Source organism: Aulonocara stuartgranti, assembly GCF_965226115.1.
Source record: "Aulonocara stuartgranti genome assembly, chromosome: 5".
NCBI lineage: Eukaryota > Metazoa > Chordata > Actinopteri > Cichliformes > Cichlidae > Aulonocara > Aulonocara stuartgranti.
Window position 1 is genome coordinate 909,427 of NC_138943.1, and position 72,089 is coordinate 981,515.

The following is a 72,089-nucleotide window of genomic DNA, read 5'->3' on the forward strand; positions in this document are numbered from 1 at the left end:
GGATCTCCGACCACGCCACAGTCATGTTGACTTAGATAATACTGCACCCTGAGTTCCTGCTTTACGTGTAGTTGATGCTGAAACTGTGGCAAATTTCTCTGCATCCACTACTTTTGATTGTTCTGCCTCTCATATGGTTGAAGACTTTGCAAACAGCTTGTTATCCATATGCTCCTCTATCCTTGACACTGTTGCACCCGTTAAAATGAAGCGCCCTACAGCCTTTTCCCAACGCTGGTTAAACGCCTCCACGCGCGCCTTACGACGTGTCTGTCGCCGTGATGAGAGGAGGTGGAGAAAAGATAAACTCCAGGTATCCTGTGAAATCCTACGTGCCAGCCGCTCGAAATTTCAAACTGCTGCTAAAATGGCGAAAGCGGCTTTCTTATCAAAAATGATCCTGGCTCATGGTCACAACCCCTGAACGCTATTTAAAATTTTTAATTCGGTGGTCAATCCCCGTCCTGATATGCCGCTGCCGTGCTCTCCAGCTCTTTGTGAACAACTTTTAAATCACTTCTTAGATAAAGTTTCTTCTCTTCCTCGCTTCCTGTTTCTGCTCCTGGTTGTTCATTAACCCTCCATCAGTTTGAGCCCGTGTCACTCCTTACTCTGAAGCGATTAGCTGAACAACTGAATAACACTACTCCTCGTCTCCCGTCTCGCATAGTCAAGGACTGCTTCGACGTAACTGGACCCAGTATGTTATGTTTCATGAATCCTTCTTCAGTCTCTGGCTGCGTCCCGTCAGCTTTGAAACATGCCGTAGTCCAGCTTGTTCTTAAAAACAGAAACTTTGATTATAATGATTATGTGACTCACAGGCCGATCTCTAAGCTCCCGTTCCTGTCTGAAATTCTCGAGAGGATAGTTCTTTCACAACTCCAGGCGTATTTGGATGGATAAATTCCCGTCTGCTCTTCTTCATAGACTGCAAACTGTTCAAAAAGCGGCGGCACGCCTTCCGACTGGAACTGGGAGGTATACCTCTATTACAGCTGTTCTAGCTCACCTGCACTGGCTACCCATTAAATACCGCATCCAATTTAAACTACGGCTGCTTACTTTTAAAACTGTCAACAAAGCAGCCCCGAGCTAGCTTATCGAGCTCCTTAGTTCGTACATTCCCGCTCAAGCACTGAGATCGTCTACTCAGTTACTCCTGGTGCAGCCAAGATCTCGGCTGAAGTCTTGAGGTGACCGTGCGTTTGCCTTGGCTGCACCAGATTTATGGAATAACCTTCTTATTGCTATCCGCGCATCTGATTCTATCCAATCATTTAAATCACGGGTAAAAACCCATTTATTTACCCTCACCTTTAGTTAATGCCTGTATCTGATCCCTGGACTCTATTTTACCTTTTATGCATATTTTTAATGGCTTTGTGCTTTTAACATGTTTCAGTTGGTATGCATTTTATGCTATTCCTGTGTATTAGTGACACTGACCTGTTAGCATACTTGGTACTTTGTTATGGTCCTGTAATATTTAATAATATTTAATCTTTATAATATTTTTGTCTTATTTTCTGTCTTTTATGTGAAGCACTTTGGCATACCGTTGGTTTTTAAATGTGCTCTATAAGTGAATAAAGTTGTGTTGTATTGTATTCACAGCCTGCAGCACATTAGAGACAGGCACGTTTACATCCAGCTCTCCAAAATAAAAGTTTAAAGGTGTGTTTTATTGTGGAAAGTAAAAATCCCAGCGAATAAATGGTCAGTAAAATGTGTTCAAAAGTTGCAGACAGATGATGGTTCATGTGATCAGGACACACTGGCCTCCCCCATGTCAGCTGCTGGTATTGATACTGACCTTTTCTTTACTTTTTGGATCGATACCAACATTTGCAACTGCACAGTTTTCCATATAAAGCTCTCTTTAAGTATCTTAAAAGCATCATCTCCTGCAGCGTTTGTCGCTATATTTAGCCAGTTTTCAGACCCCCTTAGCGACTTTTTTTCTAAAAAGCGACTAGCGACAAATCTGGCAACTTTTTCTGGTGTTATTGGAGACTTATTTATGACGACTTTTTGACGTGAAAACGCGGATCGCTCTTACGCTCTACAAGCAGCAGTGCTGCCGTGGGCACCTCGCCCATGCCAAAGCGCTCACAGGCGGAGGACAGTGCTCCCCAGCTGCTATCAGGGCAGGAGACGTTCACACCTATGCGTCCAAACTGCAAATGAATCGCCGCTGTAAAGCAGTCAGTTCTTCTTTTACTGTTATGTTGTTTTTTGGATCACAAGGTTTAAAACTACTCATAAACACACACACACACAAAGTAACTTCACCAGAGTGCCTATTTCAGGTCACTTTTGCCGGTCCAAGCCCGGGTAAAGGAGCAGGGTTGGAATTGTGACCTTAAAAAAACATTAATTGTTTAAAGGAATTTAAATCGTAGTTATGTCTCTTCCATAATGTTATTTCTCTCTCCAACAACGTAGGTTACAAATACATTAGCATGACCAATTATGCAAATTAGGCGATGACATCATTTAGTGACTTCTAGCCACTTTTAGGACAGCCAATAGCGATTTTCCTTACTGAGGAGTTGGCGACACTGCTGTATAGTTTTCATATTTTTAACCATATGTATAACCTGTTCATAGCTTGTACACTCACTACAGCTACAGCCTGTGCATACTTATAGTACCGTGTACGTTGTAACATACCTATAATAGATCCATATTCTGTAATATATCTGTATTATTGCTAAAGCATTTTCTGGATGGATGCAAGCTGCATTTCGTTGCCTTGTCCTTGTGACATGTGCAACGACAATAAAGTTGAATTCTATGCTAACTGTAGTACAGCTATGCTGCCACTGCCATTAGTGAGTGAAAATATTAATAATTGCTGGTGACGTCTAGCAAACATGACCCATGTCAGTAATTTGATATTGAACAGCTGTTGATTTTAGTTGCGGCAGAATCATTGAATAGCACAAAGCAAAGATCTCTGACCAACATGTACCAACATGTTCACAGGAACAATAAAAACAGAATATCTTTGTTATTGTGGTGAAAGTCAAATTAAAAAATAATGTTTATAAAGTTATATACAAAACTATTCTCTATGTAAGAAAAAAGCAGGTTCAGAGCAGCGTGCTCGCACAGCTCTGGGGAAAATGTGTTTGAATTAACGCTCCGTCCAGCAGAGGAAGAAGCTGCAGACAAATCGTGATGAAGCAGGATAAGGAGTCAGCTCATGCAGCAAACACTCAATTAACAGCACAAAGGACAGCAGGGCCATGGTGTACAGTAGAAACACACACTGACTCAGCCGTCACTCCCACCCCACACATTTCAGGCACTATATTTAACACACACAGACCTGCTCACACTGACTCATCCTGTCCCTGTCCCTCACAGTCCTCCTCAAGTATGAGTAGTCTATCAAATTAAGTAATCTACGTGTATTTGTTGATGAGTGCCTACCTTTTATGAAACCAGTTTGGTCAGGATGAATTAAGAGGGGGGTTATTTTCTCCAGTGCAGAAATAAAAAATTCAATTAAAATGCCAGGAGTGTCGAGTGCCGAGGAATCACACACAGTCATTACTGCAGCAAGCTGTCAGGCAAGGACACAGCGGGGGTGGGGGGGCTCCTTCCCTCACCTCCCTCTCAGGCTTTCACCACCAGCCTGATAAAAGCTGAGAGCGAGGGGGAGAAAGAGAGGGGGAGAAAGAGGAGGCCAAAGTCACAACAGGGATAATGGAGCCTTTGATTGTGATGATAATTCAGTTATAATTATAGGGCACACTGTGTGTGTGTGTGTGTGTCTGTGTGAATATAAAGGAATGAAAAATTAAAGCTGGTGACTGAGAAAGAGCCAAACAGAGATTTAGTGGCGATAAAGAAAAAGCAACAAGTGCTCTTTGTTAGAGGGAACCTGGAGCTCTGATTGGTCGTAGCGACACAAACATGACGAGCCACAAACAGCGAAGAAGAGCTTGTCCTCTAACAGCACATGTAGATGAGACCTTTTCAGGTGATTGTCCTGCAGTGTCTCGCTGCAGGCTTGTCGTTGATTTCTTCCAGTGCTGGAACGTTTGATCCCAGAACTCTGAGGTTCATCTGGTGGCTTCATTAGAAGCGAGCGAGTGTGCAGACAAACCAGCTGGTTTCTTTATGGTGTCATGTGACTCTGTTGTAGGCTGTCCAGCTCACATTACGAGGCGATGTTGTTGTGAGCTTTATGAATGAAAGCCCTGCACGTTCAGTTCCACCTGTTCACAGCCGGTCACAGTAACACGTGAGCACTGGTCACACAGTTAGCCCAGTAACAGCTGCACTGGTCACAAAGCAAAGCCTGCTTTTATCCTCCGTCTGAACAACTCACCTGCATCCTGTGTCATATGTGGCGCCATGAACATGTCAGACTGCCAATCACGGCCTCTCTGCCTGTGATGTCATAACCCCGCAGAGGCGTGTGAGTCGCTCCATCGTCCGTTTTCTTGAAAATGCTTGAAAACTTTCTTCTGCTGGAAAGTCAAACGTGGCTGAGATTACCTGACCTGCTTTGCTAAAGTGGCCATGCAGTAAGTGCAGAACATGAAGCTGGAGAAGCCGCCTGTGGAAGTGTCAGGAGTGTGCAGAGCGTGGGTCTGATCACGTCATTGGGTCACATTTCAGTTCAGCTGGAGCAAAAACGTCGAGTTTGTCCTCTGCAGCAGAGACTGATGAAAGTTTGGCTGTTGCTCTCTGACACCAGGTCGCGTTATCATGGACACACGTGGGCTCCTCCAACGTGAAGTCCGCTCCGCTGGCCCTCCCGCCGCCCCGACGTCGTGACTTGGTGACATTTTCTCCGTTCAGATGTTTGTGCTGAGTCACAGCGCTGCTGATGCTCCGACCCCATGGGACTCACAAAAACGTGGACGCGCTCGGACTCACTTCATAAATGACTAATGATATGCGCGGTTACGGAGCGCTTCCTAGCACCATGGCAACCCTGCCCGAGTACGGCACTGTGAGCACATATTAAAGGCTGCTTCAGCTCGCTCACCCTGACAAACACCTGCATTTCTGCTGGATGTGTGAAATCTGGTGCTTCTTCGGTTGAATCGCGATGTGTGTTAAGTTGGGTCACTCTGTCATTTCTCTACCACCTGTAATTACTTTAATAACTACAGAGAAACAGGAAGTGGGAACAGTGAGGCAGAGAGCGGCTGTGCTGTTGGAAGCTGCCCTAATTCTTTTTTTTTTTGGCCTGTCCCGTTTGGCTCTTTTGCATCAGAATTGTTGTCTAAAGGCAAAGAAAGATGCCCAACGGATTTACTTTACCAAACTGACCATCCCAGCCTTGCCGTAATGGTCCATTTGATTCACCTTTTATTGTTTATTTTATTTTCACTTACTGAATACGGGACAGACTTGACTGGGGGAAAGAAGGGGAGAAAGAAAGAGGGAAAGAGAAACAGCTGAGAAGAGGGACGGGGGAGAAGGGCAAAAGACAAAAACCAACAGAACGGGCAGAGAAAAAAAATGCATATATCGATCACCTGGATCACCTGCTGAGAAAGAAAAAAGAAAGCAAGCAGAAGAGAACAAGAGTAATAGAATAAACAACATCACAATGATATATGGGAATATGACAGTAAATACTAAATATTAAACATTATTGTGCAGCACATAAGATCAACAGAACACAGTGTGCTTTGAGGTAGGAGCCAAAAAGGGTGTAGTTTGTGTGTGTGATCACCCGTGTGTACACCTGTGAGCATGGACGCGCTTGTTTTTTGTTTTTTAAAAGGTTCCTTCATGTAATAATCTGCTAGAGGGTGTGGGGGGGCCACAGCCCCGTCCTCCAGGGCATGAAGCAGGTATGGAGGAGATCAAAACTCCAGACATCCAGAGGCCCCCAGAACACAAGAGACCAAGGAAGACCAGCAGAGGGGCAGCCGCGCCACTGTCCCAGAAAGAGCTGAGGAGAGTCCCAGATGAGGGCTCACTCAGCAGCCGCGGAGCAGAAGCCAGGAGGGGTTGCAATGACGCGCCCGTGAGCTCCGCCGGCAGCCAGCCGTGCCTGAGTGACCGAGCCCCAGGCCGAGAGGCCGGGGGCACCCCGCCTCCGAAGTGGCCCGAGCGAGCCCCAGGCTCCAGGCCCCGATAAGCGGCCAAGGAGTGAGCCGGTGTGTACCTGGACGCCCATCCCCAGACACAAAGAACCACCAACGCACCGATGTCTGAGGGCGTCCGCCACTGGCAGGGGAAGTGGTGGTAGGGGGAGAAAGGCCTCCAAACCTTGGAGGGCCTGAGATGTCCCCAGAGAGGTGGCGTCTGACACCCAACCTGACATATAGACACAGACATACAGGCACACACAGACACAAACATCCATTCCCACCCTCATGCTCTCATATGCACTTACTCCACACTCAATCAACGTGGAGACAGACATAAAGAGACGCTGTACACACGATCACACTCCCCAAGCGTACTCTACAAACCGGGTCTAGGTACCCCCGCCCCTGGAGGGGGGAACTGCACCCAGACCCAGGTGGTGTTACCCTTTTCCCTGCGGTGGGGGGAGGCAGACCGCCCCGACTCCGCAGCAGCAGGAAGGCTCCACACTCCAGACCGCAGTCGGACGGCCAACTCCTCCTCCTAGTCCTAGCCCCCCCGCTCCAGCAGGTCGCAGAGAACGGGGGTGAGATAAGACTCCAAACCTCCCTCCACCCGCTCATTGTAGTGTTGATGCATGTGTGTTCTAAGGTGCATTTAAAACCCAGGAGGGCATGGAGCTACCTGCCAGAGAGCAGCAGGTAAGCGCATGGTCCCTCCTGCTAGCCCTCAATGTCTACGTGTATTTAAAATTGAGAGGTGGGCAACGATGCCAGGGGTGGGGTGCACACCCTGATGGTACTTTGGACTCCGTGTATCGTGCCCACCCCCAAGATCCTATATGTATGTGTAATGAGAGTGTGAGTAATGTGAATGTCTAAGTTGTGGGATAAAATTGAGGCAGAGGCAGCCAGAAGGGGACAGAGGGGGGGGGGGGGGGGGGGGGGTAGCCTCCTCTGCACCCTGGTGACATACCCCTACTCCAAGGCCCTGCATGTGTGGGTGGTTGTGGTGGAGCGGGAAGAGGGAGGCAGCTGGAGATGGGGAGGGAAGGAAGGGAGGGGCAAGTGACCCCTCCCTGGGGCCAGCTCCCCCGCTGACCCCAGTAGGCACCCCCTCCGCGACCCGCCAGGGAAAGGGGGCCCAGGCCCATCCAGACCGGGCCCAGTGCAGCAGCGCCGCCCGGCCCCACAGAGCCCGGGACAGTCCACCCAACCCCACCACAGAGAAAACTGCACCCACCCCACCATCCACTCATCTTCCAGACTACATAAGACAATAAACACCCAGGCTGAGATCTTCCTCCACCTCTCCTGTATCTCCCCCTCCTGCAGAGGCAGCTCCTGAGGAGAGGAAAGCTCCTGCAAGATGTGACAATCTCCCCCACCAGTTGAAGAGCCCCCCAGGTGGCTCGACGCACCGGCGGCACCCTGCTCCAGGGCTGGGCCCCCATGCACCCACCCGCCCACAACCCCGGCAACACACCAACCAGGACCCAAGCCCCCGAGGCCCGGTCCGGGTCCCAGCCCAGAGACGGAGCGCCCCCAGAACCTCACGCCATCCCGGACCCACCCAGGGGCAGCCAGGCTACCAGGTCAGTAACCCACGTCCGTCAGCACAGACCCTCCCCTAGCCCCGCTGCACGCAGCCGCGAGGAAACAGTCACCTGAGAGCCAACAGAGCCCCTAACCGGACATGACCGCTACCCCGGGTTGAGCCCCCCAAGGAAGATGCCTCCGGGGAACCCCCCGACGCCCTAAGCCTGTCCCTACCCCCACACCAATCACAACAGTGAAGGCGGGACCAAACTATGACCCCCCACCCCCACTAGGTGATGGAGCTGATCAAAGGAGTCCAGAGCAATTGATCTGATGTGGTGGCAGAGGCTGTATCAAGACTAATGTAATCTAATAGATAATTTCTATATTGGTTAGAATTAAGATTATTTTTATTTTTCCAGTTCATGAGGACTGTTTTCTTGGCTATGCATAGGGCAGTGAAAACCATATGGGCGATATTCTTTTCTGAAGTGACATTATCTAAGCTGCCCAACAAACACACTAAGGGGGAAGTTGGAATGTTACATTTCAGACACTTCGATAAGTCTTCACATATCTCGCGCCAAAACTTCTGAACTGGTGGACAGAACCAAAGAGCGTGAATGTAATTGTCCGGTGAATTGGTTTGGCAGTGTGAGCAGTTGTTGGTAGACGTAAAGCCCATCTTGAACATCCGATGACCTGTATAGTGCACTCTATGTAATATTTTGTATTGAATTAATTGAAGACTGGGATTTCTAATTAGATGAAAGGTTTTTAAGCAAATCTGAGACCAGAAGTTTAGGTCTAAGTTAACTGATAAATCCGCTTCCCATTTTGCAATAGGAAGTGATATTGATTCATCTGTTTTAGAAAGCATTCTGTATATTTTGGATAGTAATTTGGGGGGTTTAAGAGTAAGAAATTGAACCACACTTGGTGGTGTTTGTAGTTCAACTTGACCCGGTTTAAATTTCTTTTTTACTATGGATTTAATTTGTTGATATTCTAAAAATCTTTTCTTGTTGATCCCATATTGTGTAACTAGTCCGTCAAATGAAATAAATTCTGTTCCTTCTAGTATATGTTCTAAATATTTGATTCCTTTACCACTCCAATCTGAAAAGTTTATCATATTATTGTTTTGTAATATGTCAGGGTTGTTCCAGATAGGTGTACGTTTGCATGGGATTAATGAAGACGCCGTCAATTTTAGAAACTCCCACCATGCTGTCAGAGAAGAGCTGATGTTGATGCTTTTAAAGCATTCATGTCGTTGGATGTTTGAGCTGATAAATGGTAGGTCTGAGATCTCTAGATTATTGCAGAGTGCTTGTTCTACATCTAGCCAAGGTTCATCTAAGAGGGTGTGTTTTAGCCATCCTGAGATAAACTGAAGCCTGTTGGCTAAGAAGTAGTGCTGAAAGTTAGGCAGTTCTAGTCCTCCTTTATCCTTGGTCTTTTGTAGTGTTTTTAAGCTTATACGTGGGGGTTTCTTTTTCCAAAGGAATTTGGACATACATGAATCTAGAGATCTGAACCAATCTTGTGGCGGTTTAGTTGGGATCATTGAGAATAAATAATTTATTTTTGGTAAGACCATCATTTTTATAGCGGCAACCCTTCCCATGAGTGATATGGGTAGACATTTCCACCTAGCCAGATCATCTTCTACCTTCTTTAAAAGTGGGATATGGTTTAATTTAGTTAGATATGCAAGCTTGGGAGAAACATTAATACCTAAATATTTTATATTTCCCGATTGCAGTGGTGTAGAAGAGGAATTATGGAGGGAGCAATTAATCGGTAGAACTGTAGATTTTGGCCAGTTAATTGAGTAATCTGATATTCTTGCAAAAGAGTTTATCAATTCAATCACCCCAGAGATATTGGTTTGTGAATTTTGGAGAAAGAGTAACACATCATCCACATAAAGGCTGATTTTATGTTCCACGTTCTTGCATTTTATGCCCTTAATTACTGAATTCTGTCTAATTGCTGCTGCTAGTGGTTCAATAAAAATTGCAAATAGTGAAGGGGAGAGTGGGCATCCCTGCCTGGTGCCCCTCAAGAGACAGAAGCTGGAGGATGTCTGGTCATTTGTTCTAACACAAGCTGTTGGGGAATTATATAATATTTTTAACCAGTTTATGAAAGAAGATCCAAAACCAAATTTGTGTAAAGTTGCAAATAGAAATTTCCAGTTAACTCTGTCAAATGCTTTTTCTGCGTCTAAAGAGAATATTGTAGTTTCTAGGTTTTTACTGTATGAGTAGTCTATCAAATTAAGTAATCTACGTGTATTTGTTGATGAGTGCCTACCTTTTATGAAACCAGTTTGGTCAGGATGAATTAAGAGGGGGGTTATTTTCTCCAGTGCAGAAATAAAAAATTCAATTAAAATGCCAGGAGTGTCGAGTGCCGAGGAATCACACACAGTCATTACTGCAGCAAGCTGTCAGGCAAGGACACAGCGGGGGTGGGGGGGCTCCTTCCCTCACCTCCCTCTCAGGCTTTCACCACCAGCCTGATAAAAGCTGAGAGCGAGGGGGAGAAAGAGAGGGGGAGAAAGAGGAGGCCAAAGTCACAACAGGGATAATGGAGCCTTTGATTGTGATGATAATTCAGTTATAATTATAGGGCACACTGTGTGTGTGTGTGTGTGTCTGTGTGAATATAAAGGAATGAAAAATTAAAGCTGGTGACTGAGAAAGAGCCAAACAGAGATTTAGTGGCGATAAAGAAAAAGCAACAAGTGCTCTTTGTTAGAGGGAACCTGGAGCTCTGATTGGTCGTAGCGACACAAACATGACGAGCCACAAACAGCGAAGAAGAGCTTGTCCTCTAACAGCACATGTAGATGAGACCTTTTCAGGTGATTGTCCTGCAGTGTCTCGCTGCAGGCTTGTCGTTGATTTCTTCCAGTGCTGGAACGTTTGATCCCAGAACTCTGAGGTTCATCTGGTGGCTTCATTAGAAGCGAGCGAGTGTGCAGACAAACCAGCTGGTTTCTTTATGGTGTCATGTGACTCTGTTGTAGGCTGTCCAGCTCACATTACGAGGCGATGTTGTTGTGAGCTTTATGAATGAAAGCCCTGCACGTTCAGTTCCACCTGTTCACAGCCGGTCACAGTAACACGTGAGCACTGGTCACACAGTTAGCCCAGTAACAGCTGCACTGGTCACAAAGCAAAGCCTGCTTTTATCCTCCGTCTGAACAACTCACCTGCATCCTGTGTCATATGTGGCGCCATGAACATGTCAGACTGCCAATCACGGCCTCTCTGCCTGTGATGTCATAACCCCGCAGAGGCGTGTGAGTCGCTCCATCGTCCGTTTTCTTGAAAATGCTTGAAAACTTTCTTCTGCTGGAAAGTCAAACGTGGCTGAGATTACCTGACCTGCTTTGCTAAAGTGGCCATGCAGTAAGTGCAGAACATGAAGCTGGAGAAGCCGCCTGTGGAAGTGTCAGGAGTGTGCAGAGCGTGGGTCTGATCACGTCATTGGGTCACATTTCAGTTCAGCTGGAGCAAAAACGTCGAGTTTGTCCTCTGCAGCAGAGACTGATGAAAGTTTGGCTGTTGCTCTCTGACACCAGGTCGCGTTATCATGGACACACGTGGGCTCCTCCAACGTGAAGTCCGCTCCGCTGGCCCTCCCGCCGCCCCGACGTCGTGACTTGGTGACATTTTCTCCGTTCAGATGTTTGTGCTGAGTCACAGCGCTGCTGATGCTCCGACCCCATGGGACTCACAAAAACGTGGACGCGCTCGGACTCACTTCATAAATGACTAATGATATGCGCGGTTACGGAGCGCTTCCTAGCACCATGGCAACCCTGCCCGAGTACGGCACTGTGAGCACATATTAAAGGCTGCTTCAGCTCGCTCACCCTGACAAACACCTGCATTTCTGCTGGATGTGTGAAATCTGGTGCTTCTTCGGTTGAATCGCGATGTGTGTTAAGTTGGGTCACTCTGTCATTTCTCTACCACCTGTAATTACTTTAATAACTACAGAGAAACAGGAAGTGGGAACAGTGAGGCAGAGAGCGGCTGTGCTGTTGGAAGCTGCCCTAATTCTGCCCCGATGCTAAAGATCGCAGAGCTGCTCTGTTGCCGTCTCTTCAGGAAAGTGGATGACATGTTTGCTGAGTTTTCATTCGCCTACCTCCTACAGGACTGAAATATTTCCCTTCAGGTTGAATGTCATTCAGAATGATTTATCGCGCTTCTCCCTGGCATTTAAGAGTAATAAATCGCTGCTAAACGCAGCCCAGATCAGAGGAAACTGCTCTGGCTGCTTTCATGAACTTCCTCGTGCACTCGAGTGGAGCTGACGACATTTCCAGCTGCCAGAAGTTCACTTCATTAATTTGTCAGGGAGAAAAAGGAGGAAGATTAAAAGGCTCGCGAGGAAGCAGGCATCTGGACTCAGATGCAGAGCTGTCGCCTGACTCGTTTCCTGTCTTGATTAGCAGATCTTAGGTGATCATAATCAAACATTTGCACCTGTGCTTCAACGGCATGCACAGCTTTAGTCCATATTATTTTAAAAACATCAGTTTTTGAATTTTCTGATGACTGTAAAAAAGTTTTTTTTCCATGCTCGAGATCGCTTATCGATTCTTGGCTCCACCCCCTCACAGCAGCGTATCAAAGATACGGCTTTAGTCACATGCTGTGGGTCACATGCATGCTGGTGTTTCCTCTCTTTGTTGGGTCATTACTCAAAGTAATCATTGCACATATTTCACAGAACACTTTTTTAAACATAATGCAGTGCGTCACTTAATTACACCCAGAATAAAGACATTTGTTTTGCTGCTCGTTATGTTACTGTCATGTAAAATGACCTGAAAAACGCTCTGCATGAACCTGAGGCGACAGCACACCAACACAAATCCCTGTCCTAATGAGGACACACTTAGTCTGGGTGTTTATGTATGAACACAAAGCCTGTTGCAGTTCAGCAGCAGCTCACTGTATCACAGGGCTGGTCTGGGGTCAGCATTCACTCAGCTCTAACATCACTCTGGGGTCTTAGCTAGCTTAGCATTAGCATGCTGTGCTTGGAGTTGAAGAGTCGTGTTAACAGGAAGAAACCTCAAGCAGAACCAGGCCTCAACTGGTTGGAGGTGAGGGAGAACTGGACTTCCTCCTGCGAGCAGGCTGTGGGTCTCGCTGCAGTAAGAGGAGGAGAGTTTCAGATCGCTGTGTTATCTCCTCTTTTCTTTGAACACAAACCTTTTCAGGGACGGCAGATGAAAGTTGGCCTTGTGGCTAAATATTTAGTATTTATTTATTTATTGTCATTGTCAAGAACAATGAAATTGCGTTTGGGGCTTCCATACAACCCAAAAAAAAGAAGAAAATAATAAATAAATACCCCTTAAAACCCAAGTGTACATATTTAACCCAGTGTGACTCCAATGCAATAAGACAATCCGTAAATTATGTAAATCTGACACATTTACATAACGTCTGTGTTAATTAATGTTTGTTTCCCCTCATAAATAATCATCAGAGTAAACAGGAAATGTTTGATTTCGTTCGATTGATCAGGCTTGCATAGCACTCCAGAGGAGCAGGGTCTCTCCCCGACGTTAACTTGTTTTCACTCGTCACTGTCAGTCCTGTCGCCGGATCTCCTCGTCTTTGATTCCCTCCCTCCCTCTCTCCTCCTCCTCCTCTGTTTCAGTGTCTGCATGGTTTGTATCCGCCCGCCTGAGTGCGTGTTTACACTGCGAGTCTGACGCAGGTATGCATCATCGCTGCCGCCTGTCACTTCACCGTGTGTCTGCACGGCGCCTCTTTGCATCACACTTGTCACCAATCAATGGTCCAATTATAGCCGTCTGTCGTGAGTGACTGAGCACCGGGAGGAGAAAGGAAAATAAAGGGGTGTGATACGACTCGTGTTCGGCTCTCATCCCACTGTGACAAGGTCACCCAGAAATACCAAGAAATTCTTCCACGTGCAGCATCGCACATCACAACACGTTTATCCAGAACACACAAACACAGAGAAGCATGTTGCAGTTTACAAACATGAAGGAAGCGCTCTTATTCTGAAAAGTATCACTGTCCACAGCTCGACCTGAACTCACGACAAACAAACGTTTCAGACAGGAAGTTCTCCACAGCAACGATGAGCTGCTTCCTTTTTACCTCGTATCCAGACACAGTGGAGGGTCCACTCGATTCTGCCCAACGCTGACGCTGTGTCACAGCTCGACTCTCAGACTCTTTTACTTTTTTTTCTTTTACTCGATCTTTTCAAACTAAAAGTGACATCTTTGGTCAACCTGCTGGAGGCGTGCGCTAATGCTAGCTAACGTGGTTATCAAGCTGCATCCACCGACTGTAATGGAGCCTCACGCCTACACCTGCCAATCAGCGACATCCAAATAAAATCCCATAATGTCACCTAAACCTGGAGCTCAGATCACCTGTGAAAGAGGCCACACCCCTAATTATGCAAACTTTGAGCCTTCTTATCATTGTTATGAAGTTAAAGTATCATCATGAGAACTTCCAGTGTCCAGCACAGTAACCCCATCACACACCATCTTCATCAGTGTGATGAAGCACACAGCAGCGGTTCATCCCCTGCTGCGTGCGGGGGATTTCCCCTCCACTCGTTATGTCTTTGTGCGAGAAAACTGTTTTTGCGGCCGAAGCTCACAGAGTCCGAGTTCAGAACATCAATAAAACAGCAGAGCGATCAGATGGAAGAAGCTAAAAACAGAGACGCTGCCACAGGAAACATCAGAGCGAAGTCAGAGCAGAGCTGACAGGAGCTCACAGGAGAGCATGAAACAAAACACCGCAAATATTATTTATTCAAATTTCTAAATCTGTGCAGTAACTGAAGCTGTCAGTGTGGCAGAGAGTGTAACATGCCCAGCATGAAAAGTACAGGTTTGTGCTGCCTGTCAACCCACTCTGCTCTCTGCCAGCTTGGTGTTTGTATTTGGGGACAGCAGAGTAGCTTTGCATGATTCACAGTTCAGAGTCGAGTCCCGTTTCTACTTAATCGTGTTTCAGTTCAGCCTCAGTTTGAAACACGATTCATTAGATCCTGTCTTTTTAAAACCAAGCAGAAATCTTTAACACACGGACAGGGCTCTCGGCCCTGATCTTCCTGTTGTAAGACAAATGTTAAAAACCTCAGTGCACCTCGGTGGTTCCTTCAAACTGTGTTGGCCAATCCAGCTCTCTCCATCTGAGGCAGCGAGCCGAGGTGTTATTCATGTGTTCATTACCTGCAGACTGGACTACTGCAGTTCTCGGTACTTTGGTCTGGACCTCGCCTCTCTTTATCATCTCCAGTTGGTCTAAATGCAGCTGCTCGTCTGCTGGCTTTGTGCAGCGTGGACTGTTGGTACTGTGCTATAAAAATAAACTTGACCTTCATGCTTGACCTTTCTTCTCAGTGATAATCTTCCAGAAGTGTTTGTGACAAAATTGGTCTTTAAAACTTCATTAGTTGATGTGACTTTCAGGATCTGGAGGATCGTCTATGAATCCTCTTCTCTGTCCTTCCCACACCTGAGTCGACACAACACAGGCAAAGCTCTCAGGCTTTCATAATCCTGGTCCTGCAGTCAGCACGTCGGTCGAGGACGGTTCCAGCTTCAGCAGCTCTTCTTCTGCGTCCATAAAGAGCACGCTCTGTCACCATCACAGTCCTCTTCCCCAGTGTTTGTGTTGTGTTTTTCTGAACTATCCTCAGTTTGCTTCTTACAGTGATACAAGCGTGAGAAATCTAAACCGCACACAAACTCGGTTTGTTTTCTGCTGTTTGTATATTCAGGGTTTGATGTTCTAGCTTTTGTTCTCAGTCCTGGTTCTGTCACTTGCACTGATAGTTAATTCCCTCTGTTTGGTTATCCTGCCTCCACTCTGTCTCCAGGTTTGATGTTAGTGACTTCCTGCTAATCTCGTGTGCTTTGTATTTAGCTTTACCCTCGTTCGTCCTCCTGTCTGTCAGAGCTTCTGTTAGTTCTCATGTTTTCCAGTGTTCATGTTTGGACTTCTGCTTTGCGTTCTATCAAAGTTCACTTCTTTAACCACTTACGTGCACATTCCTCCACATCATCATCATCGCTCGGGTCGATACACAAAGATCAGCAGACCAACATCCCATCAGTCTGCTAGCCAAACGTTCTGCTTTAGTCAAGAGCTCCTGCTTCTTGACGACTCATTCAGAAGAGACTTCCCGGGAACATCGGTTCACCTCACGATGTTGCTCCCACACTCTGGTTTCCTCGCGTTCACCTAAAGTCAGAAAATCTTCAAACTGATTGTAATTAATCTACAGAGATGACGTGCAGAGTGTGACATGAGCCGTCACTGCTCAGACAGAACGGCTAACTCCTTTGATGAGCTTCGCTCTTTCAGAATTCACAAGGTGAAACCAGGAAAACGAGGCTAACAACGCTGCATCGCCACTATCCGAGCGGCCGGTCAATCCAGCAAGGCCCAACTGGTTTAGCGAGCAGCAAAGAGCTTCCACCTTCCAGAAGTCCAGCTGGCTCTTGTGTTGGCAGCAACCGTCTTGTCCACACTTACTCAGCTTTCCACAGTTATATTAGCAACAGCAGCTACTCCAGATTCTGGCAGCAGGATGCCAGTTTCATTTTCTCCACCCTGCTTTTAAACATCCTTCAGTTCCCATCAAGCAGCAGGAAGCACTCACTCCATCTGACTTGTTATATCTGCCTGCTCCTCCTCCTGGCATACGGTTGGCAAATCTTTCTCCTCCTCCACAGTTCAGCGTTGAACTGGATTGTTTAGCCCTGATACAACACACCAAACACATGTTCTCATATACATGCAAACGTTGCTGCAGATGGGCTGATGGCCAAGCCACGCGTGACGGTTGCTCCTCGTTCAGTGTGGAAGCTGGAGCAAACGATGCACCAGGACGTCAGCTGTTCTTTTCATGTTTGTTTATCGAAGCCAAGGCGCCATCATAACATATACGCTGTAATCTCAATACAGCATTTGCAGCTCTCCACACACACGGTTACATGCAACAGTGATCAGATGTCTTGATCAATACTGCTGACTACAAATGAACATTAGGTGTTGCTCCTTTCCTCAGATGGTTCAGCAGGTTATTTAAGGCCAAACTTCTGATGCTTCTCAAACACATTAATCAGCGTTTTAAGGAGTTTTGCCATCGGAGCTGGAAGCTGGTGCGCTCTGAGACCACTCCCATCGTGCCCACCGCCTACTCTCCTTCTCTAGTTTAATAGACATGTCTGTGTGGAATAATTAAGGCTGGTTTAATCAGCAGTGTTTTTTCTTGTTGTTAATAACAGAAGACTTTAACCTGGCATCAAAAAACAAAACACCAAACAGGTTTTATGAGGGTCGACACTCATTTACAGTTTGTCCATCTGGACACATCATTTTGTATTAATTCCATTTATTCAGCTCTTTTTTTCTGAGGGCACATTTTGTGGAGCAGGTTCAAACAGGGAGGACGTGCACGACACGACATTTCAAGCCTGCAGCAAACGCCCTCTGTCTGCGTGCCAGCAAGTTCAGACGAGCGCTGAAAGTAATACGAGTGAGCACACTTCTGCAGTGTTTGCATGGAGCAGTTGTGTGTCGCTGTGCCAGACTGACAACCACTCAACCAAGGTGGACCCCCCCAGGCACAGGAGGGTGGACGCTGCTGCTGTGATCAGTTTCAAATGGCTCCTGAATGCACACAAACACCTCGTGTGCTCGATTGTGCTCAGTGTGTTCTTACTTTCAGATGTTTAGTTTCATTAAACTTCAGATCAATTAGACGTCTGCAGTATTTTCCACCGTCGAACTCGGTGTAGATGTTTGAGTAATTTAGTCTTTTACATGATGTGCTAATTAAAACGATCATGTAATTCTTTAGGCGCAGTCACAGCATCATCAGCAACAGCTACAGCTGATCCTGGATCTGCTGCTCTCATTGTTACTCCTGATGACAGCGTTCGTTGTTTGTTGCCCCAAAACAAAGATGGCCACGTTGTCTTCTTCTTCACATTTAATGAACATTTAAACATTTTTCTGCACGACGCATAATACAAGCCAACGAGCTGTACTGTGTTATGCAGTCAAGCATTCAAAGTCTTTTACAGCAGACAGATTAGTTTTTACCTTCACATCTGTTAAAAAGGTCTCAAACACCTTCTGGGTTTTTTGGGGCTTTTTGCAGAGACTGACGGCTATTTATCTTTTTAGCAAAGAGGGAGCTTTTCTGTGTGACTGGAATATAAAGCTGGGGAGGAAACTCTGATATATGAAACAGCTTCTCTGTAAAGAGGAGACGGTGCAGAGACTGAGCTGGAGAAATAAGCAGACTAAACAAGAGCATCTCATCAAGAAACAACAACAAAAAGCTTTTACTGGAACAGTATGAAGAGATGACACAAGTTTGAACAGCTCTGCCCTCTGTGGTCAAAGTCCCGTCTATTCAGAGAAACACAAACGTGTGAGGTGGGGAGAAACGGGCGAGGGAAAGCAAACTGTTGCAGGTTTTAACCACGCATGGCAGACTGTGACAAAATAGGTCCAAAAGGTTTATTCAGACTCAGAATGTGGACAAAGCACCTCGTAAATCACATAACTGCAGCTCGGTCCGTCCTGTGGTTTCCTACATGTTAGGAACACTTGGGTCAAATATGGATGCTTCAGAAGTAAAGACAGAGTGAACTGTTGTTATATGATCTCGAAGTTCAGCCCATTTATCAAAGGTTTGAGCGGTTTGTGGGCGTGGACAGGTGTGAGCTTCTGCAGATGATACAGTCAAAGAAAGGAGAGCGTCAGAGGACGAGCCCAGACGTTCAGGGTAAAATTGTCACGGTTCTGGGTCCGTTGGACGCAGTATTTTGAGTTTATTGTGTTTTGATTTAAGTTTGCATCAGGGATTGTGTTCTTGTTCTCTTGTCGTGTTATGGTAATGTTTATGTCTATTATTAGAGTTCCATGTTTCTGTTTATCTGGGTTTAAGATGTGGGTTTAGTTTCATATGTCATTTCAAGTCTGTCTCTGTCTAGTCTGTGTCTTAGTAAAGTGTGTTTTGTTTCCTGTTTTATTGTGAAGGTCTGCGTCTCACGTGAGTGTGTTCAGTTTTACCTTTGTCTCGTCTTGTTGATTATTCCCACCTGTGTGTAATTCCCCTGTGGTTCTCTGTGTATTTAAGTCATGTCTTCCGTCATTGTTGTTGCTGGTCCGTCTGTGTTTCCACTCTGCCTCATCTGTGTGTTTCCCTGCAGTCAACCATCATCTGTTTCCGCCCGCTCTCATTCAGGTTTGTGCTTTGTAGTTTTAGTTGTTTCCCAGTATAGTTTAGTTCTCCGTGTTGCCGTTTGGCTCTCCTTTTGTGTTCAATAAATCACCTTTTACACCTTCACGACTGCCTGCGTGTGGATCCTCCTTTTCCTCGTCCGCACGGCTCCTCTCACTCGCCGTGACAAAAATAAGTTTCAGTGTAATTTTCATTTAAAAAAAATAAAGCCACACACTAAAACGCTCTCTTGACTATGACAACAGTCAGGAATGAAATCTAAGGACTCTCTTGCTACTTTGATGGACACTGTGGATGTGATGATCCACATCTAAAAGTGGGTGTTATGTTTCAAAAGCCTCAAACGTGGGCTCTTTCCTGGGTGCACGTGGGTGCACGTATGCAGGTCGTGCTGAACAATCCCTCGTCTGAAGCAGCGGCTGCAACATCGTGTCTGAGGACGCTTTAATTACTGCCAGCTTTGCTTGGCTCCATCTCTCCTATCCCAGCATCCTCCTCACTGTGCAGAAGTTCACACAGATTATTATGATTAACACAAACTTGTTAGTGTTGATTAGTCTTGATCGAGTCCTCCGGGAAACAGAGACACTGCTCCTGTTACATCTGGACAACGCCGTCCTTGCTCAAAGACTCAGGTACACTTGAGAAACTTTGAATTGTACCTGAATTATTTATTTGGCCGTCGCTGATTTTCCCCCAGCTGTGTCAGGAAAACTCAGAACCTCAAAGCGATGAAAGATGGCCAAATGGAGATCTCTGGAGACTGAAGCACCTTGAATGGGTTCATCATCACCAGGTGATCACTGGAGCCCCAGAGGGGACTTGAACATCAGAAGATCTAAAGAGCTGCAGCTGAGACTGCACATCTAAATATGTGATGATGATGTAGCTTCTTCACTGGACAACCTGAGTGTGTGACACCAACCCTGTCTGTGTCCCCGTCTACACGCTGACTGTGCAGAAGTGGTTCCACAGTGAGTACGTTTCCCTTCACAGATGGTTTCACTGCACAGACGCTGCGATAATACAGCAAAAATGTCCAGCAAGTGAAGCTCAAATAGCAATCACAATGAAATACAGCGAAATATTGTCAAGGTTATTCTGTGAGCAAATTGGCACAGGAAAGAAAACATGTGCATATGGAGTCGGATTCTTCTGGGTCCGAAAACAAATAAATAAATAAAATACCAAAATAACACCTGTGGCACACTGTTGAACCCACAGGGGGCGCTATGAAATAGATTCTCACTGAACAACAGAATTAAACAGAGATCTCCACATCAGGAGCTGATGGACTAGTCGAGCCTGCAGCTCTTTCCCAGCACAGTCCAACGCGACAGGAGAAAACGCTTCGTGTCTCGTGGTTTAACACACCCATGGCTAGAATACTCGCAGAGCCACGACCCTGCATGCATCCCAAACATTGCTGACTTCAGTCTTGAGATTCCAGAAGTGGAAAAAGCAACACGCAGAGAAGGCGAGTGACTGCACGTGCAACAGGAGAGGCTGACATAAATGCAGTGATGGCGTAGAAAGAATATGAGGAGAAAAAGCTAATGCATCTTTAATGAGAACTGAAGAACACAGTGAGCAGGAAAAACATACCTGCGTAAAAATCCTTGCAGTTAACTGCGAGTGTTTCACAGCGGGGTCCCGGGGGATAAGAGACGCCGACATCAGGGGAAACTTCCTGGCTATGTTGGATGGTAACCATGACCCAGTGACAGGGCCTTGCTATGCAAAACACTCAAGCCACCAAATTCACAATGAAGTTCTAGATGCACTAGCTCAGATGGCACGCTCCTTCATTATAAATGAGGTCAAGGAAAGCGAGACGTTTTCCCCGATGGCAGAACAGATCTGCTTCGTGCTGAGCTTCTATCATACAAGAGAACCTGCAGGCCGCCTCGATGCTGCAGGACTGACAGAAAAAACTATCTGAGCGATGTGACCAGGTCTGCAAAAGTCATCTGTCGGGCTGCTTCTGTCACGAGTGGAGAGCACTTAATGCATTTAATGTCCGTAGCAGTGCTCAGAGTCTTGATCTGGTTCTTGAGGACACAATTGAGTTGACCAAAGCGCTTCACAATCAGTTAAAAACAAGAGAAAACAGTAGAGAAACAAATATAGAGAAATGAGAAGACAATGAATTAACAATAAAAACATAAAACAGGCCTGATGGTACTCAAACCGACCTCGAATTAAAAGCCAAAGTAAAAAAGTGAGTTTTAAGACACGATTTAAAGCAGTTAAAGCAGTCGCACAAGCTGAATGCTTTTTATGTTGTTGCAGAGATTAGATGCATTAATGTGTCGCTCTCATGTTCACACTACGTGGCTTCACACGAGCACACAGAGCTTCAACAACAAGAGATAAGGTAGCCTGCCATCCTATACTTGATGGACGTGTCCTTGAGGAAGCTGCAGGAGAAAACAGCGGAGACAGAAGTGTTGTCAAAACGAGAGAAATGAATTTTACTTTGAAGTCTTAAATACTGCTGAAATGTGGAGACAGATTCCATTCAGAAATACAAAGTAGGGCTGGGCTGTATCATACCGTTCACGGTAATACTGGTACAATGTTCGGCAACGACAAGAAAATGAAACATGGCGATAGAATATGGGTAAAACGCGCATGCGCAGTGCCTTTGTTTTCATACGCACATGGCGAAAAAGGCACAGCGGCGACGGAGAATGAGAAGGTCGACAAGGTGCTTGCTTCGGCAAGCGCGTACGCTAAGTTGGATATGATACAGAGAAGATTAGCATGGCCCCTGCGCAAGGATGACACGCAAATTTGAGAATGACAAGGGCGAAAGCGGATCGTTGAATGAAACTGATGAACCAGAACTGGTTTGTAAAAACGCTGCAGCTTCACTGGTGTGGAACTGGTTTAGCTTTCGTCCGTCAGATACACAACAAAGCACTATTTTTGGTAGCGCATGCTAGCGGGCTGTCGTTATTACCGTGTTGTTTGGAAAATACGGCGCACTTAAAATCAATCCTTTGATTTTTCTGAAAGTCGACAGAGCCCCTTATAACCCCGTGTGCCTTATGTATGAACCCTGGTTGTGTTTACTGACCTCGAGACGATTTTATGTGCACGGCGCTCGAAAATCTGTCAAATGTTTCAGTACGACTTTGCTGAGCTACGAAGCCGCACCGCTTGATGGATTGTCGGAGCGTTACGGCTATCGTAGGCGGAGCCTCGCGGAGTGATACGTACTGTGCTTCAGCATAATGTTACCGTGTTGTGTGTGTATGTTAGGTATTTTAGTACCATGGTAGCATTTACTGGATATTGTTTTATAGTGACATTATGCAGGAAAACTCTGTCATTCAATAAGGCCCCTTTGTTTTAGTTATTTTTCTCTCTGACCCAAGAATTGATGTGTAAGACTCACAAGCTGGTACCAGAAGGTCAAAAACACCACAGAGATGAGACCACTTCCTTACTCCCATCCTCCCTTTTTCTTTATCTCCTGGAAAAGGCTCGTTAAAGGCTAGGTGGTTTGTTTCAGAATTCACTAATGAAAGAACTCTGTATTTTATGTCTAGGAGTGTATTTTGCTGGGATGATCATAAATTATAGCTGAACTGATAAACTACACAAGGGATACTTTGCTCACAAGGCAGGAAGACGTTTCCTTATTTGGTCTGTACCGGTTTGAACTGGGAAAGCTGACACACGAACCTTTTTTTCCTCTATATAAGCTGTTATGTACTAAATAAACCTTTGAGTCGATTGGGAAGGCAACCTAAAGCAGTCTCTGTTTTCTTGTTCTCCCAAGCTGCTCCCGAGCTCGTACTAACACGCTGAATGGCATACCTGAGTGTTACTTTAAATAATTAGGAATCTTAGAAGGAAAGGACAAAACTCTGCTTATCGCTCACGCCACGGAGGAAACCCGGGACGGCAATTTCCTTCAGTGTATAACCTCTTTTTAAGTTCTGTGGATGTTATACATGGTTATGCTGAGGATGTGTCGGCCAGTTTCCACTGGAAATGTCTTTTGGTTAAACTGTCAGCGAGGAATTTGCATTTGCACTGTTAAATGTTTATATAACTTTAATGCAGATAAAAAACAGCTGCTTGTTGAAGTGGAAATACATTGATGTTGTTTTGCACTAATAAAGCTGTGGAGTTGTAAAGTAATTTGTCTAGAGTCAATTATATCGTCAGTTATATCGTTAAATCGTACAAATTTTCAAATGTATATTGTGATAAATACTTTTGGTCATATCGCTCTGCTCTAATACAAAGCAGTGCAGACATGGACACACTGTCATGTCCTCTGAGCAGGGACACTGTTGGTAGCAGCATGTTCTGCCCGGTGCTTGATAACATGCTCAGTGAGCTAAAGAGATGATTCTCTAAACCAAAATGTGACACGATGATGGGAATCCAAGCCTTAAAATCTTCAAGTGCTGCAAACATCAGGTACACCAAAGGAAAAGAGTCTTATAAAGGAAAAGCTCAGTAAAATCAGTGAATCTTCGAAAGCGATATTCCACGAGCTGTGAGTACTGCTTCCTGTGAACGTAGCTCTTCCACACTGAAACTGGTAAAGTCACTCGTGAGATCATGATGAGGACAGACTGAGCAGTCGGGGTGTCTTAAGTCTGCAGACGGGTAAAGTCTCGCAGGATACAGCTGAATAAACTGCAGACACTGAACGTTTGAACTGATATATAACAAAATATGAAGACCTTCATATGTGCCTTGGGTGGAGATTGCACCAAAGGCACACAAGCTACTAAGATAAGTGGTGCTAATGTATATGGGAAAAATGCTAATGCTACAAAGCTAAGGTGTTTGCGTCACTAGAGGCTGTGCATCTCTTTCTAAGCCCGTGCAACACTGTTAACTCAGGAGTGGTAAAGAAACAATATGAAACAAGTGTTTCAGCAGGCTGTCGCACACACCTCTGTTTTCGACCACATTATGCACGTGTCACTTAGCCCCACGTAGCTAGTGTGTGTGTCCTGGATGCAGTCCTCTAGGGGAGGTCTTTTCATTTTGTCAGCTGAAGGTGTCGCAGCAGTTCAAATGGATTCAATCCAATTTTATTTATACAGCGAAATCACAGCAACAACAACAAGGTGCTTTATATTGTAAGGTAGACCCTGCAATAATGCATACAGAGAAAAACCCAGCAATCATATGACCCCCTATGAGCACTCTGGCAACAGTGGGAAGGAAAAACTCCCTTTTAACAGGAAGAAACGAGTTAATATTTTATTTATCCTTGGCTGGGAAATTGCTGTAAATAGCTCAAAGAGCCAGGTCCTGTACATGTTCCTGATGATACGGAGAATGAGCTCAGTGTTTGATCATCATAAGTTGAACATGTCCTCTCAGCACAGCAGTAATACACAGTATCTGTACTACATTAGTGTAAGCAAGGATGTTACACCCCGGCCTAGGCAACCGGGGTGTAACGTAGGAAAACAAAGATAAGGAAAATAAAACCACGAAGGCTCTCCACCAAAATCCCAAAACGAAAATATCCCATGACGAAAGTATTGACAAACCCATTCACAACTATTTACAACAGACTATTTATTTACAACAAACACCAAACTATTTACAACACGGGGGAGATCACGACCATGACACACTGAAACACAGGGTTTAAATACATAGAGGGAGCAATCAGGAAATGGACCACAGGAGGGAAACACAGCTGGGGCAAATTAGAACTGACGAGACAAGGAAAATGTAAACTGAACACACTAAGATAACACAGACTTTCAAAGTAAAGCAGGAAATACATAAGTCATGCAAAAACAAAACACTGACACACCGAAACGTAACAAGGAACACTCATTATTGGATCTTTTCCACCACTACATGCGCTCCAAATACTGCAGAGGTGTGTGGTGTAGGTGTATAAATAGCCCTGTATTTTCTTGGGAGACATGCATGCATCCTGGCCACCCCACCCTAAAACTCCCTGTCTGCATCACCGCCTCCTGCCACATCTTAACGTGGTTAGACATCGCTTTCCAAAAGGCGGGGCTCCTGTTTGCAGCTGGATCACTTTTTGTTCTCCCAAAATTAAGTGAAAGTGCATTGAAGTCGTGCAGTTGCTTCATTTTATGTCTTACTGGTAACACAAAACTGTTACACATCACTGCACAGGTTTCACACAGGAGGTCCCACACTTCTATGTTAGGCGTAAATGCTTTGAAGCAGCTTCTCTTACCTTCTGCTTGGTATTATGGATCTGCATAAACTGTTTACTGCAAGGGGAGTGAAGTGGAAACCAGACTGTAGCAACGCCTCTGCTGAAGCAGAGAGAGCAGAGAGGACGACTGAGAAGGCAAACACAATCAGTGCCTCAGCGTAAACACAAGGGAAGCAGACCGCAAACATGACACGAGGTTAAATGTCAGGTGATATTTCAGGCGATGCAAGACATGAACATATGGCACGCAGTATGAAGGGGGGCAGGTGGGCATGAAAGCCTTACATCAAATGCTGCATGAGATTCATTTTCAGTAAAAGCACATCCAGGAAGAGACACATAAGCATAAGAAGGCACAGAACATTTATAAATATGATGTTTTTATTAAGAAAACAAGATTAAAAACAGGCTCCTATGATGGTCGCAGGGATCCTTGAACATGCAATAAATAAAGATATAGGAGACAGACTGACGTCTCACTAAGGAAACAGGACTTTATTTATGGAAACATGACAAACACAAGACTCATCTGCCAGCCTCCTCTCAGGGGGCAGGAACAGGCTGTAACAATCAGAGGTCTGATAGCACATCAGGCCCAGGTGGACCTCGTCCGCTAATTACACTCAGATCAGATCAGAAGCCGTTAAAGGACACACACACAGCCAGACACAAAAACCAACAGCTGAGAACGAGGAACAGCTGAAACCAATCAAGAGAATTAGGACGGACGTGCAGGAAATCCGTGAACACGACGCCACAGAAACCATCTACCAGCGTAACAGAGACAAGACTGAGAGAGACAGAGACAGGACGCTCCGGAGGACAAACAAGTGAGACAGGAAGCTCTGGAGGACAAACAGGTGAGACAGGGGAGGAGCTCCAGAGGACAAACAGGTGAGACCGGAAGCTCTGGAGGACAAACAGGTGAGACAGGGGAGGAGCTCCGGAGGACAAACAGGTGAGAAAGGGGAGGAGCTCCGGAGGACAAAGAGGTGAGACAGGGGAGGAGCTTCGGAGGACAAACAGGTGAGACAGGAAGCTCTGGAGGACAAACAGGTGAGACAGGGGAGGAGCTCCAGAGGACAAACAGGTGAGACCGGAAGCTCTGGAGGACAAACAGGTGAGACAGGGGAGGAGCTCCGGAGGACAAACAGGTGAGAAAGGGGAGGAGCTCCGGAGGACAAAGAGGTGAGACAGGGGAGGAGCTTCGGAGGACAAACAGGTGAGACAGGAAGCTCTGGAGGACAAACAGGTGAGACAGGGGAGGAGCTCCGGAGGACAAACAGGTGAGACAGGGGAGGAGCTCCGGAGGACAAACAGGTGAGACAGGGGAGGAGCTCCGGAGGACAAACAGGTGAGACAGGAAGCTCTGGAGGACAAACAGGTGAGAAGGGGGAGGAGCTCCGGAGGACAAACAGGTGAGAAAGGGGAGGAGCTCCGGAGGACAAACAGGTGAGACAGGGGAGGAGCTCCGGAGGACAAACAGGTGAGACAGGAAGCTCTGGAGGACAAACAGGTGAGAAAGGGGAGGAGCTCCGGAGGACAAACAGGTGAGACAGGAAGCTCTGGAGGACAAACAGGTGAGAAGGGGAGGAGCTCCGGAGGACAAACAGGTGAGACAGGGGAGGAGCTCCGGAGGACAAACAGGTGAGAAAGGGGAGGAGCTCCGGAGGACAAACAGGTGAGAAAGGGGAGGAGCTCCAGAGGACAAACAGGTGAGACAGGGGAGGAGCTCCGGAGGACAAACAGGTGAGACAGGGGAGGAGCTCCGGAAGAACCAGAACTTGAATATATTAACTAAGGAGTCAAAACTCACTGCTCTACAAGATTAAGAAAAATCCAAATAAAATTTAGTGTCCACTGAAGCATAACTCATAGAAGACGAAGAAAGAGGGTCAAAACTTGACATTCCACCTTTAAGGCTGGTGCTTTACATAATAACAGGTAACAATAAAAGGCAGCAGCAGCTTGTTTTGAGCAGTTCAAATATAGAAAGGAACCAAAATGAGGAACCCCGCTGCTTCTCTCTGCATGTCATCAGACAGTCATTCACCGTTCTTCACCACAGCTGCTAAACGGCCTCTTTGTGTTGCTTCAGTTTGTACGTGTGATTGCTGTGCTGCAGTGTTCAACCTCCTTCAGCATGCAGGAGTCACCGTATCTCTGCTTAAGAGCAACGGGCAACTTCTGGAGCTGAAAACTGAAGCCAATACCTGCGATCCCTCTGCAGGGAGTCAGTCCAGTAAACATGTTTGACTCCTCATCCAAAAACGGTCCTGCAGAACTACGCTGAGTGCAGTTTCTCTCTAACTCATCCTGCTGGTTAATGAAGTCACAGATCTGGGCGCATTAATTGACAGATGTTGATGACTGGAGTACATGACTCTGAGTCATTACTCCGGACCTCTTCATTCCATTGGTGCCCTTTGGAGCATCTTTAATGGATACTCTGACTGACATATTGACTTGCTGTGTGGGACATCCCAGAAGTTGATGTTCAGTTTCTTATGTTTTATTCCGTCAATTCTATTTATGCAGCACATTTAAAAAATACAGGTTAACCAAAAAAGTAATTTAGAAAAGTTGAAACATATGAATAACCATGAGAAAATTCAAACCAAGCAAAAAACAGTAATGATAAAAATGTCTTTTTATTCATATAACCACAAATCACAGCAACAGTGAGCCAAAGGTGCTCTGTACTCACCTGCAATGATACAGAGAATCAACAATCAGACAACAGTGGGACGTATTAAATCTTTGTATTCTTTACAGCCAAAAAAGACAAAGCTCAAAGTGGTCAAACTCAAAAGATGATCTTTAATTTTACAATATGGAGACTCAGCAGACACACAGACACGTCAGCCAAAGTCTGAAGCAAAACAGGAAGCTTAGTTATTTCTATACTTCATCTAGACGTCACACACACTTTAGGTTTCGATCAAAGACTCTGCTTCGTTTCACTTTCTGGCTGCAGCTCCTATTTTTGCAAAAGCATGTAGTTTCCTGTCAGTACTTTTAACTCAAACTCAAAGCTGGCCCTCTCTTATACACAGAGATGGGCAGTAACGCGTTACTGTAATCCGATTACTTTTTCAAGTAACGAGTAAAGTAAGGGATTACTATTGCAAAAACGGTAATTAGATTACCGTTACTTTCCCGTAGTAACGCTGCGTTACTGCATTACTAAAACCGTGATTTTTTTGCGAGAATGTCTCATGACAGTGACGTAAGCGAGTGCGCCGTTCGTGACAACAGCTGTGTGCAGATCAACAATGGATCACATATCGAGTGCAGAGAGAGTATGAGCGTGCAGCGTTTAAAGCGTGGAAGTACTGACCTTTGAGTTTGATTCCATAAAAAGTGACAAAAACATTAGTGTCCGCTGTGCGTGGGAAGAAAACTTCTTTTTACAGCGAAAAAACCCTAAACTTCCAACAAGCACCGAGTAGCTACGACGTAATGGGAAACTCACAGAGAAACTCGCGGATTCTTCCACTGACCGCGGCACACCTGCACCAGGGTAACCCTCCGCCTGCCCCACTCCTGCTTTACAGGTGAAAATAGAGCAACAGGACCGCTGAGTCTTTGACTTTATTTATTTTCTGCTGTGTTTTACTTGCATCTATTTGAAAGACTGAGTGTAAACACACAAAAATATTTTATTTTATGAGCTGGAATCTGCAGAAAATAGGTTTAAATGTTAAACTAATTTCTTCCAGTCAGAGAATGTTGCATATAATTAAATTTTTGCTTGATGCATAAAGTTAAAAGATTAAAACTAATAAAACAAGTTTTAAAAAGAGACTTTTCCATTTGATTACATTTTGTATGATGATTATGTAGAAAAAGTAGAATTGGGCTGAAAGATCTATCACTTTATCACCTACTCAGGGTGTAAATCGTGTTTTTAAAAAGTAACTAAGTAATTAATTACTTTCGAAAATAAGTAATCAGTAAAGTAACGGGATTACTTTTTCAAGTAACTTGACCAACACTGCTTATACATAAAACAATATAATCAGCAGATAAGCTTTCAGATTATATATTTAAATCCCAACAGAAGGAAAAACTCCTCAGACAGAACCAGGCTCAGGGAGGGGGCGGAGCATCTGCTGTGACCAGCTGGGGGTGAGAGGAGGGAGATGGGACAAAGACAGGCTGTGGAAGAGCGCCATATAATTACATTATATAAATAAATGAAAAAATAAAATAAATATTTTGTTATATATAACATAAGAACAATAAAAGGAGTAAAAAAAATATAAACACAGAAAATCTAAAAAGCTTCAATCATCAGTTCATCCTTTCACCTATAAAAGGTAACTTATGGCTACAAATAAGCAGCCCTGCAGGGATCAAACCGCTAACATACGCTTTCATACTGTTGATGTTCAAAGGCCCCGCCCCCTCATGATCACAGGTTCAACATGAAAAATTAGCACCGCAGGTGGACCCAGGCACAGGTGTGGGGATGGAAAAGCTCACGTAGTGCCTGCACAGACCTGTGTGGGGTTTCTGATGGGTTTGCAGCTATGACGTACATGCAGTGTAAATGTATACAGTGTATATGTGTGTATATATACACTATGTGTATACACTGTGTGTAATGTCTATATGTTATATCAGGGAACAATGATTTATGACTTATTTGTGCAACTTTTCTGATTATAATATATTTTTATGTTACTTTTACTGTATTATTGAATCGAAACAGTCACCCTGTAAATGTAATAAATATACATCTGACGTCACCTACAGCTGTGCAGAAACCTGGTAGGTGGAGCCTGATGGTGTTTGGTTAAACTTTGCTTCTGTCAAACGATGTGGAGGTCAGTGTGCAGGCAGCAGCTTTGACCTCTCGCAGCAACACACCAGCTAATGTCAGGCGCTGACCCCTCACACATCCACGCACGGTGTCTGTAACCTTTGACTTCTGCTATTATAGACCAGTTCAAACACGATGCTTTATATGACAGACGTGTGCAAACTCAGTGAGGATTAAGATCCTGCCCTGAGCTCCGAGCCCACGTGATGCTGGTTGTTTCAGCCAGTGTTGTAAAAACCAGCTGTGCATGCATCTGTGTGTCTGACAAGCAAACACACTCCTCCACACTACCACCAGCAGCATCTGTTGCTATGCTACCACAAGTCAGCCGAGGGTGTGCTGTGGGTTGAAGTCAGTGCAGAAATTACACCGCAGGTTACACCGATGGAACCGAATCCTCCTTCACTGCATTCATACAGTGCGAACAAAGGAAACGACAGCGCCGAGTGCTCTGCGCAGAAACACGAGCTGGAGAAAGCAGTCGCATCGATGTCAGGACGAGAGAGTCTGAATCTTTCCAGCAGCAGATTAGCTCAGTTATCAGGCTGATTCAGAGTAAATGATCTGCATTTGTCTCAGCGAGGTATTCGATGTAAGCTGACTTGAACGGCCGATAATCCGGCTTTAAATCAAGTTTAGCAGCTTCCTGCAGGTTGGCCTCGTCTGCTGACGTGGCGAAAAAAGACGGCAGCTGCAGTTTGTGCTTTTTAATACATCGAAGCATCCAACGGTGAACAGCGACACAAACGGACTCACAGAAAGGAGGAGTTAACGGCGCACACAGGCCCCGCTGCCTCCGCCGGTGGAATTCAGCCTATTGTTGCATACCAATCCAATCAGCACCAGTTCGGCCCCATCCATCACACTCAACACTATCAGTCTAGTCATTAGCGGTGCTGCTGAACCGTACGGCAGTTTCTGTTAACCCAAATGAGATGTCTGCAGTGCTGCCTCGCTGTTTTCTTCCCCGCCGGCTTTTTGAGCTATGCCTTCATTGCCTGCTGGAGTTGTTTTTCCTCAAACGAGGGGATGTGGAGAATTTACTGGCAGTGCCGCTCGGAGCGGAGAGGGACCTGGATGATGAGTTCACACTGATTACAGCTGATCTCATTCAGTTTTCTCTGTATCTGCCCTTTGTATATTTGAGCTGATTTCTCAGTTCGTCACTCAGACGGATCACCCTGCATTCCTTTTATTTAGATTTAATTAAACATTCATGTTCACCAGAGTCCAACACCCACTGGGCTTCCATCAAGCGGCAACAACATCAGCTGGAAATTAAAGTCTGAGCTGAAGTTCCTTAAAGAGCAATAATACCACCGAGGGTTTCCGACTCCAACGCAAAAGCCTCGACTCTCATCAAATACTGAGTCAGTACATTCAGTCAACAACTTATAAAGATCTGAAAAACTAACTTTGCTCCTCTTGGGCAGTTTGCTAGCAGCCATTTAGAAAATAGCCTTTCTCTTAAACAAATATTAGGCCTTTCATTCAGACGTTGGACTCCATTCACACAGTTAGCCGTGCTTTCAGCTAGCGGTTTCCTAATTATACGTCTGGCTGCGTACCCGGTGCGTTTTTTGGAGCAGACTCAGAAGAGACCAAACTTAGGAGTAAGAAAAATGAGTCGTTTATTATTAATCCAAAATCAAGGAAAAAATGAACAGGGGCAAAAACTACAACGGGTGAAAACTAGACTGTGATCACTATGACAAAAGAACACAATTCAGAGCAGAAGCATGAGGGAAAAACATGAAACAATACCACATAAAGTCAAAATGCCAGGTCACAGAGCTCCTGAAGTTATTACTAACAGCTTCAAGCTCTGCTCGTATCTGACACAATCACATAGCAGTTTCACTAACTCTGTTTGGAGCTAAATTATCTGAATTTCAGGAGCGTTGTTCTGGTTTTCATGCCCGGCCCTCCCTCCTGTTTTCAATTCTTTCACTTCCTCTCTTCTCATTGGTACATGGGGATCCACCAGTTCCTTCTCCAAACCGCAGCTTAGGTCATGTTCAAGTTATTCGCCTTTAACTACCAAAGAACGCTGTCAAACCTAAAATGAGTGAAACACTGGTTATGCTAACTGCTACCAGGTTCAGCAATGTTAGCTAACACTTTAAACAGTTTACCTTCTGCCAGTTTCTGCCTGTGTGTACTTTGAGCTGCTATAAGGAACAATTTCAAATCAGTCTCAGTTTTATGAAACTATTTAGACACAAACTGAGTCACAGGACGTTTTTCCTTCCCACTGTCGCCGACTACTTGATGTAAACGTAAAGCTTGAGCGACTGCTGTTGGTGCTGTACAAATAAATTAAATCACTATTTATTTCTTTAGATTGACTTTTTCTCATTATCCAATCAATTATTTATTCATTGACTTTGGCTTTTCCAGCTGTTACCTTTCAGCTTACACCTGTTCAGGTGTCCACGTGCACAAATATGACCCGGGTTATATACTCTATGGGACTTCCAGGTAAAGATGCACGACTAATCCACACGGCCGGCGTCTGAGTGCACGAATCATTTTAATATTTCTTTTACAACAGGAAACACAAAAATCTGGAGGGGTGAAAACGAGCACAGAAAACATGATGGAAATGTTCACCGTGCAGGTGATCGGCCTGGTTTCTCATCACGCATCGGTGCACTAATGTGTGATAAATGCTTCCCAGAGCAGCTTTTTGTTTAAATATTCAAACACACATAAATAACGGGTAAGGTTCAGGGATGAAATGTAGGATTGTCCGACGGGTTTATGCAGAACTCAGCAAACAACCTTAAAATCACTGATTTGTCTCTGCTGTCGTCCATGCTTCTCTTCCAGCTCATAAACGGAGCTGCAGAAACATTAAACCGGCCGCGCCGGGGCTGAAAAACACTGAGTCGGTTTAAAGTCGGAGACGATCCGTTAACTGCCACTCACGCCGAGCGGTTTCTGCATATTTTCTCTGCGGTGTGAAGTCTCAGAGTGATGTTTATCCACTTACTGCCTTCACTCATCCTTCAGCTGAACACTAACCTTTTGTGTCTGAGTACGCCTCATCAGCACTCTGCATGAGCGTTAGCCTTTCAGCACACAAGTGGATTCCCCAGGGCTCGCTGCCATTTACAGTTTATACATTAGCTTCATTTTCTCGCTCTGTGCATAAAAAAATCACAACGATGAGCGATTTGTGGTTTCTGGGAAATCAACACATTTCGTGTCACCTGCTGTTGCAGCATCCAGTTCCTCTTTCTCTTCGTCTCTCCGGGGTGTCATTTCAACCCTCATAAAATCCAAACTTATTTATTTCTTCTCCTCCCAGTTTCCCAGTACCATAAAGCTTTGTCTTTTCTAAGTGCGCCGCCTCCTCCTCGTGCCAAAGACTGAAACCTGCTGATTTCTTCCGGCAGACGTTAACCGTCACTGTCGACGTTCCTGTTCATTTTCCAACGTTCCACATCGATTCCTCCTCCAGATGTTTCTCCTGCTGATGGAGGAGGCCTACAGTACTGTAAAGACACAAACTGTATTCACACACAGAACATGCAATCAAACACAAAATCACACAAATATACTGTAGAGCCCCTGCAGGAGCTCAGTGTACAATAACGGCACTGTGCTATAATGTCATACAGTGAATATGCATTAAAGCACAAACCCGTATTTATGAAAACACAATGTGTGTTATGTTATAATGAGGCGCAGACAGAGTTAGATAAGCTGTGCACAGTGGTTCGCTCTCCACTCAGAACCTACAGCTGATGGAGACGTTTGAATGCAGCGCGTCCTGCTGTCGTTTCAGGTCAATGATCGTTCTTCTAATCCTGTCGTCAGATGTGTCTCACACACTCGGGTGAGGGGAGGAGCTACACATGCAGTGATGGCGTGCTGGGTGGAGACTCTGAGCCTGAGTAGTGGACACCAGAAGTGAAGGGACCAATCAAAGTGAAGGAGGAGTCCCGTTTACCTCGGTTAGCCTGTGGGACAGACAGGTGTGAGGTCACTGGATGACAAACCTCCTCACCCTGCAGCTACTGCTCTGAGCTGCTAGGTGCTTCCTAGGTGCCATGTTTCATGTCCAACCAGGAGGAGCCCACAGGGAAGACCCAGGTTGTCTCTGAGTGGAGAGAGGCAGGTCACACAGATGCATGACCAACCCCACAGTGTGCGGTCCCAGCAGGCTGCTAGTCACAGGCTGCCCTTCTCTCAGCCTAGCTCTGTCGGAGGTTTCTTCCTGTTGAAAGGGAGATTGTTGGCTGACTGCTGGAGTTCTGAGTTCTTCATCTATAAATACTCAAAGTTGGCACATGGTCCTAATTTGGGGTTTTTTCCTCCTTGAAGAGCTACAGGTGGCTGTAGCTCAGCTAGAGCAGGTCATCCAAGCAGCAGGTTGTGGATATGTGTGACTGTCAGGTGGAAAGCACAGAAAAGCGTGTTTGTATGAACGGTGAATGTGGCATGTTGAGCTCCGAGTGTGCATGTAGAGTAGATAAGCTCCACATAAGAACTCAGAGCTCAAGAAAAACTAAACGTTGAGCAGAAGAATTCATGACGTCTCTGATGGTTCAGACCCCCCCGTCTGAAACTGCGCTTATAGTTGCATGAATATCTTTTTCTTGGCAGTGCTGCTTCTTTTTGGTGTTACTAATGATCCACAGCGATGAACTGCAATGCGTACATCAGTGAGAGGACATCAGCCTTGTTAGCAGTCTTTGCACATCCGGCTCTGGTTGCAGTGGGAAAGCGTGCAGTTTTTAAGCTTCTTGATTTTATGTAGACAGAAAAAAAATCGACTGAAACTTTGATTCAGGTGTAGCGGGAGATCTGCTTTGTTGGCCGCGCTGCTCAGCACTAATTAAGATTCAGGAAACAGAATCGCTCACGGACACAGCTTTCCACAGCGAATCTGCAAAGACTGTGCATCTGGCCCTCAGGTAGGTGGCTTTACTCATGAAGGCCACCCACATGCAGCCAGCAGGACTTTGCACAGGGAGTCTTCAGAGCTACATTTAGAGGGGAGCAGTGCTGCTGCTCAGCCTCACAAACACAAACGGGGTTTTTTGTTTTCCGTCTTCACGTCGTCTTGTCGTTAGTATGGAGGAGAGGCCGTTTCTCATGACTCTCCTGCGACCTTTTCAGCACGCCTGCTGACCTGGACAGGAAAACAGAGGAACGGGTGCAAGTGCAAAGTGACAAAATACAAAGGTGATGTCGACAGTGGAGCGTGAGCAGGAATCTTACAGCATGATGAATCACTAGTGATGGAGCTGCTTGCTGAAACAAACAGCTCTCTGCTGTTTCTCTGCTCCCTCTACTTCACTTATGATACTTCTGTTTTTACTATTTTCATTTCCTTTCTTCATAAAAATAACTGGAAAACAAAAAACCTGTTTATAAAAGATGGAGTGATGTCACCCATCGGTTTTGTTTGTTTGTTTTTTTCGAGCGAGGCGGGACCGAGGTCAAATATGACTGCTAAGGTATCAGCTTAAAGCTAGCATCACACAGAAACAGATACCAGCTAATCCAGTTAAAGTCCTTCACTCAGCAAAACATTGAGCTCACACCTCTTGGACGGTCTGTTAGTAGAGTAACCTGACAGCAGACATTATTTGTCACATGATGTCATTAAAAATGCTCCAAAAGGCTCCAACAGCACAACCAGACGAAGCTAGTGTGGTGGATTTCTGTGTGATATATATAACTATGTAACTATATACACTATGTATCTATGTGCACTGAACATATATATTTTAACTTTCATGTAGAGTCTTAAGCGCATTTTGCTTCACCGAGGTTTATTAAGGTTTTACAGTAACAGGGCAGTTAATGCTGTTGGGAGTTCGCCTGAATAACTCACTCTCCAGCTCCGGTAACTAACCTTCCCTAATCAAGGCTGGACTGGGACAAAAAATCGGCCCGGGCATTTTGACTAGAGACCGGCCCACCAGGATAAAGATTGAAAATGTGACGTCATTCAGGGATAAAACCGCAAAGGATTCTGGGAACTTGTGGCAAGAGGTACTAGCGCACGCAGGCTTTCAATTGAACTCAGTTACACAGCGATAAAAAGAAACCCAAAAAAATGGCAAGAAGCTGTTGTATTATTAACTGCAATAGCCGGTCGCATGACAGCCACGGGAAGCCGACGGGTAAAGAGATCGTTTTTTTTTTATCGGATTACGTCGTTGAAGAGAATTTTTTTAAGCCATGTTTCCGAAGTAAGAGCCGACGGATGGTCTGGATATACCAAATATAACGTCCCAGAACACTCCAGGTCACAGGTTAGTCTGCTCCAGGCATTCCCACAAAAGTCAGAGTTTTGTAGTAGTTAATGCGTCATTTTTCTTAACATAATTGGTGATATAGGTTACAAGCAAGTCTGGCGCTGAACAGAAATTCTCGCGCTATGCTCCTTTATTTATTGTGCATAAATAGTGAATTGTCCTGACACAATATTGCGTTTCGTTTCTGTTATTATGGTACACTGACAAAAACATATACTTTTATTCACAGGATAAAACAGGTTTTTTGTATCACTAATTGTCCAGTACGATTACAGCATACAGTATTATTGTCACTGCTACATTTCTGTGATGCTACCAGAAATTATTTCCACTACTAATTAATTACCGTTGAGCTCAAAGGTTATATTAATAAACGGTTAACGAATGTGTATTTATGACGACGATTTGTGAGACTGGTAAACTTACCTTTGTTCGTACGATGGTCTTTCATTCTACACGGTGCATTTCAAGGTCCTGTACCCATCCGTCGGTAAACTGTACCTGGGCTTGTTGCAGTGACCTGAAGTTACTAAACTTCATGAGTGTATGCACTCACTCCAAGAACCGTATGATTATAAATATGAGCGTGGTGAAAGTTGGGCAGCACGCTAACGTCTTTTGTCCCTCTGCGTGCTCGTAAGGGTCTGACCCTTTCACTCCTTTGATTTTTTCCTCGTATCTTTTCTTTGTCTTTTCGTCGCATCTGTCTTTGTACGGACCGGCATTGTTCTCATTTTGTTTTGTACATTCCTTTTTTGTGCGGCAAAGAAAAAACAGGAAGGTATTGGAACCGGAGAATGAACGTTTTGCGGTGCTGCAAATGCTTGCATTTGATGCGGTACTTGGATTGTTTTGCCACGAATTCCCGGCATGCAATGCGCGAAAATCACGTGATTGCTAAACAAGGGGGCGGGTGCATCTGGCCTCCTCGGCTGTAATTGGTCCAGCCCAGAGTCGATCATGACCAATTGGCCAATCCAACACCTTTCATTATATATACCCTTACTAAAAAAAGAAAAAAAATCCATCGGCCCATAAAAACAAAAAATCGCCAGCGGCCCACCGGGCAATTGCCCGGTATGCCCGATAGCCAGTCCAGCTATGTCCCTAATACACACTCAACGTCTTTCATGCAGCACAACCAAAACAGTAACATTGTAACAGAGATCCTGAACACATCACAGTAAAATATCATACGATATAATCACACACACACTTTGAACCCACACTGAAGTGTTTTTATATATGAGAAAGCATGTAACCTATGTAGTTATAAGATTATATGTTATACGATTGTGCCACTTGCTGTATAAGATTCAATAATTAGGATTAATGTGTGATGTTTGACCGTGTCATGACCTATTGTGATAAGCCAGAGCAAGGGGTAGTCAGAGTCCTGACTGGCCTTTGGCCAAGACCTTGGCCGCTACCTGACCCCTGCAGCTGTGTTTGGACGGGTGGGAAAGTTACCCAGCAGCAGGGGCGGGGATACTGGTCCTTATATATTAGGGGACCAGAGGACACCCCCAGCTTTTTCTCCCCCCTCTGCTGTTACTCTCTGTCCAGCTCTGTGTCGCTCTGCTGTCTGTGCTTAAGGCTGTACACCTTTCGCTTTGCTTGCTGCTTTGTAAATCTCTTGCTAAATGTCTGTATGGATTTTTCCTGCTGTTCATATGATTCAGTGTATTAAACTCTTTTCCACAGCATGTTTTTGAGTGTCTTGATTTTAATTGGATCTAAAGAGGTTGGATCTCCACCTCGTTGGTGGGAGAAGGCTATCAGGATGGCTTCAAAATTTGCGACCACACTAGCAGGCAGCTAGCAGCTACAGCCGCCAGCGCCACCATCCAGTGTCCCTGTTAGATCGATGTTCGTGCACCAAAAGCAGACATCAGAACCAAACTGTGAGTCTAAACAAACTGAGATAAACTGCACACCTGCACCTTATTCCAGAGGTTCCCAAAGTGGGGGAGCATCATGGACAGGTGTTTTTGACAGGGCTCCCACACAAACTCAAAGCAGGAGATGAAGCATCGCCAAATATGTTTCCAGACCAACTTCCTTCCAAGCCAAAGAAAATATGGTGAAGAAAATCGTTCCTTTGGTTTCACCTGCACAAGTGCCGAGGTAGGTCTCCCTGCAGGGTTGCTTTTCCCTGCGTCGGGAGCAGCGCTGGGCTGTTTAAAAATCACGGACAAACAGGATCCCACATTCTTGATTATTAGTTCACAAACACTTGTAATGACTAACTACTCCTGACATTTTGGAGATATTAGTGTCACGGGGCCGAGTGGCTGAACAGGACTCAGGTGCAGAAACCCAGAGCAGAGACAGCAGATGATGTAACAATTATTTATTAGGCTTAAGTGCAAGAAACGTAGCAAGGACAAAACAATAAGACGTGGAGTTTGATGTGGCGTGGGAAACGTGGCTAGGGCGAGGGAACGGGGCCTGAGATGCAGAGTGGAGCTGAGCAGGGAACAGTCACGCTGAAGAGAGAAGACAGTGGAGTTAGGGAGGTGGTGGAGGCAGCTCTGGAGTGGCCAGTTGTAAGAGTGGCAATTCTTACTTGCAGTAGGGGACAGAGTGTTGAGAGGGGGGTGATGAGAATCCAGGGGAGGCTGAGTGGCGTGGAAAGGCTGGCCTGAGATCCGGGGCTTCAGAGGGAGTGTGATGGCAGGAGGGCAGGCAGGTGAGGCACAGAGAGATTTTCAGAATGATTGCTCGGTATCCTGAGTCCGGAGGTGGAGCGTGAGCCAAGATGAATCCAGCAACTGCAGCACAAGAAAGTCTTGTTAACAAGATAAATCACAGCAAGAACCTGAAGCATACAGGCCTGTTACCAACATGTGTTGATGACGAACTGGCAGTGAATGAACATCAACGTGTGGCTTAAATCCCTCTGACTTGATTGCCTGCAATAGGCTCCAGGTGTGCAGGAGCTGGAGGAGCTGGCCCTGCCCAGGGGGCCAACTCCTCCAGCTCCAGGAGCCTTACGGAAATTCCAGCCACCCACTACAGACCATGACAGTTTGCTCTTTATACAGTAAAGTTGCAGTGGGATACAAATAACATCAGGCTGATCCTGCCACGATTTGTTCCCCCGGTTCAAATCACGGACAAACAGGATCCCACAGCTGTTTATGTTTTTGTACCCATTTTGTCTCATTGTAGAAATTCATCTCATGTAAACAACAACGTGGCGCACAGCGTGACGTGAAAAAAGGCACATACCTTTGCGTGACGAACTCCGTATTCTTCATCCACACGTAAACGCAAAAACTGAGTTTTCGAAAATCTCCAACCTGACAGGAGTTTTAAAAATCTCCGTTTTCGGTGATTCGAAACGCCGTTTACGTGTGGACGAAAGGTCCAAACGCTTAGAAACAGCTGCGTTTTCAAAAATACCCGTGTAGGTGTGGACGTAGCGTAAAAGAGTTAGTGGGCTGAAGACTTGTAAAACAAAGGGGGGCCTAGCAAAAAAGTTTGGGAACCACTGCCTTACCCAGTCCTAAGGTAACCCCGCCCTAAACCCTTCCTGGTCCTTTATAAATCTAACGGGACCTGAAACTCAAACCATAAACTCACGAGCATTTCTCATAGGCTTCTTCTTACAACCAGAGCAGTCGCCCCCTGCAGGACCTTAAAAACAAAACAGGATTTTTTCTGGCTTCACTTTTCATACCACACTTATCTGTGTCATGCAGTCTGTGGGCCCTGACAGACTTTAGACAAACACTCACAGAGAACGAGGCCCAGCAGTCCAAACAGAGAATATCCCCCCTCCATCTGTTTGCTGGAGGTGTTTGGAGGGAAATCAACGTTAACTTTATGACACAGAAACTGCTTTTCTCAGATCTCAGCTTGCTTTAACAGAAACCTTTCCAAACACAAGCCCTGGATTGTGTGACATTTTCTTCTGAAACCAATAAGAAGCCTCGTAGCTGTTATTTTCTGCTGCTTTGCTCTGTTCCTGAGACGTTTCTGAGAATGAATCCTGTGAGACATCAGCTGAATCTTTGGCTTTATTTTGTTTTAAACAAACACTCCTGGACTCAAACATCAGGTTCAGATATAAAAAGCTGGGACATGTACACACAAGATAAAAAAGAAATAAAGCTTAAACACAAGAAAAAAGAACTCTAATGGTCCATGCTGTTCCTCTTTGTTTAATAGCTTGACTGAAACATTGGCTTGAGCACAATGTAAAACATATCTAAGCAAACCTTACAGACCTGATTCTTTCTGCAGAAACAAAAGAGACAGAGCTGGCCCTTCGTGCGCGGCCTACAGACACATCATGCTGACCGAGCTGGGTTGTCACAGTGGTTCTGAAACCTGTTCAGGTCAGAGTGCAGCTGCAGATGATGATCTCAGCAACGTACCAATAGCGGGTGGCGGTGCATCGTGGACCGCTGGAGGAGCTGCGGACGCAGGCTCTGGCCATGCTGGTCGCTCGGCACGGATCCTCCTGTCTGCGTTAAGAAAGAGACAGGGGAGCGTTCCAAGGAGAAACCACTGCTGACCAACAAGAACACAAAGGCTCTCTGTCTTTCTCTATTTCTGATTGAAGTTATCTGCAGCTTTAGCTCACAGACACACTGTGAGACAAACTCACACCAGCAGTTTGTGTGGTTCGTGAGCTCAACGCACAAAACACGAACAGATTCAACAGAGCCGTGCAGTAAAGGAAGGCTCGAAGCCTGCTGACAGGGTCAGGGTGATGTGAGGATGCAGGCTGCTTTGACGGCATCATGCAGTCGCAGGTCTGCAGACTCCACGTCAGGCTTCACAGGACTTTGTGATGTTTTTAGACCTGCTTCAGATATGAAACATCTCCAAGCACCTCCATAGACATCAATGACCCAGCTCCCCCTGACAAATATGGCAACCCCACTGACGCCTCCTTCGACAGCAGCGGCTGATTGGACACAAACATGTGTGTATCTATGTGTGTGTGTGTAGATGTGTGACCATGCAGAGCTGAGGCAGTCAGAGGTGAAGCTGAGCTCGAGCAGCAGCATCTTCCAAAGCGTCGCCATCACAAACCTCCTCTGTGAGTTTTCCTGAACAGCTCCCACATCACTTCCTCCCCCGTCACTGTAATCACTGTTCACCAGCAAAACACAATCTCCTCTTAAGCTCTCCCTCTCCTCACACGCGGCTGCAGAAACGCTGCGACCTCCGCCTGCCTCTGGCCTCCTTTTGCTTCCTTTCCAGCGTGGTGGCGATTCAGACCTGAGAGCTTTTCATTCATGTCATTGTGCTCATTTTCAGCCGTGCTTCACAACAGCGTGAGCTTAATGTCTGCGAGGGAAGATAAAAAGCAGAAGAGCATCAGCTAAATGTCTGAAATGTAAATTTGAGCGTCACAAGAGACCGGGAGGAAAAAAGGAGCAGAAAGGCTGCTTAAATGTCCAAAGAATGACTATCAGCAGGCAGAGCCACACTCCGTGTTGTGTTATTTAATTTGGTTTAATAAAGGTAAGATAATAAAGGTGACTCACCTCGGTTAGTTGAATCGTCAGGCCGAGACCATAGAAGCATTAATTCATGCTTTACGGGCGCTGCCAGGAGAGAACGTGAACATTCAATAATGTGTGCTTTATGTGCTTAAAGAGCAAACTCTGGGCTGCATTACAAAACACATTAGCTCCTGCAAATTGGATGTAACTGCTCAGAAGAGTCTTCAGCTGCTTGAGTTGGCAGGAACCTCTCCCAGCTGATTCATCGGGCCAACCCAGGAACAGCTGCGTGGCTGGGACGAGGAGCTCGAGTGGGTTTATGATCGGAGGTTGTGTATGTTTAAGATGCTATAACAGAGCTTCATGTTGTACTCGAAAGAAACAGAGGCACAGATTCAATTTATCCTGAACCACGAGATTCTTACCCACCTGAGCAGAACATCACTTTAGGTCGACACTGCTGTGCAGACACGCAGGTTATTATTATTAAGGCAGGTTATTATGTAACTATCTTATTGCAGGGATTGTATAAAAGCTGCTGCTCATTGGATAACGCTCAAAACCTCCTGCAGCTAATTGCAACAGACCATCCAAGAAGCCTGAGCTGCAGTTATGATGAATGAAGTTCTGGGATTCTGGGATTTTCTTTGGATATTACTGAGCAATAATTAGCAGGTATCCAAGTCTGTGTGAGGCTCCCATAAAATCTGTGGATTCATTTTGGTAATCAAGCTAGGTAGAGGAACGCTGGTTTGAGGGCGGAGTCAAGGAGGCCATTTACGTGAAAAGGGAAAGACCATCTCTGAATCGAGGAGGGGGCGTAAGGGTGCATCATCTTACAACTCTCCGTGAATGGTACTCATGGAAATTGGAAATCAATGGGCTTTGATCAGTGGTCGTGAAAATTTGTATATTAATAATCAAGAAACAGTGGTGCTGGTTTCAGTCGTTGTGCAAATGTCCAGTTTATAAGGTTGAAACCTGCAGCTGAGAGTGAAGAAGTCACCTGATGATGACGAAACATTTCTCCCAATGAAAACGTCCAGATGAACAGAATGAACCTTTTGGGATTTCCTTACCTGGATGATTGAGCATGCATGAAGACAATCAAGCTAGCTGGCTAACACAGCACATGCAGTCACTTTTGGCGCCAAAGAAACCACATGGCGATGGCCGAAACGCGAATGTTGACGTTTCCAAATGTGCCGTTCATAAACCAACTATTGACTGTCCTCCTGTGTCGCTGTGTGGGACGTCACAGCAGAAACAGCCTGATTTCTGTCAACGAGTAACGTGATTGTTGGCGTCTTCATCCGACTCGTTAAACAAATCTTCAGAGCAGGATTGTGCTCCTGTAAACTTTCACATGAGTAACTGGATGCATTTAATCAACACATTTAGTGCAGCCAGCCCCAGATTCCCTTCAGTCTCAGCTGAAGTGGGACTCAGAGAATAAAATGTTGACATTTTACATATTCCAGTTCAGATTTCTGAGTGTGACAGGAAGATAATTGTTCGATCAGATAATGGAACATGAAAGCATCCCCATCGCCCCGCCCATGTGAGGGCTGTGTGTGTGCAGGCTCGGCATTAACTTGACTAATGTGTATTTTATAGACACCATCGCAGCAGTGTTTCACAGGCACCATTACAATCATGAAAGGCAATAAGAGCGACGGGAAAACCTAAACACATTTTTATGACACTCGTACATCTTCATAAAACACTCGTCGACAGCTTCTGCAGCCATAAAAGAAGAGATGCAGGAGAGTAAATGACAGTCGTGAAGCTTTTAAAGGTTTATTAAATGAAAATGGACTCCCCGCTGTCGTGTTGTGCGATAACTCCCATTAAGTTGTGTATATTTGGAGGCAATCACTTTACAGCTGCTCTCATTCACCCATTAAGCTTATGGATGTGCTGTATGGTATATGTGAAGTGGGTTAGTGTAAATCCTATCATGCGTCAGGAAGCTTCACACACCCGCCCACCGACTCACCTCGTGTATTTTTCAGAATCTGAATGTGAGCAGATGGATTCTGGGAGTGCAGCGTGTCTGCAAGCGTGTAGGAGGAAATCCTCTTTTTTTACCGCTGTGATATCGTGTTTGTGTGTGTAGGTGTGACTTTTACAAACGGCGTAATGAATACATGAAGACTTAAAGACAGCACGTTGGAGTGAGCGCAGGGTGAAGAAGGTACGGTGGTGTTTATCAATGCGTGCACGCTCGGGGGAGGAGCGGTAACAATACAATGTCTCCGAACATTTGTGGGAGGAAATCACATTCAGGACGTATTTATAGAAGCAAGAAGCTCTGTTGGAAAAAAAACACATTAAAGCCAAGTCACACCTGCCTGTCTGCGATGATCAGAGCGAGGATGCTTTCTGATGTCGTCCCAAAGAGTCGATGCGAGTAAGGTGCAGTCATTAATTAATTATTCAACAGAAAAAATAATGTTTTGATCACAAATATACAGAGAATAGTGTAGTGTTACATCTTCCAACAAACTTATGCATTCTAATAAATCTATCTAAAACAGGAGCGGGTTTGGGGTTTGCAGAAGCCACTGTGGTCCTCCACCATATTTGGATACAGTGGCCAGGAAAGTGGCCACATACACCAAATACGCCAAAGGTGGAGTGGAAGACAAGTCATAGGCATCGTGTGCCATGGAGGGACATTTAAATTTGTACGTGTGCCTGCAGACAGGAGATATGAAGGAGCATACTGATATTTTAGCATCGGAGAAAGGGTCCCGTTCACCAAAGAAGTGCAAAGGAAAGAGACAGTGACAGCAGCTTCTTTACAAAATGTCATCCTCTTCCTCCTCACCTCAAGCCTCATCTCCTGAACTGAAGTCAGGACTCTAACCCGAGCCTCCTATTTCTGGACTGCTGACAACAACAACTCATGCTAGCTAATGTTAGCCTCAAGTGTCCTAAAAATGACAGTTTGATCACATTCTTATATTGAATGGGAGTTTAGTAGGTGACTGTCCAACTGGCTTTGAACATCCACTTCAAAGGCAGTTTTACTTACAGCAGCTAACAACAACTAACAGGAGCTAACATAGGCTAACATGAGCTAATAGGGGCTAACAGAAGATAACAGGAGATAACAGAGGCTAACAGGGGCTAACACAGGCTAGCAGGAGCTAACAGGGGCTAACAGGAGATAACAGGCTAACAGGGGCTAACAGGGGCTAACAGGAGCTAACAGAGGCTAACACAGGCTAACAGGAGCTAACAGGAGATAACAGAGGCTAACAGGAGATAACACAGGCTAACAGAGGCTAACACAGGCTAACAGGAGCTAACAGGGGCTAACAGGAGATAACAGGCTAACAGGGGCTAACAGGAGATAACAGGCTAACAGGGGCTAACAGGCGCTAACAGAGGCTAACAGAGGCTAACAGGAGATAACAGGAGATAACAGAGGCTAACAGGAGATAACACAGGCTAACAGAGGCTAACACAGGCTAACAGGAGCTTAGCAATATCCTCAACAACTCACCTCTGTATCACTGTTGTCGGTCAGAGGTGAGCTTCACTGACTCATCCACGTGTTTTAGTAGCACTTTTCCTGTGTCTTAGACAGCTGAGGTAAACAGTGGGCTGAAAGCCGACACACATCTCCAGAAACACAGATATCAGTGACGAATTTTACATGTAGTATTTAGTATTTAGTATTTATTTATTTATTGTCATTGTCAAGAACAATGAAATTGCGTTTGGGGCTTCCATACAACCCAAAAAAAAAAAGATTGTATATGATTGTATGAATAAAATGTTATCTTAAGTCTCTTGGGTTTCAAAACTACCCAGATGTTTGAGCAGAAACTATCTTTAGCTGAAGTATAAACTTCTTCATGAAGTCATGAATCCCCTGTGTGTCACCAGCAGCTGTGAGTGGGCCAAACAATGATTAAAAAATACCCAGTGTTGCTATAGATATGCTGAGAGAACCTCATAAGAACTACACTTCACATAGTTGTACTCAGTATCCTTGCATTCCTCTATGCATTTAAATGAAATACACATCCATACATATATTACGTTTGTTCATTAGATGGCCTTGACTAGAGCAGCTTTGTATGAGTCATACCTCTGTGTGGCATCATCGTCAGAGCAGATGAAAACAACCACAGCAGGTTTGCTGTGAAGACCTGCAGAGCATCAATAAACAGTTAAAATAGAGGTTTTGTGAAAAACGTCCTCTTGACCCCAAAAAACATCCTGCAGGATTTACGCCGGTATGTAATGGATGTGAAATTAATCTTCATGTGCTGTATGTTGCATTTTTAATCATCAATTTATCATTGTCAAACAAAGTGATACCTCACTGTAATTACCATAAACAAATGAAACCAGGGTTGAATGATTGATGGCTTCTGTCTCACACCAGTGGGACTGTCACCGTCTACGGTGAGATTAAAGAAAGATCATGGCGGACATGAATCCTGTCTCCTTGGTGCAGTCGTCTCTACATAAGAAAGTTCTGAACGAAATAAAAAGCCTCGTAAATGCAGCCCGAAGAGTTTTGAGCTTTTTTGACTCTAGTATGTGGAAAAAGACAAAATCTGATAAAACAGGAAATGCGACTAAACAATAAGAGACAAACACTCAAGCTGTGTATGGTTTGTTTGTAAAGATGTAGCATTCAGCACAGACACCTCCCAGCATGCAACATTTCTGATTCAAGGACGAGAGAGCGGAAGACAACAACAATGCGGCGCCCTGAGCTTAACATTACCTCAGCAATGAAAAGGATAAGAAATAAACAGCACAATGAGACGGTGATTATACAACTGGAATACACAACAAGAAATAGCATGCTGATGGATTTAATGGACTACAGCTACACCAAACAAAACAGCAGGCTCAGAGAGCGTGAGCAGCATGAGGAATCATTTCAGTTTTCACTGGAATCCCTGAAAACTCACCTGATAATCTGGAGACACCAAAGGCATCATTATCAAACTCAGACACTTTAAACAGGAAGAAAACTGAACAAAGATCAACTCGGTGACCAATTATCCACAAAAATAAACCGTCACAGCTGACCACTAACAATAACCACATCAGTGTTTCCCAGTCGTTGGTCTTTCCTCAGTGTGGCCTGAGATATATTATTCATCTGGATTATACAAGTGTGTCATAAATGTATCCAGTACATGAGCAAACTGTGACACGCTGATAAAACACCGTGATAAAACATAGTTACACAAATAACAGTAACTTCAATGTAATTATGCCAAAGTTAGTTTCATAAAAACAACAGCAAAAACATGCTGCCGATAAGATTCACAGACATGTGATATGTGGATGTGACAGGTGAGACCTGAGACTGGGCCTGCCGCACAGGTGCAGGTAATTAGTCTGTGTGAGTGCCTGGTCCAAGCTGCGTCCAGTGTAAGTGATGTCCTGCTTTCATTTACAGAGCGCCCAGCTGCTGCTTTGCCTTGTTAGATTGTTTTGCCCAGTCGGGGCTCAGTGTGGGTTTCTGTCCCTTTTCACGTGGGTCATATGTTGATTTGTTTTTCACAGGTTCCCCGCAGCGCTCATCCCGTCTCCCACGTGCAATCATACCATTTATAGTTTTAACCGTATTCAATAAAGTAAAGCTTTTAATTGTTTTTAGGTGCTACTGTTACATGTTTAATTTTTTTTTTGTGTTAACATTAAACCCTTGTGAACTGACTGCATGCCTACGGCTCCGTCTTCCCACGGGTCACATGATATTTCTCAAAAGCCCCAAAATTACAGCTTTCCTGGATTCTGACAGCATCGGACAAGGTCAGCTTTTATTCCTTGCACTGCACGAATCTGGATTTGGGGAGTTGACGACAGTGTCGCCACTTTCTGTCACTTTTCAGCGTTCACAGAAACACTCACACCAACACAATCAAAGGTACTCACAACAGAAAATCAGTCTTTATGCAGACAATATTTGATTGTTCCCACAGAACCATAAAAGCTCGCTCCAAGAAATCCAGTTATCAGTACCTGCTCTAAAGCATCAAACTACACAATAAACTGGAACAAGTCCACTGTACTGTCTGACAAGCTCAGGGTTTACTCCCACTACTGGAAAGACTGAGTACCTGCGTATCAACATCTCACCCAGGCTGTCACGGACTCTCCTACACACCACAGACTAAGACAAATATTGTTTAATAATCTCTCTCATTAATAGGACACATATCAGTCATGAAAATGAGAATCTTCCCTCAGTGCTGCCCATCACAGCCATAGACGGTTTCAGCAAACTCTGCAATCTCAGGTTTTTACTGGGAAAAAGAAATCAAATTCATTATTTACCCAGAATAAATCAGACAGACTGGAATCGCCGGGTTTCTTTATTCAGTATTTAGTCAAATGCATCAGCAGTAATAACATGTCATGAACCGAAGTGGAACAATCGTGCTAACTTCTCTCTCTGGCAGACCATTCACTGAAACACTGCAGCTGCTTTAAAAACAGTTATTTCTCCAGCCCTGGCAGCCCGCTGGAAGCTAAAGATCACCGACTCTGCTCTAACACCCTGTAAAACATCACTCCCATTTACCACATCCCAGACTTTCACCTTCAGGAGACCCCACTATCACACATGGGAACAGAAGGGTTACTCATCTTCACCTCATTCAAACAATCGCTCCTAATTAATCATTTAATACAGAACAGACATCATAAATAACACACTTTATATAGCAGCGAATCATAACAACAGTCGCTTCAAGGTGCTTAAAAATGTAAGATAAGGACCCTACAACACAGACATCCTCAACAATTAGACCGTTAGAGCAAGCACCTGTGAACAGTGGAGGAAAAACCTCCTTTTAACAGGAAGAAATCTCTGGCAGGACCAGGCTCAGGGAAAATGCCAGAGATGACTAACAATAATAGTTCAATACAGAGAGGTGTTTAAACACAGAGTGAGTGAAGAAGAAACACCCAGTGCATCATGGGAATCCCCGGCAGCCTACACCTATTGCAGCATAACTAAGGGAGGATCCAGGGTCACCTGGTCCAGCCCTAACTATATGCTTTAGCAAAAAGGAAAGTTTGAAGCCTAATCTTAAAAGTAGAGATAGTGTCTGTCTCCTGAATCCAAACTGGAAGCTGGTTCCACAGAAGAGGGGCCTGAAAACTGAAGGCTCTGCCTCCCATTCTACTTTTAAATACTCTAGGAACAACAAGTAGGCCTGCAGAGCGAGAGCGAAGTGCTCTAATAGGGTGATATGGTACTACAAGGTCATTAAGATAAGATGGGGCCTGATTATTTAAGACCTTGTATGTGAGGAGCAGGATTTTGAATCCTGGATTTAACAGGAAGCCAAAACAGGAGAAATCTGGAGTTTAGTTTCCTAAATCACAAATTGCCAGAGTAGCAGTGCAGGTCAGCTGATCACAGCCTGCATGAAAAAAATCTGCTGGAGTTCAAAAACACATTTTTTGTAAGTTGTTTCTAAACGATTTCCCAGACTGCACCACTGCTCCCAATTTCAGAATTCCCCCACCTGCCAAAATCCCAGTTAAACCCCTGGTTGTCAGCGCTGCATGGATTCAGCACAGAAGTACGGGGACCTCAGATTCCCTGTGATGATAGCTGATGAGAGCCATATTTCCTCTGCAGCCCTGCTGTCTCCTCGGGCTGCTGGAGGATAATGGGTCTCATTCTATTCAGAATCACTGGTGTACTCAGCACCATCAGTTGGTCCCGAGTGTAAACAACATATCTCTCCACTGACAGCAAAACAGACCAGGAGAAAAGGTGTGCAAACTAACAAGGTAGCAGAGCAAGCAGCAATTAGGAAATAAGCAAAATAGCAGTTTGTGACGTGAACTGAGAGCTGCAGACGCTCTGCTCCATCAGCACGTGTGCCTTTCAAACGTCTTCAAACATGTACATGAAAAACTAAAACCATGTTTGATGGAGCTGCGTTCAGGTTTGTACGGACACTCCCAGCACCTGTGGACCTCTGACCTACAGTCGTACCAGCAGCCAGCCGTCATCTTCGGGTTTGATTGAACCAACAGCAGATGCCTGCACTGCCAAGTCAAACATATCCAGGATACCTTCTCATCATCAGGCTTCGTTTACCCTAACACAGGGAACCGGGCTCTGGGGACTCATGAAGGAGATTATCTGCAGTACGGGGGCCCCACAGGGAACGGTTCTGGCTCCGTTCCTCTTCACCATCTACACTGCAGACTTCTCCCACAATTCCACCCAGTGCTTCCTGCAGAAGTTCTCTGATGACTCTGCAATAGTCGGCCTCATCACTGATGGGGACGACAAGGAGTACAGAGGTCTGACCCAAGACTTTGTGGACTGGTGCCAGCAGAACTACCTCCAGATCAACACCAGTAAAACCAAGGAACTGGTGGTAGACTTCCGCAGGCACAAGCATTCTCCACTGCAACCACTGAACATCCAAGGTATGGACATCGAGGCTGTGGACAGCTACAGGTACCTTGGTGTTCATCTGAACAACAGACTGGACTGGACTCATAACTCAGACGCCCTCTACAGGAAAGGGCAGAGCAGGCTGTACCTGCTGCGGAGACTCAGGTCGTTTGGAGTGGAGGGCCCACTCCTGAAGACCTTCTATGACTCTGTGGTGGCTTCTGCTATCTTTTATGGCGTGGTCTGCTGGGGCGGCAGCATCTCTGCTGGGGACAGGAAGAGACTGAACAGGGTGATCCGAAGGGCCAGCTCTGTTCTAGGATGCCCTCTGGACCCAGTGGAGGTGGTGAGTGACAGGAGAACGGCGGCTAAGCTGTCATCCCTGATGGACAACATCTCCCACCCCATGCAGCAGACTGTGACAGCACTGAGCAGCTCCTTCAGTGGGAGACTGCGGCACCCACGGTGTGGGACGGAGAGATTTCGCAGGTCTTTCCTCCCCACTGCTGTCAGACTCCATAATAAAGACTTTAACTGATCAAGCACACACATCCATACATGTGCAATAATACTAAGTGCAATAATCCTTTCTGTCATCGTTGTATTTTTACTCAGTTGTATATAGTATTTGTATTTGTATTCTATTTTTATCTTATTGTATATTTATTTTATTTTATTCTACTGTATATAGTATTTTATTTTATTCTATTCTGTACAGTTGTGTACTGTATTTATTCTTATTGTATTCTAATTTTTGCCTCATAACTTTTGCACTGTCCACTTCCTGCTGTGACAAAACAAATTTCCCACGTGTGGGACTAATAAAGGTTATCTTATCTTATCTTATCTTATCAATAATCAATAATCCAATCAGGGCTCATCAGTCCAGTATGTCACCAGTCAGAGGTAAGTGCACTGACTGTACATGAAGATAAAGTAAGACTGTGAGCACGTAATGAGACTGCACATCAAACAGGGCCAAGAGAAACAGGACAGAGATGACATGAACAGCTGATCTGAACAGGCTGCCTGAGCTGTAAATACACCAGCGCACAGTCAGAGCTGTACGTGCTGTTTTTGTGCTGTTTTTGGTTATTTCATGATGGAGGTGGGCATCCCGCCGGCCTCTGCACAAACACGTTTACGTCTGACGCAGAGTAAAAATGACGTCTTGTCAGGTGAAATGTTTCCCCGTGGAGCTGCGTGCTGCCAGGTCAGTTTGTCTCATGAATGTTTGCAGGAGAAAATGAATTTCAGGCCTTTTATGACCCACAGGTGGCCGTTTCTGGAATCTGCTTGATTAAGATAATCACCTGTTCAGTGAAGCTTTGTGCAGCAGCAGAGACGTGGAGCTGTTCTTATGGAAATAAGAAGCGTGGAAACAGACAGCAGCCTGAGGGGAGTGAAGGCGCGCTGCATGTGTCGTGAATAATGTGTCTGCGCTGCACCAGCCATATTTAATCTTTCCTTAAAAATCATCAGGTGAGTTTCCTCAGAACTACATTTGCTTTTCTTCTGGGTGACTCTCCTCTTGCTCTGTGCCCTTTCATCCTTCAGTTTTGTGATTGGACCGCTCATTTAACGACAGACGTGAAAGTGGGAATCGATCTGGAGCAGTATCGCTGCTGTTTGACCAGCCGAGGCTTCTCGTTAGCAAGGAAGGTGTGATGTTCACTAATCCTCCGCGCACTCAAGGAGGCAGAGATAAACAGAGATGCACAAAGAAAAATAGTTGCAAGTGCAGAGAACGTGTCGATAACACGAGGAGAAAGCTTGCGGGGCTGCAACTCAGGAGCATGTCGTGGGTTTACCTCGTTTTCTGCTGAATCGCGTTCACGCTGCGACACATTTGTGCCGGATTGTGTGGAACAGCCTGAATGAGACCAGCAGACGACCGGCTCTGGATCAGTTTGTCCAGCAGCTGCTGTTTGATCCTTAAAATGCTCTCGTCCAACTTCAGCCAAAGCAAACGGCACGAAAATAATCGATCTACCCACCAGACCTGAAAGGCCTTTTTGCAATCCGCCCTACCATCACACTTTCACTCCATTTGGAGTTCACGTGGAAGCTCTGCCACATTAAGTGCTGTTATAAACCACCTGGTCTTCGGTGTAAGTGAATTTAAGCCGTGAGACTGCAGCGATGATGCTTACTAACCACCCTGTGCTGCTCCTGCCTGTGGCTGAAGGAACCTCACGCACCAACACAAAGGTTTCTGTGCATGCTGGAGACGCTGCGGCTCAGGAGGGACGGCAGCTCGTCTGCTCATCGAAAGGCTGCAGTTTCAGTCCCTGGCTGCATGCCGCAGTATGCTCGGGCAGGATACCGAACTCAGAGTGGTTCTAAACACCAGGGTGGATGTTTGATAGAAAAATGTGCTCTTATGAAAGTGTGTGTTTAAAGTGCTCAAGCAGAAAAGCTAAAATATATAAACTAATATATATAATTTATATTCTTTTAAACTAAAGGAGTCCACCGCTGCCGTGAGCCAGTTAAAAAGACTGGACGGTTGGTCTTTAGGGGATTTCGTGTCCTCCTCCTCGGAGCTCGTGCTGGGTTGGTTCCCACCTGCTCGCCACGGCTGCCACAGTGGAAGACCCAAATCGTTCCTCTGGCCTCCAGCAGGGGCAGCACTGAGCCAGTCCCTATACCATCGCCATAGAAGGCCAAAGCATGGGTGACGTTATGATCGCCACTTTTTTCTACTTCTGTTGTGCTGTCTGTGTATCCCCTCTGTGATGGTGTAGTCAGCTCTCTGTGTAAAGCCCGCGTCTCTGAGTCTGTCTTTGCGTCTGTTTTGAGTTTCCTGTTTTACTTTGAAGGGCCGTGTCTGACGTCAGATTGTTTCCTCTGTTTCGTTTGGCCTCATTTCTCCCGGCTGTGTTCCCACCTGTTCCTCGTTCCCTCATGTGTATTTATTGTGTGTGTCCTCCAGTGTTCAGGGTCGCGTCGTACCCCCAGCAAGCTCTCAGTTTTGCCTCTGTGTTCCAGTCGCTCGTCTGCAGCTTCCAAGTGTTTGTTATTAGCTTTGTGTTTCCAGTTTAGGGTTGTTATTGTGAGTTATGTTTGGAGTTTCTGCCACAGCGCAATAAAGCTGCCTCTTTCGGTTCACTCAGTCAGCGTTTGGGTCCTCTTCTCCTGCTGCTCGCAGCACACCATCACACAAACAGCCTTTTTCCATCTAAATGCACTCTGGAAGAATTCAGCACATCAACAGAAACACCTCAGAGCACGATTACAGCTGCCAGATGTGAAGTCTCCAGAAATCACACAAACTCAGAGAGAGCAGTAATGTGCACGAGAGTCGCCTCTTATCTCTCGTCCATCTGTGCTGCAGGAATTCCCCCCTGAGAGGAGCAGAGAGGAGGTGGGATTCACACCTTTGTGAATGGAGTCTAAGCTGAGCTGACTGACTGATGCGAGCAGGAGCAGCTGAAAGGGAAGAGTGGAAGTCTGACTAATGGAAAGGGAGCAGGGAGGTGGTTTAACAGAGGGAGATAAATAGGGAGGGAGGGAGAGGAGGCTCATGCAGAGATCTCAGAGGGGTTTGAGACCATTGAAACTCCCCTGCAGTTATTACACGCTCCTGTGGCTGAAGCCCTGACCCCCCTGAAACAGTCCTGGGAGACAGACCATCAATCTGACTCTCCCTACCTTTGTGTTCTTAATTTCAGTCTGTCACACACTTTCTCCCCGTCGTATTAAACTGGTCTGAGTCAGCAGCCGTGTGCGGTGAGGTTTGGGCTTTTTCTTTATCAGAAACTAAGAAATGATACATTTATGATCTTTGGATGTTCAGATTAATGTGCCCTTTGTTGCACGAGTCACACATCAGTTGCTCAGTATGTTCAGTGTGAAATCATTGATGCTGCATTAAAGTGTCCAGTCTGAGCTTGAGCTTCAGCAACAACATAAAGAGTGAAGGAGAAAGTCGTGTGTTTGTGGTCATGGTTGATCTGCTGTAAAGCTCTAAGGTCCAATCAGCCAATCACACGGCAGCAACTCATTTACATTCATGCAAAATGACGTTCAAAGACCTGTGTCGATGGTCTGAGTGTTTCAGAAACTGATGAGCTGCTGAAATTTTCTCTGAGTTTACAGAGAAAGTCTGAAAAATCCAGCGAGCAGCAGTTACCTGGGAGGAAACGATCTGTGGAGGCCAGAGGTCAGAGGAGGATGGACAGACTGCTTTTAGTTGATCAGAAATAATCGCTCGGTGTGTAACGTGGGCATATGAGAGATATCTGGAGAACACCACGGCCTACCTGAGTGCCGTTGCTCACCCTGTCCATCCCTGTACAATCACTCTGCTGCGATTCTGCTGCCAGCAGGATAACGCTTCACATCCCAGAGCTCACACCATCTCAGACCGGTGTCTAAAGTTCACTGCACTCGGTCGACCTCCACAGTACAACAGAGCAACTGTGTGATTGTCGATGACGGCGTCCCTCAGAATCAGGGGCAACACTTCATTTTGTAAAGAAGCACGAAACGTTTCAATATTCTCACCGGGGCACGCTCGAGGAGCTGAAACATTAAAAATGTGTGGAGCTGTGGTTAAAAAGGACAAACAGTAATTAAAGTAACTGCAGATTCGAGTGTTGCAGCTGTAGCATGTTCCAGAAGCTGAACCTGCTCAGTTTAGCCTGAGTGATGCGTTCAGGGAAACGCTGGTAATCACTAAAGCGAGGATGGGGCAGAAGAAGGATGTAAACCTCTGAAACACTGACACACGGCTCGGCGGCAATAACAATGTGTCTCTGCCGATAAAACGCATAACATCAGTCGTCTTCCAAAACCTCAAGGCAATCCAGAAAAAGCCGAGCCTTAGATAATGAATTCAGCTGAGAAAAGCAGCAAATTTGAAATCTTTTGAATATATTCATTCCCCCCTCAGCTCTATTTTTAAGACTGAAGGTTCTTTTTGTTGGTGTTTTCCCCACAAAACTGACAAACCGGTTTTTTATTTATTTCCTGTGTTTGAAGTTGGTTTTCTTAAAGAAATAAATTTACACACGAAGCTGCTCGCGGTCCTGCGATGCGCCGAGGAGTCAGGAGAGTCTACAGGAACATTCGCTCTGAGTTCTCCTTAATTTACAACATGATTTTATCGAGTCGATCACGAACCCGCTGACTTCACCTTGATTTTAAAGTCTTCCTTTGGCTGCTTTCATTCAGAATTCATTGCTGTATCCAGCCTGGCTCTCATGCAGCAAACCAGGACAGCACAGCAGCAGCGTGGTTTACTGCATGAGGAGGGAGGAAGTTCTCATGCTCTCTGGTCTTTTTGGCCTTGTCCATCACTAAACACTGTTCAGCAGCTCTTTTAGGGACGCAGTGCTTTCTCTTCACAGTTGAGCCTTCATGCACATCACTTCTCCTGAACATGACAATAAGTCCGTGTGAGAGATCTTTAGGTGACAACAAGTCACCCTGGGTTTGTTTGTAGGGTCACCTCTTTGTGCACGTGTGGTACAGAGCACGGTGGATCAAATAACCACCCTTTTCTATGTGGACAGAGTCGCTGTTGTCCATCGATCCATTATCTGCTGCTTATCTGGGTCCAGGCGGCCCCGATGCCCAGACCTCCCTCAGCTGGATCCTGGATCTGCTCCTTTTAGGACTTTCCCAGAACACCTCATCTTACCTCATCCTGGTCAGATACCCACACCGCCTCAGCCCACTCCTGCAGGAGTAGCGATGGTGCTGCAAGTCCCTGCTGAATGTCTGAGCTCGTCTCCCTCGGAGGCTCATTTCCACTTGATTTCAGTCATCGCCCAGGTTCACAGGTGAGAGTGAGAACGGCCAATCAATCGACAGCGTCGCTTTCACGCTCAGCCTCAACAGACCGGCGCAGCGTCTGCGTCGCTACAGACGCCACAGTAATCGATCTGTAACCTCGCACTCCTCTGTCTCATGAACCAGACCCTGAAATAGTGCAGCTCCATCACTTCAGGAAGAAACCTGCAGGGCTGGGCGCTCCACCCTTCTCTGCTGAGAACCATGGCCTCAAACTGGAGGTGCTCAATCTCACCAAATAAAGTGCATGACAGAGATTTCAGAATAAAACAGGATATGACAAAGCAAACCCAAATCCACTGACCCATGAAATCACTGATTCATAGAAGAAAAAACACGTTTTATTTCATCTTCTCCGCCCATTAATAAAAATATATCTGTTTAAGTGCGCGTGACTGGCCGACAGCAGAAAGTTAAAGCTGCGTCTGAAGGACGGAGTTGAATATGTTTGGAGCACAGCCTGAACGCGAGCTGCATCTCAAATCAGGGACGGTTTCACTGCAGCATCCTGAGAGCTTTCTGTGCACAGCACTGCAAACTTCTCAAGTCAGAGAGTGGGGAAAATAGATCCTTATAGTCTTTGTCACTTTGGAAGTCAGGGCTTTTATGTCTAAATTGCTCGTCTTGAAGAGTTCAGCATTAAGTCGACTTTAATGGCACTGCGAGTCTTTCAGGACCTTTCAGCGGCCGCGCGGATCCTTTGTCTTCCTCGTTTCCAGCCTGTTGCATCATCGTCTCCCCATGTGAATCTTTTTATCTCTGCTTGAGAAGCAGCAGGTGAGAGGTGAGCGTTCAAATTCAAATTCAATTTTTATTTGTCACGTACACAGTCATACACAGTACGATATGTAGTGAAATGCTTGGACAACTGCTCGTGACCTAAAGAGAACAAAAAAGGAAAAGGCTATGAATAAGATAGGAAATAAATATGAAAAATTAAAAAGGGTAAATTTAACTAGGAAGGAATAAAATATAAATTAAGGTTAAAAATGAAATAACTGTACAACACAAATTAGAATGAAGGGTAAATTTAACTGGGAAGAATAAGATAAAATATATAAATTAAAGTTGAAAATAAAATAACTGTACAACAAAATACACAATATAGAAATATATACGAATGTATGAAGAAATATAAATAAATATATACACAATAACAGCAGCTGTACAAGTATTAACCGGAAATGAAGAATATAGTGACCAGTGTTGTGCAAAACCAAAGTCCAGAAAGTCCAGTGTGTGTGTAAGAACCATATGTGTGGGTCAGTACTGTGTGGTGGTGTGATTGAGAGACCGTATCGCCTGCGGGAAGAAGCTCCTCCTCAGTCTCTCTGTGTTGGTCTTCAGGGAGCGGAATCGCTTTCCTGACCTCAGCAGAGAGAACAGTCTGTTGTTGGGATGGCTGAGGTCCTTCACCATCTTCCTGGCCTTGGTCCAGCACCGCCTGCTGTAGATTGAGTGCAGGTCAGGGAGCTCGGAGCGGATGGTGCGCTCAGCTGACCGCACAACCCTCTGTAGAGCTCGTCTGTCCTGCATGGTGCTGTTCCCGAACCAGGTTAAGATGTTTCCCGTCAGGATGCTCTCTATGGTGCACGAGTAAAAGTTCCTGAGCACCTTGGAGGGCAGTTGGAAGTCTCTCAAGCGTCTGAGGTGGTAGAGACGCTGACGGGCCTTTTTCACCACGGTGTTGATGTGACAGGACCATGACAGGTCCTGCGTGATGTGAACTCCGAGGTATTTGAAGCTGTCCACTCTCTCCACTGGGCACTCGTTGATGACGGGGGTCTGGTAGTTCCTCTCCTGCTTAGTGCTGAAGTCCACTATCAGCTCCTTTGTCTTACTGACGTTTAGAAGGAGGTTGTTCCTCTGGCACCAGTTCTCCAGATTCCTAATCTCCTTCAGGTAGGCCGTCTCGTTGTTATCAGAGATCAGGCCCACCACGACGGTGTCGTCAGCAAACTTGATGATGGTGGTGGAGCTGGTAGTGGCCACACAGTCATATGTGTACAAAGAGTACAGCAGGGGGCTCAGAACACACCCCTGGGGGGCTCCAGTGCTGAGAGTGGTGGAGGCTGAGACATGTCCGCCCATCCTTACTGCCTGTGGTCTGCCAGTTAGGAAGTTGGAGATCCACTGACACATAGATGAGCTGAGTCCCAGATGCTCCAGCTTGGTGGTGAGTGTGGAGGGAATTATGGTGTTAAATGCAGAGCTGTAGTCTATGAAGAGCATTTTAACATAATTCCCCCTTCTAGTGTCCAAGTGAGTGAGTGATGTGTGGAGGAGATGAGAGATGGCATCGTCTGTGGAACGATTTGGACGGTAAGCGAACTGTAGTGGGTCCAGTGTGTCTGGTAGTGAAGAAATGATGAAGTCTCTGACCAGGCGTTCAAAGCACTTCATCACTACTGAGGTGAGGGCTACAGGGCGATAGTCATTGAGAGAAGCAGGGTGGGGTTTCTTCGGGACAGGAACAATGATGGACTCTTTGAAGCATGTGGGGATCACCGACTGAGATAGAGAGATGTTGAATATCTCAGTGAACACAGGAGCTAGCTGGTATGCGCAGTCTCTTAGGATACGACCTGGGATGCCGTCTGGTCCTGCTGCTTTCCTGGTGTTCACTCTCTTGAAGGCTCTCCTTACTTCATGCTCGGAGATGACGAGCACGTTTCCGGTGCTGGCAGTATCTTCCTGTCTGCAGCCGTTAGCGCCGTTTGTGTCCTTTCCAGGGTTTGTTCACTTCTTTTGTCCAACTCTTACACAAAACTGGATGCCCTACATTTTTGAAGCGGCGCGGAGGATCGTTGCCACGCTTCTGTCTGCAGTCTGAGATTGGCTGATGTGCAGATAACAAAGTTTATGAGCAAGTAATCATTGTTTTCGGAAGTGGGTTTCACTTTCACAGGAAATGCTACGAATGATAAGTGCTTCATCTCATTATTTGGACTTTGTTCAGGCTGCAGGCAAATCAGATTTCTTCCTCAGATCAGCAGGATTTGTGACTTTTGATCTCATTCAACACTTGAAACCAACATACAGGCAATGTTCCCTCTAAGCTGCGCACTGCCGGCTCGCTCTCTGCGCACAGAAGATCTGCGTTGAAAATCTAAGGAAAACGCTCGAAAGCCTGTGAGCAAAAACAAAACCAAACCCCTCAGCTTTCCTGTTGGTGGAAAAATGCACCATGTCAACCAATCAAAAAATGATATGGCAACATGACATTTAGTTATTTAGGAGGGGGACGTTTTAGGAGTGACGGCGTGTTTGAGATGTGAGACATTTGTGACGTTTAGCACAAATCTTGTGTAGTGAGTGTGTAGTTAGTGTGTAGTTAGTGTGTAGTTAGTGTGTAGTCAGTGTGTAGTCAGTGTGTAGTGTAGTTTTGTTGTGTGTGTCAGAACAATGAGGCGCCTGCTGAGTGTTACAGGTGTTACAGCAGTGACACATCTGCTGCTGTCAGGCCTGCAGGTATCAGGCTGTTGTTCTCCTTCATCTCATAGTGGACAGAAATTATTTTTGGAGCGGCACAAATAATCTGTGTGGCATCAGATTTGATGCAGAACAGCTGATTGTTCTGTAAATAGTTTGAAATGTTTGTTTAAGAAACGCCTTGGCTGCATTTTTAGGTAAACAGCTGCAAAAATCTTTGTTGTTTACATGACTCAGTTACTTTTCTGAAGAAGTAACTACATAATTAATTGCCCAACATTGGTCATTATTTACTGTATTTGCAGACAGAGTTACAGACTCTCTCCCAGACCACAGACTCACAATACAGTCAGAGCTTTATGAAAGAATAAAGAAAGTTGTGTTTTCAAAACTGGAGTTCAAGTTATTTTTTCCTTCCAATAGTGTTAACATGCTGCACATGGACAAGATCTTTTTTACATTCTCATTGTCAGTGAGCTAAAGCAGTTAATGAAAAGTCGTCTAACATAAACGCTGTAATTTGATTATTTTAATAAACATGTAACTTGGATGATTGGATGCTGGCGTGACCACAGTGCACACGTCTGCTGTCGCTCACAGTGGTCCAAGGGACGCTCAGGGAGTTTGTGTGCTCAGACACATGAAACATTAGAGGGAACTTTGCTTTAAGTATTTCTTTAAAAATCTTACTCGGCATAGAAACAATTGTGTCTCTAATGACTTGATTTAGCACAGTTCCCTGCTGGTGTTGTACAAGAATCTGTGATATGTGTGCAAGCCTGCGCTGAACTTCTGCCTTGTTTCTCTGCAGCAGCATGTTTTCGTTTTCAGCTCTTTCACTGAATAATTCCCGTCGCCTGGTTTCAGTCGCTGTGATCTCGCCCTCTACAAAGTCTGCTTTTCTGTTTTGGTCACAGCTTTTATCTAAACCCTCATCGGCGCTGGAGGTTTTAATTCAACGGGAAATCAGCAGGCAGGTGGCGCCGATTTAGACTGCTTTGAGATCCAAAGGTCACAGGTGTGGAAATGGGATTCTCTGAACCTGCTCAGGAAATGTTTTTATGTTCAACGTCTATTACGAGGCAAACATAAGAAGTGAAGTGACCTCAGGAGTAAATTCAGCTTTATTCTTTTTGAGTCTGCAGTCAGCCGTGGAGCTTCGGTGCAACAACACGGGCATCTGTGGCTTCGATGGCAGCGATGTAGCTTTCAAACAGAGGAACGTGTGAACGTTGGCGTTCATGTCAGCGTCGGACCACAGACTGTCGTTCTCCACTCCATTTTTAGTCACTGGTATCCTTCTTTGACCCAGTGAAACCACAGCAGTGTGAGAGAGGAGGAGCAGAGCAGGGCAGCAACTATGGGAACGACAAACAGATTTGTAGCGCTGCCTGTATGAGGTCTGCTGTGACTGCAGGCCTTCCTGAGCTAACAGTAAGCTAATGTACAGCTAGCCATTTCTCAGACTTTAGAAAATATCTGGAAATGCAAAAATCGGCAGTCTGGAAGTTTGGCTACATTTCAGGATCACGTTTCAGCACCTCTATTTTTGAAACTCCTTTATGCTCAGCTTGTAAATATGTTTTCCATTACCTACGAGAGGAAAGCTGTTATTTCATAATACTGAAGGCAGACGGGAGTTATTTCTCAGAGAGGTGTTGTATCGGTTTGGCTCACAGAAGGAGAAACATGCTTTTTAGCCATTACCTTCTTAAAATGTGACATTTTTATCAATCAGCCTCAAATTTGGTGCTTTTTGACAAAGTCTTTGCTGGTTTGGTGTTTAATGTGTGCAGCTTTGTTGGTTTTAATGCTGTTTCCTCTGATTTATGAAGAACCGATTCAGTCATTTATTCTTCCTTCAAACCTGCACATCACTCTGCGATCGTTACATAACAATTTGGGAAGACAAATAGAAAACTGGACACAGTGGAAGCTTCTGCTTCCAGGTCTCCAGCTCCATGTTTCTCTGTTACCTCCTGTTTCTGGTGTCTTGTGTTCGTGTCTTGGCTCCTCTTCCACTGACTGCCCTCAGCGTGTCTGTGAGCGTATCTGTGGCCCTGAGCTGGTCTTTGTCACGGTTATCTGTTAGCGATGGACAAAGTGAGGATTTGTGAATCACTGAAACATTTGAAGCTTTTGTGCCGTCGTTGCATCGAAGCTTTGAAACAGTCTGAAACTCGTCACCACATCTTGATGACACTATTCTGTGAAACAATGACGCAGACACGTCCAAACAAAGCTGCTCATGATGCCAGACTGTCGATGACTGGAGAAACTGATCAGGAGGGCTAGCTCTGTGGTCGGCATGAAGCTGGACACTCTGGTGACAGTGGCAGAGAAAAGGACATTAAAGAAACTGCTGGACATTATGAACAATGCTGGGCATCCTCTGCACACGGCCATAAACAACCAGAAGAGTCTGTTCAGTGACAGGTTGCTTCTCCCAAAGACAAGAACTAACAGACTTAAAAACTCCTTTGTCCCACACGCCATCAGACTGTTTAACTCCTCTCTGGAGGGGAGAGGGAGGGGAAACAGGAGGACAAAGGAGGGGGGAACAACTAAGCTGTAGTGCCTCTTCACCTCACTGTGCAATACCTTGTGCAATACTTTTGTAAATAGTCAACAGTGCAATAGACTCAATACTTGAAATGTGCAATTCACTTGTATTTTTATTTTTATTCCTATTTATTCTATTTATCCCCTTCGTATATTTTATTTATATTTGTCTCTGTATTTATATATGTGTGTGTGTGTGTGTGTGTGTGTGTGTGTGTGTGTATAATATTCTGTAACTCTGTAACTTCTGTCGGTGCTGTGCTTTTTTGGAAGTCGAATTTCCCAGAGGAACCCACCCGAGGGATTAATAAAGTTCTATCTTATCTTATCTTATCTTATCTTATCTTATCTTATCTTATCTTATCTTATCTTATGACTGTGATCAGCACATGTTTCGGAGCCTTCTCCACACTTCAGCCAGAGGCTCCATCTGTTAACATTCATGATAAATGAGTTTTTGAAGCAAAAGCTACAGAGAAACGACGGCTGTGTTTACTGTAACAGCCACACAGGTTACAGCCGTTTTGGACTCATAGCCCTGAAACTCGGTGTCGTCAGGCTGGTTACACACAGACGAGCAAAGCTAGGAGCTGGCGTTAGGTTTTAGTTTTAATATTTTTAAGACGATTTTTCATTATTTTGTGAACAATCGTAACAGTCCGTCTCATCATTCAAGCCTCCTGTGGTTTTTTAGAAACGCGAGAATAAAAAAGAAAAAGAAAAAATTCATCAGTCATGAAAACTGCTGGGTCACCTGCAATTACTGAATCTTATTTTTACAGAGTAAACAAATTCTTTATGGTGGTGAAGTGTGTGATGTCATTTGATGCAGTAAATAACATTTTCTGCTGAAAGTAGAAAAAATAGAGACCGAACAGAGTCAGAGCTTAAATTTCTGCCTTTTTATTTCCTCCCTGAAAGCAGAGCTGCTGCTTACTGAGATATTTGAGTGATTTCACAGACAGTGTGCTGCTCTCTCTCTGCTGGTAGAGTGGATGGAGCTCGCCCACCAGCCTCTCATCTATATTAAAATAAGATATTTAAATATCTGCATTAGTTTTACTTGGTTATACTTTGGATTCCAGTGTTTAACTGACTGGATGGTCTATATTAGTCTTCTCAATCCTCAGAGCAATCATTAGTATTTTCTTTTAAACATGCATGTGTCAGCTTTGTGCTGTAGCAGGCAGGAAGTAGGACCCAAACACAGGACGCTCCGAATGAAACGCGAGTTTTTGAGACGTCTACATCATCACTGCACCTTATTTTACCCTCAAAAAATGATATAAATTGCATGACACATTTCTAATGACTAAGTTACAAAAATATGGCCAATTTAAACTTAAAACTCATATATGCAGATTAAAATTTGATATATTTTATCACCGTGGCTCAGGGGGGTTGGGAAGCACATCTGTAACCGGAAGGTTGCCGGTTCGATCCCCGGGCTCTCTGTCCTGGTCGTTGTGTCCTTGGGCAAGACGCTTCACCTACCGCCTACTGGTGTTGGCCAGAGGGGCCGATGGCGCGATATGGCAGCCTCGCCTCTGTCAGTCTGCCCCAGGGCAGCTGTGGCTACACCTGTAGCTGCCTCCACCAGTGTATGAATGTGAGAGTGAATGAATAGTGGCATTGTAAAGCGCTTTATAAATGTAATCCATTATTATTATATTTTTTTAAATACATTTTGTCTAAACGTTCAACAAACACTCCATTGTCAAAAAATTTAAGATTTCTGTCAGTTTTTTCATAGCTCAGGTTTTAAAGGGTTAAAGCAGCAGCTTCCATAAGAATAAACTTCACAGAAAAAAAACCAAAACCTCCAACATGAAAACAAAACCAGGAACTGAGAACACAAGAAGAGAAAACACAGCACGGGGCGGGTACGGCGTGACAAAGGGAACACGAGAGGGAACCGGTGGGAACACAGCTGGGACAAATCAGACATAATGAGACACAGGAAGCAAAGCACTGTCAAAATAAAACGGGAAGCCTCACATCATGTAGACACAGACTTGATACGGAAACATGACAGACTCTGGAAAAGCGGGAACATGAAGCTCAGAGACAAAAACAGGACGTGGGACACAGGGAAGACAGAAAGACAGCAAACTAAGACTAAGCACACGAAACCTAGAAACCAGGAACTGAAAATATAACACAAAACAGAAAACGTTAGTTCAAAGAGTCTAAACGAAGCCAGACACACAAACAGTGGCTCACCAGACTCAGTGCTGTGACAGTAATACACTGAAGCAGTTGTATCAGAAGCATTCATTCGGTAATTACAAGGCCAAAGGACTCTGGTGAATAAAAACCGGGAATCCTTGTGCCCTGCAATGCTCGAAGCAGCAGGTACGCCACCTGTCCAGACCAAAGGTTACCAAAACCTGGCTTAGTTGTGGTCACATGACCTGGCCGTTTTAAACCAGGCCAAGTTTCCGGTCTAAATCTTTATGATCCTCAGCATTCCTGAAACCACTCGTAGTTAAGCTGTTAAAATGGAGTTTGTTGGTAAAAAGGAGATTTAATGCACTGGAATAACTTTTCACATGTGACTGCGCCGTAAAGGGCGAGCGATCTGAGTGTGAGGTAAAAGCTTTGATAGTGCTTTATGAGCCATGCTTTATGAAGTAGCGGAAACCACTTAGCCCGTTTGGCAGACTTTATTTTGTTCAACATTTTAGGCAGTTTGCCTTTTGCTGGTTGCACATTTGCCCTTTCACAGGTGCTTCTGCACGTTTGAGCACATTTCCATTAAACTCTCGCTTTAGCGAAGCTCGCCGCGGCTCGTCCGCAGACTGCCGCTGTGCCTCTGGCAGCCAGCGATCGTTTTCTCTTCCCGATACTTTTGTCAGCGTCACGGTTGCCTGACAATGCAAATGAAAGCGCAATTAAGTTTTGTATCTGCTTTTGTCTGCTGCTTAATGTGGCCATGCGACGCTTTGAAATGCAAAGCTTAAGGATTTTATAACATTGTTTAACTTTAATGGGACGCAGCCGATGTTTAATCACCCGTTTGTCTGCAAATGGAAGCGCATAACAGAAATATGGATAATGGTGCGGAGCCAAGAGCCGAGGCGAGACCCCGAAAGCAAAGGACCTCCTCCTCCCGTGATGCTGTGTGTTTCACTCATTAACTAAATGACTAATTAATCGTCTCCTCTGATGAGTTTTACTAACATCTGCCTCCCTTTGTTGTATCTGCTTTTTTCACTCCCCTCCCACCTGATCAGAGGTCCAATCAGCCGGAACGCTGTGCTTGTGCTTCCTGTTGGCGATTAAGACCTCACCTTCTGCCTTTGACACCCAGACACAGAAAACTGGAATGCTCTTTTTTCTAAACACATAAAAACATGGAACTACAGTGGCACAGGTTAGCTCTTCATAAACTGATAGAGGATGAACAGATCACTGCATCAGTATTAGCATCTCTGATCTCTGTTCACCACAGAAAACCAGCCTGTGGCTCCAGACACACAATCACAGTTTCTTTACACTTGACCTCATCTTCCATCAGCAGGACCAAGATGAAGGGGACCCGCATAATATCAGTCAGATGATCCGTTTGGAGCTCTCAGCCAGATTCTTCAAGAAGTGCCTTTACATCAGAAAGTGGACCTGGAGCCCGAGCTGGCTCAGGTCTCAATACCAGCAGAGCTTCCCACTATGACTCCAGCAACTAAACAGGAAGTACCCAAAACATCCAAATTCACACCTCCAGGGCTTGAAAAAGCCTCAGCATCAACAGGAAGTCCCTGTGGATGCAAACCCAGTGGGGGGCTCAGGCTCGCAGCTTTCAGGAGGATGATGATGTCCTCATATCTTATAAGGTCCTCTCAGGTACAGCGCTAAAGGCTTATCAGTGCCCCCTGTGACAGAAACATGCGATCTTGACCTCGCCCCAAACCCCACCCAGAGCCTGATCTGGCTCATTTCCAAAAGTTGAAGCCAGCGATTGGTCGAGTAACTTGTTGGGGGAGGGTTGCCTGTCGTCCGATGTGCAGATCAGACTATGAATGAAAGTTTGAAATGGAAGCTGTAAATGTTTGCTAGCACGCAGAGCGTTTCCCCTCAAACAAAGCTGCTCATAAAATTGGATCCTTTTTACATCAGCAACAATCTGGTGCAGATGAATGTTGCAGGGTTTCCATCAGTAACATCATCGAGTGGAGAATAGAGAGAAGCAGCAGGTGTGTTTCACTCTGTAATAGGCCCGAATGATTGTGCATGAGTGTGTGAGTGTGTGTGTTCATTCAGTCATGTGATGCTCACTTAATTTCATCTCAATGTGAACATGCAGACAAACAAAGCGAGCGGCTCTAATCTGCACGTCGACATTAGCCGACATTATTTTCATGACGCCTCATTTGCTGCCCCGCTGAAATTTACATATAACTGAGAGCAGAAGTTAGTGTACACAACGCAAAGCAGCGTCTGATGGGTGTAGTCATTAGACGCCAGCACTTGAATAAACAGAATTCTGTGGTAAATGTCACCACATTTACATATTAATTACGGAGGGAATTTATCTGCAGTGAGAGGCTGGAGACAGAAAATCGGGCCAGGATGATTCCTATCAGTCCGGACGTCTTCCTCTCTGCAGCTTTAACTCTTCGTCCTCTCTTTGGACTCTGATCTTCATCCTTCCCATGACTTTCTCTTCCTCTGCAGAGACGGATGATCCTGTCATCTCCTCCATCTGTGTGAATGAAGTGAGCATTTATGATGCAGTAACAGCCAGTAAATTTTCAGCTATAATAAAACATTTAAAAGAACTTAATTGAATCTTCTTTACAACAGGTAATTATAACTGAATGCAGGCCTTTGTACTGGAGAGAAAAGGTCGGAGAAAGAAGTGAAGTGGGCAACAAATCACAATAAAACAGGAAGTACCTAAAACGTGCATATTTATATTCTGAGATGGATTTTTTACTTACAACCATTTGAAATGTGAAATCTAGGGATGGGAATCAAGAACCAGTTCCTGTAGAGAGCTGGTTCCCAGTTCAGTTCCTCAAAGTTAGTCCATTCGCCCATCTGTCCCGCCTATCGCTTCGGTTGCACTCGTGCTACAGTCAGCTGATGACAGTTGGTGGCAGGAACATAGTGGTGCAGTCTGCAGCTGGACACAGACACTACTTTTATTTAAATTTTGCACAAAAGGACGAGAGCGTGAGGGTAAAGTGGAAACTGCATCCAAGACAGAAACTGCTGAATGATGCTGCTAACACCTGCGCAGGCAGCACGCTAACTCTAAGCTAGCTAGGAAACCATAGTGATGTTAAAGGTGAGCGAATGGCAGCCCAGCCCAGCCGCCACAGTCTGAACTTCTACAGGTACCAAACTGATGAGCAGTCAGGCTGCAGCCTTTCTACCTGTTCATGTTTCTATGGCGACCACTTTGAAGTGTCTTTGTGCTGCTTTTCACGCAGGCTTTGTGTTCATACCTGAATCTCTAAAGAGAAAGATTATACGTGTCCTCATTAGGACGGGAATTTATATTGGTGCGTTGGACTGCAGCCTCTGAAACAAAGTGTTTCAGAGGATTTTACAGAGAAGTGCAAAAGTAATGTGTGGGATTAAGGAAATGATTTTATTGCCACAATATATCCTGCATCATTAATAATATAATCTATAGTATTGAAACTGCATTAAGATGTTCATTAAAACCTGCCGGCCTCACAGTAACCTTTTATTACAGGTGCAGCCATAATAATTGCACACACACATTGCATTTTGTGCTTATTAAAGAGTTGAAGTTCAGTCAATTAAGGGAAGGCCTCGTTCGGCGCGATGTCAGGACGATCTATTGTGTAAGTGACTTGGAGCTACCGAAGGTTAAAACTGCGTACACGCTTACAAAACACATATAGTACATACAATCTAGAAACAGGCCTGAGCAGAGGCCTGAATGTATTCAGCAACCTGTTTAAGTTTGCTTAGTAACAGGTGACAGAAGATGTGTCAGAGAGGAGGACAAGCCCTCAGGGACCATTTAGGCTTGCAACTTATTGCCTCGTATGGAAGGTGTGATAGAAAAAGGAACTTCTTTGTCTAATTTTAGAGGTTTAAGATTGACCATTTACTGTAAACGATGCACATAATGTTCTTATAACACGTGAAGGGGCGTTAACCCTGACATCATAAAAAGCCGTTGTCTGTGTATTTTGGGCGAAGAAGTCCGCTGATGTGATGCTGTGTGCTTCTTCCCACGCGTGTGTTCTTAATAAACTCTTCATCTGATTGCACTCTACTGGGGCCTCCATGGGTTTGTTTTTGTGCCACATTTTCGAATTTGGGACAAATGTAAAGAGTTATGTAATCAATTACTTTCTTCTAGCACTAATTAAGTAACATATTATATTCAATATTCAATTTATTTTTATTTATATGACACAAAACAACAACAAGAGTCACCTCGAGGTGCTTAATATTGTAAAGGCCCGACAATAATACAGAAACCATACAGAAAACCCAACAATCATATGACCCCCTATGAGCAGCACTTTGGCGACAGTGGGAAGGAAAAACTCCCTTTGAACAGGAAGAAACCTCCGGCTGAACCAGGCTCAGGGAGGGGCGGGGCCATCTGCTGCGATTGGTTGGGGTGAGAGAAGGAAGACAGGATAAAGACATGCTGTGGAAGAGAGACAGAGGTTAATAACAAGTATGATTCAGTGCAGAGAGGTCTGTTAATACATAGTAAGTGAAGAAGAAACACCCAGTGCATCATGGGAATCCCCCAGCAGCTTACACCTACTGCAGCATAACTAACACGTTACTTTTTTTATTTGAGCAACAACCCCCACACTGGTTGCAACAGAGTTCACAACATGCATGAACATGTGAAGCACAGCATGTGATTTTGTGCACGACTGTGAGGGTCAGAAGCATATCAGAGACATCAAAGAGGAGCCAGTGAGAATCAATAAGTGATAATTAATCAGCACTTTCATGTGTGAAACGGTGTGTTTGCTGCGTGAGCCAACAGTGAAACAGTGATGGAGCTCCTGTCTGATACAGGAACTGATGCTGTGGCTGGACCCAGACTGTGAGCTTCAGACTCTACAGAGTTTGCATGTACTTCATTCTTTGTGTCAAACTGCAGTATTTTTATGATGTTACTACTTCAAGCTTTAGGGAACCCCAAAGCATCACAGCAGGTTTCAAAGGTGTGACGTGTTTCCGAACAAAGTTAAACAGAAAAATCTGACGTTTGTGTCGGCCCTCTCACATCTGACGTACGTCCCATCAGGAAAAACACTGAGTTTAAAAATGTGACATCAAAATCAGTTTATTGAGACCAAAAGGAATGTTTCCATCAGACGCAGTGAAAAGAAGTAATCGTGTGGTGCCCGGTGTGACTGGGCGGGCTCAGCGACTCGGCTCTGACCAACAGTCACGTGACAACAAGCACGTTGTTTTATTAGCTTAGCATTGTGCTGGCCGTCTTTCAGACGGCGCTTCAGGAGAAACTGAGAGGAAAATCAAACATCTGTACAATGACATCACGCAGCACGGAGCTGTTATCTTCATCATCCTTTGTCATCACATCCACCCTCCCTCCTCTGCACATGTCCAGACCCTCTCAGCCGCTCCTCTCTGAGCTCTCCCTCTGATTGACTCATCTCTGATCCTGCTCTCTCCCAGCCAACATCTGAACATCTTCAGCTCGCCCACCTCCCACTCCCCTGTCTCCAAACCATCAGCAGCTCTCATCTGCCTCAGCTACCATCCTGAAAACCTTCCCTTTCACTCTTGCTGCTCTCCTTCTGTCACAAATCACCCGACACTCGTCTCCACACGCTCCACACTTCACTACGTCTCTCTGCCAGTGTGAGGTGTGTCCTGAACATCTTCGGCTCAGCTCCCCCGCCTCCCAACCATCACAGCAGCTCTCACTGCCATCTTTAAACCCTCCCTTTCACTCTCACTTGCTGCTCTCCTTCTGACACAAATCGCTATGACACTCATCTCCACCTGCTCCACCCTGCCTGCAGCTCTCTTCACCTCTCTTTGGATGGTTGACCTCAGGTAGTGAAACTCATCAGTCATCACTGTTACATTGGTCTCCGTCTACAGTCGGAATAAATCTTCTTCTTCTAATTCTAATAACATTTTAATGTTACAATGTAACAATGGCTCATCTGTGTCACTAATAACTTCTGTCATGTGACTGCTTTATTTCCTCATTGATCACCCCCATGATCAAACCGCTTTAACTTTAATCCCATCATAAGTGCAGCCGCACACGTGGCTCATTAGTGAATGACAGTTACTGCTGCGTACGTTAATTACAGGAATCATAAACGACACGTCACAGCTGGGTCCTGACAAATATGACGCAGGCTAATAGAAACATTAATCTCAGCTGATCGTGAGCTGTTCCTGGTCACTGAGTGAACGTGCTTTTCATTTTCAGGCTCTGATGCTGTTAGTGTATTAGTGATGTTTGTCACGGGTACCATGGCGATGTCCCGGGTTTGACTCCGCCTGCCAGCTGGTGACCTGTCCTAGGTGTACCCGCGTCTCTCCCCGATCGCCTTCGGCCTGAATCGGATGAAGATAGTGGACAGATAATGATGTGCACGTTGGCCCTTCTCGACTGCAGGAAATGACTTTTTAAAAAATATTACTTCCATAAATGCATTTGCAGCAAACCTGTGGAGCTGACATTAACGTTACCTGTTCCTGTTATAAGTGAAGTGATTTTCCACTCAAAACCGTCCCATCACCACCTGAGGTAAAGCTAGCGAGTGCAATATGCTTCAATCGTAATTCTTCACTTTTAATGATATTAAAGTGTTTTATATTAATTATAGCTGACAGCTACAGCTCGTTCTGGTCTACAGCAACACCACTCAGACCTGCAGCACGAAGCAACGCTCCCAAACGTAGCTCCGGTTTCTCTGCGTGCTGCAGATGTTTCAGACAGTGATGTGCGGCTGCCTGTCATTTAAAGTTTCCTGTCAGGATGCTGGGGGGGATTAGGCACGTCTGAATAAATATCAGGATTACAGCCTCGGGTGTTTCTCTCTGCAATAACGGCGCCTTGTTTGTCGCCCGCCAAACCATTCTTTCTTCTTCTTCTGTTTGTTTAGGGTGCCCCCCCCCCCCCCCCGCTCTCTCTTTCAGCATGAATACATAATGAGCAGACGCACAATGATCCAGATCAGAGGTGTGGACTCGAGTCACATGACTTGGACTCGAGTCAGACTCGAGTCATTAATTTTATGACTTTAGACTTGACTTGAAAAAATGTTCTAAGACTTGTGACTTGACTTGGACTTTTACACCAATGACTTGGGACTTGAATTGGACTTGAACCGGTTTACTTGAAAAGACTTGATATTTTACCCCAAATATAAAATTTAACATGCATATTATATAGAGATTGAAAATGTGACGTCATTCACGGGTAGAACCGCAAAGGATTCTGGGAACTCGTGGCAAGCGGTACTAGCGCACGCAGGCTTTCAATTGAAATCAGTTATACAGCGATAAAAAGAAACCCAAAAATGTCAAGAAGCTGTTGTATTATTAACTGCAATAGCCGGTCGCATGACAGCCACGGGAAGCCGACGGGTAAAGAGATCGGTTGTTATCGGATTACGTCGTTGAAGAGAAATTGTTCGAGCCATGTTTCCGAAGTAACAAAGAGGCGACTGGATTGCAGCCATTCAAAGATCAAATATAACATCCCAGAACACTCCAGCTCACAGGTTAGTCTGCTCCAAGCATTTACACGAAGGTCAGTCTGCTGTTGTAGTTAATGCGTCATTTTTCTTAACATAATTGGTGATATAGGTTACAAGCAAGTCTGGCGCTGAACAGAAATTGTCGCGCTACGCTCCTTTATTTATTGTGCATAAATAGTGAATTGTCCTGACACAATATTGCGTTTCGCTTCTGTTATTATGGTACATTGACAAAAACATATACTTTTATTCACAGGATTTTTTTGTATCACTAATTGCCCAGTACGATTACAGCATACAGTATTATTGTCACTGCTACATTTCTGTGATGCTACCAGAAATTATTTCCACTGCTAATTAATTACCGTTGAGCTCAAAGGTCCTATTAATAAACGGTTAACGAATGTGTATTTATGAAGACGATTTGTGAGACTGGTAAACTTATGATACGTACGATGGTCTTTACTTTCTACACGGTGCATTTCAAGGTCCTGCACCCATCCGTCGGTAAACTGT

General features: G+C 45.2%; 1 protein-coding gene across 2 annotated transcripts; it reads right to left on the minus strand.

The window, feature by feature from the left end:
* Window positions 1–38,571: 38,571 nt before the first annotated feature.
* On the minus strand, window positions 38,572–46,275 carry LOC309706719 (uncharacterized protein). Of its 2 annotated transcripts, XM_082533500.1 has the most exons (8): window positions 46,022–46,275; window positions 45,775–45,835; window positions 45,184–45,284; window positions 41,712–41,771; window positions 41,254–41,511; window positions 39,052–40,679; window positions 38,774–38,978; window positions 38,572–38,693 (listed from the first exon to the last, which is right to left on the minus strand). In XM_082533500.1, exons 6-8 carry the CDS (start codon window positions 39,371–39,373, stop codon window positions 38,636–38,638), a joined length of 585 nt encoding a protein of 194 aa, XP_082389626.1. In that variant the 5' UTR covers window positions 39,374–40,679; window positions 41,254–41,511; window positions 41,712–41,771; window positions 45,184–45,284; window positions 45,775–45,835; window positions 46,022–46,275; the 3' UTR covers window positions 38,572–38,635. The 2 variants fall into 2 exon arrangements, with proteins under 2 accessions (XP_082389626.1, XP_082389627.1); XM_082533501.1 differs by having other exon boundaries at window positions 40,590–40,679; window positions 45,775–46,035.
* Window positions 46,276–72,089: the final 25,814 nt, after the last annotated feature.

Excerpts from the sequence above, each read along its gene's own strand:
- LOC309706719 (XM_082533500.1), bottom strand. The coding sequence starts at position 39,373 with ATGAGACAAAATGGGTACAAAAACATAAACAGCTGTGGGATCCTGTTT. Across the intron at positions 38,979-39,051 it reads CCAGTTCGTCATCAACACAT|TTGCTGGATTCATCTTGGCT; the intron begins GTTGGTAACAGG and ends CTTGTGCTGCAG. Across the intron at positions 38,694-38,773 it reads CACTCTGTCCCCTACTGCAA|CGTGACTGTTCCCTGCTCAG; the intron begins GTAAGAATTGCC and ends TTCTCTCTTCAG.